A 72,089-nucleotide genomic window follows, 5' to 3' on the forward strand; every position below is an offset into this window, starting at 1 on the left:
TGTGAATGGACATTGAATTTGATTTAAAAAGAACGGAAATCATAACAAACAGTCTCTCAGACCACAGTGTAATCAAATTAGAACTCAGGATTAAGAAACTCACTCAAAACCGCACAACTACATGGAAACTGAACAATGTGCTCCTGAATGACTGCTGGGTAAATAATGAAATTAAGGCAGAAATAAATAACTTCTTTGAAACCAATGAGAACAAAGACACAATGTACCAGAATCTCTGGGCTACAGCTAAAGCAGTGTTTAGAGGAAAATTATTAGCACTAAATGCCCACAGAAGAAAGTGGGAAAGATCTAAAATCAACACCCTAACATCACAATTATAAGAACTAGAGAAGCAAGAGCAAACAAATTCAAAAGCTAGCAGAAGACAAGAAATAACTAAAATCAGAGCAGAACTGAAGGAGATAGAGACACGAAAAACCCTTCAAAAAATCAATGAATCCAGGAGGTAGTTTTTTGAAAAGATGAATAAAATAGATAGCATGCTAGCCAGACTGATAAAGAAGAAAAGAGAGAAGAATCAAATAGACACAATAAAAAATGATAAAGGGGATATCACCACTGATCCCACAGAAATACAAACCACCACCAGAGAATGTTATAAACATCTCTACACAAAAAAACTAGAAAGTCTAGAAGAAATGGATAAATTCCTGGACACAAACACCCTCCCAAGATTAAACCAGGAACAAGTTGAATCCCTGAACAGACCAATAACAAGTTCTGAAATTGAGGCAGTAATTAATAGCCTACTAATGAAAAAGAAGCCCAGAACCAGATGGATTAACAGCTGAATTCTGCCAGAGGTACAAAGAGGACCTGGTACCATTCCTCCTAAAATTAATCCAAACTATAGAAAAAGAGGGACTCCTCCCTAACTCATTTATGAGAGCAGCATCATCCTGATACCAAAACCTGGCAGAGATACAACAAAAAAAGAAAACTTCAGGCCAATATCCCTCATGAAGATTGATGCGAAAATCCTCAATAAAATACTGGCAAACCAAATCCAGCAACACGTCAAAAAGCTTATCTTCCACGATCAAGTCGGCTTCATCCCTCAGATGCAAGGCTGGTTCAACATACGCAAATCAATAAACGTAATCCTTCACATAAACAGAACCAATGACAAAAACAACATGATTATCTCAATAGGTACAGAAAAGGCCTTGGATAAAATTCAACACACTTCATGCTAAAAATACTCAATAAACTAGGTATTGATGGAATGCATCTCAAAATAATGAGAGCTCATTATGACAAACCAGCACCCAATATCATACTGAATGGGCAAAAGCTGGAAGCATTCCCTTTGAAAACTGGCAAAAGACAAGGATGCCCTCTCTCACCACTCCTATTCAACATAGTGTCGGAAGTTCTGCCCACAGCAATCAGGCAAGAGAAAAAAATAAAAAGTATTCAAATAGGAAGAGAAGTCAAATTGTGTCTGTCTGAAGATGACATGATTGTACATTTGGAAAACTCCATCGTCTCGGCCCAAAAACTCTTTTAGCTGATAAGGAACTTCAGCAAATTCTCAGGATACAAAAATCAATGTGCAAAAATCAAAAACATTTCTATATGCCAATAATAGACAAACAGAGAGCCAAATCATAGTAAACTCCCATTCACAATTGCTACAAAGAAAATAAAATACCTAGGAATACAACTTAAAAGGAATGTGAAGGACCTTTTCAAAGAGAACAACAAACCACTGCTCAAGGAAATCAGAGAGGACACAAACAAATGGAAAAACATTCCAAGCTCACGGATAGGAAGAATCAATATCGTGAAAATGGCCATACTGCCCAAAGTAATTTATGGCTCCAATGATACCCCCATCAAGCTACCATTGACTTTCTTCTCAGAATTAGAAAAAACTACTTTAAATTTCATATGGAACCAAAAAAGAGCCTGTATAGCCAGGACAATCCTCAGCAAAAAGAACAAAGCTGGAGGCATAACACTACCTGACTTCAAACTACACCACAAGGCTACAGTAAACAACACAGCATGGTACTGGTACCAAAACAGATATATAGACCAATGGAACAGAACAGAGGCCTCAGAAATGATGCCACATGTTTACAACCATCTGATCTTTGACAAACCTGACAAAAACAAGCAACGGGGAAAGGATTCCCTGTTTAATGAATGGTGTTAGGAAAACAGGCTAGCCATATGCAGAAAAGTGAAACTGGACCCCTTCCTTACACCTTACACAAAAATTAACTCAAGATGGATTAAAGACTTAAACATCAGACCTAAAACCATAAAAACCCTAGAAAAAAACCTAGGCAATACCATTCAGGACCTAGGCATGGGCAAAGACTTCATGACTAAAATATCAAAAGCAATGGCAACAAAAGCCAAAATTGACAAATGGGATCTAATTAAAATAAAGAGCTTCTGCATAGCAAAAGAAACTGTCATCAGAGTTAACAGGCATCCTACAGAATGGGAGAAAGTTTTTTCAATCTATCCATCTGACAAAAAGCTAATATCCAAAATATACAAGGAGCTTAAACAAATTTACAAGAAAAAAATCAAAAAGTGGGTGCAGGATATAAAAAGACACTTTTCAAAAGAAGACATTTGTGCTGCCAACAAACATGAAAAATAGCTCATCATCACTGGTCATTAGAGAAATGCAAATCAAAACCAAAGTGAGATACCACCTCATGCCAGTTAGAACGGCGATCATTAAAAAATCAGGAAACAACAGATGCTGGAGAGAATGTGGGGAAATAGGAACGCTTTTACACTGTTGGTGGGGGTGTAAATTAGTTCAACCATTGTGGAAGATAGTGTGGCAATTCCTCAAGGATCTAGAGCTAGAAATACCATTTGATCCAGCAATCCCATTACTGGGTATATACCCAAAGGATTATAAATCATACTGCTATAAAGACACATGCGCAAGTATGTGTATTGCAGCACTATTCACAATAGCAAAGACTTGAAACCAACCCAAATGCCCATCAATGATAGACTGGATAAAGAAAATGTGCCACATATACACCATGGAATATTATGCAGCCATAAAAAAGAATGAGTTCATGTCCTTTGCAGGAACATGGATGAAGCTGGAAACCATCATTCTCAGCAAACAAACACACCGCATGTTCTGACTCATAAGTGGGAGCTGAACAATGAGAACACATGGACACAGGGAGAGGAACGTCACACACCAGGGCCTGTCGGGGCTTGGGGGCTTGGGGGCTAGGGGAGGGATAGCACTAGGAGAAATACCTATTGTACATGATGGGTTGATGGGTGCAGCTAACAACCATGGCACATGTATACCTATGCAACAAACATTCACGTTCTGCACATGTATCCCAGAAATTAAAGTATTAAAAAAAATTAGTTTTAACTAACATCCAAAATGGATTAAAAGTTTATCATTTAAAAAAGTCTTTGCAACATGAATGAATAATTTTCATTTCCTTTAAACTAATCATGTGAATTCACAATATGCACTCTCCCAGCAGTTTTAGAATGAGCACTACTTAGTGAAGGGACTTTTGAAATATAATTGTAACTATATGTAAAATACAACTGTTTTCTATAATAATTTACATTTTTGCCTATATAATCAAAGTGAAAGTATTATTTTTGTGCTTAGTTTCACAAGTTTGGAAGCTTTCCTACCTTTTCCTGTGATCTATAGATTACTCAAACTCTTCAGAATTGTCTCTTCCTTGAAGTCTTTGAAGCTATCTGGACAGCTTTTAGGGGTAGGTGTTGAATAATTTCCTCAAGAATTTCATAGATACTAAACTACATATATGTCCTATCTATTTTAGCAACATTCAGCAATTTAGGTCTTCCTGGAGAAAATACATTTTTCTAGATTTTAACATTTTTAACATAAATCAATAGAAAGTATTACCCAATAGCTTTGACTTCTCTGTCAGCTGGCTTTGTCTTCTTATTTATCCCTAGTTTGTGTGCTTGCCTTTTTTTTTCCTTCTTTGAAAAACCACTTAGATATTTATCACCAAGGTACAAAAAGCTTTTGGATTTATTATACTTTATACTGCTTCTCAGTTTTCTATTCATTAATTTTAGCTCAAATTATTATTTTCTCCTGCTTTTTTTGTCTATTTTTTCTTTATATAAATTTTCAAATTCAATAGCTTTTTGTTCCATTTTCACACTTATATAATAAGAATGTAATAAAGGTGCTTAATTCTATAACTTTCCTGTAAATACAGCTTTGGCAATATACCAGAGGTTTTTATATGCAGTCTCCTTGCTTATTAAATTTTAATTTATTTTCTTCTTTGACTACAAAATTGTTTATTCTCACATTTTTTAACATTATTTTTCTTCTGTTATTTATTTCTAGCTTTCTAATATTGTTCCCAGCGTCCGTAACCTACACTAATTCTGTCTTTTGGAATATATTGATGTTCAATTAAAAAAAAAAAACCTTACAAGTGCTTAAAAGAAGGTGAGTTTCTGTAGTGCATAGAGTTTATTACATAGTCTTGAAAACTTTTTAATTTCCCATTCATTTATCTGTGTTCAATGCAATCTTTTAAGGACTAAAGGAGGCAATTAGTTTCACACTAGTACTGGTTTTCTGCCAATATCTCTAGATACAACATTTACTTTGGTTTTGACTTTATAGGTTTCAATACTATGTCACTTGTTGAGTTACATTTCAGTAAAATATAAGCCTCCTTTGTAATTGTTTAAACGTTACATCTATTTAAAGTTTCATATTAAAATTGCAAGTATTTTTATATTTGTTCCATTTGATGACTAATCTTCACATTTAATTTTTAACTTCTGATTTATTTTTACATGTGTGTCTCATAGAAATTATGTAATAGTATTTGTAGTTTGCTTTTGTATTTACTCAATTTATGTATTTACTTGAAGAGCTAAATTTGTCATGTATATTTGTATCTTACTTCTGTCTCTTAATATAACATTTTGTTTTACATCCTTCTTTTTTGTGTCCTTTATTTTCTCTATTTTGTTTTATAGTCTGGGTTTCTTCTATTTCCGACATTCCCAAATTACCTTTATTTTTATTGTTATATTCACTGAACATTTTCCTAGTTTTCTAATTATTTTTACTCTTAGCACTTAATTTATTTCTTTAGGTTTTAGACATATGTTAATTATCTATACTAAACTGTATGTTTAAATGGTTTTAATACTCAACATTACCCCTTGGAACCAAAACTCTCCTATTTATCAACTATTTGTTCTTATTCAACCTTCAGTTGAATAGCATCTAACTTCAAGTAGTTTTGGGTTTTTTTTTTTTTTACTTGTTTTACCTTGCTTTGTTTTTCCATTTTCCAAGTTACATTAGTAATCGTTCCTGGAGGTTTGCATATTTGAAAATAATTTAATGTTATCTCAATCTATGAACAATATTGGGGTAAGGTTAAAATTCTTGATGTAGCAACTCTTTTCCTCAAGATATTGTAGTTGATATTCTATTTCCTTCTGATTTCCTAGCTATGGAAGAAAAGGACAGAATTGTTACTGTTCTCTTTAGGTGGCTCTTCCTAGTCCCATGTAGGTTTCAGTTTATTCATGAAGTTCAATAATCCTGTTAAATTATGCTTTGTGGTTTCTGCTTTTCATTTATCTTGATGAACATTGACAACTCTTGATATCAATAGATTTAACTTTTTCAACTTAATAAAATTTTCATATACTGTACCATTGAATGTTTTTCTTTCTTTTTTTTCAACTGTTTTCATTGAAAATACCAGTTATGCTTATTTCGGAGTGCCATCATCTTCTGGACAACATCTAATTGGATGCTACCATCTTCTGGTCACTTTGTTCACCATGACTATTTATTGGATTCAATATTATATTTTTCATGTCTATCCTCTATCACTGATACATTTTTATTCATATTATTTTCTTTCTTTCTTCACTTTAAAATCTTTACTGATATTATTTCTTCACTCACTTTATTTTCTAATTCTACCAATACCTTTTCTTATCTCAATATAGTGACTTATTTAATTTGGTATTGAGTTGATCTTCTTAATTTTTTTTGGTATTAAGCAGTACATTCTAAATTTTTCTTCTGGTTCCTAGTGTAAATCATTTTCAGAAATATTGTTCCGTGTATGTTTTTAGTAATATATTAATCTTCTTTGTTGTTGCAAAACATTTACAACAGTCCCATGCTATGGTGTGTTTTTTATTCTTTTTGGGAAAGTTCATTCAAGGTTACTATCTTTCATCAAGTCTTTTTTGTCAATCTGGGAAATACCCAAATCTATTCCATCTTCATATCTGGATTAAAACCTGCAATTTCACCACCATCTTATTCTTAATTTTTTCCTTTTCCTTTCCTTTAGTGCTTTGAAATAGCTCCAACTATCCCAAATATATTTTAAAAATAAATGACTTACTTAGCAAAAATACAGATATCTATGTATTTGTGGAAAAGGCTGATTGGCTTATGTAAAATTGTTACTAATTATGCAATTTGTACTAGGTAGAATTTAAAAATCAATGCTAAAACCCAGGAAGCTTGTAAAAGACCTTAGATTTAGAAATATTTGCTTAAGGCAATTTGCTAGGCTTCTGAGGGCAAATATTTCAAATCATGTTATTGCTACTGCAGTCTCTCTTCATCACCGTACTAAAGGTGTCTATGAGCCATTATTTCTTAACACAAAAGCTGCCAACATAAAAACCAAAGCACAACAAATAGCAAAACACACTGTGCCTCCTGCTGTAAAACCTGCTGTGAGTGCAGATGAGTGTCCACTTTTAAGTGTCAAGAACTAAGCAGAAATTTTGAAATGTTTGTGAATAGATGCTTAATTTTACCTAAAACCAAATAAGCAATACTGTAGTTGATTATCTTATAAAAGGTAACCTATTATTGGCTTACAACCAACAAATGATTATGTTATAGAAGGTAATCATTCATTGGATTACAACCAATAATGTTCTAAGGTATACAAAAAGCGGACTTCCTATCACAAAGGAAACTTTATTAGAAATCTCATTCTGAGCTCCTATTCTTAGAATATTATCATGATCACAACAATGCAGAATCAACAAATACAAGTGTTTTTTTTTCTGAATGTCTGAGTTTTTATGTCTTCCAAAAATAAAGTATAAATTCTAAAAACTGAAATCTTTTCATTGATATACTAGTACTTAACAATAAAATGTTTGAAAGTGACTCTCAAACTTGTATGGAGAGGAAGAGTATTTACATACAAGGACAAAGAAGGAAACTATATATAAGAAGATGAAGTCATATATACAGAATGTGTTGGAATTCACAATCTGGGATAAAAATAAATGGCACCTTAGGTCACTAGATAGTCCGTAGCCAGAGCAACTAGAATGGATGGCAAAAGAAGACTCCTACCCCACAGACTCAACAGGAGCCAGAGGCATCACTTTGACCAGCACTGCACAAGCATGCTGGTTGGTTTCCACACCTCCCTGCCAGCAACAACTGTAAAAACTGTTACCTGTCTGATGATAAATACAATTAAAATAGTATGGATTTTTTCATTTTGAATTTTCCTAACCATGAGTGGATCTGAATATCTTAATATGTTTGGACTATTGTACTTCTCTTACATAGAATGTCTACTTATAATCATCTGCCTATTTTTCTATTGAGTTATATAATTTTCTATATATTAAGACATTAATATTCCTGTGTTATCCCCATTCATCTCTGGGTTTCTGTTCATGATAGAGGTCTCCACTGTGTGTGTGTGTATATGGACGTGTGTGTGTATAATGTGTGTGCGTTTGTGTCTGTGTGTGTTGTGTGTGGATGTGTATGTGTACTCCCTTGGTTTTTCTTTTTTGCAGAGGGCTTTTTCATTTTGCTTTGTTTATTTTTTCACTTCACTTTTTATATTTAGACTGTTAATATTTCTGCAATATTTTTTACAGATAGTTTAACTGAAGATCCACTTTTATTGTTTTCTAGATGGACGGTCAGTTGTATTGGCACTATTTCTCAAATAATTATTTTTCACCATGTTGTACTATGAAGTTTACCTTATATTATATTCTCAAAAGTACTCAGATGTATTTCTAAATTCTTGTTTATATTCCTTTTTACTTTTTTATTCTTAAACCAAAACAATATTCTCATTTCTCATGAAATTCCCTTGAGTCCTGATAATATATTTTATGCACATTTCGAATAATTTTATTGAATAAAGAATCCAGTAGATGTCTTAATTTACATATCAATTTAGAAGATTTAAATTTTATGATAGATCTTTCCGGTCAAGATGAAATCTGCATTTCCATTTCTTCAGCTCTTTTTATTTTCTTTCATAAGATATTCTATTATAGCATTGTGCAAATTGAATAAGTCTTTGAAACTTTCTTTTTAGCTTTTCCGGAGCATTGTATAGTTATAGCACATTATCAAAATCATCTCCATTTCTAAATGTAGGTAAGCAGAAAATCTTTTTAAACCTATTTTTCTGGTGTTCATACATCTTACAAATTTTCTGATTAATTTTGCTACTTTTGTTTTACTTTAGTAGCTCGAGTTTTCTTTGCACACAAAGATATAATCATCAAAAAGATTATTTCTTTTTTCCAGTGTTTTTGCCTGTTATTTTATTTTCTTCTCTCTTTGCACTTGATAATGATGTTGGCCGCTGCTAACCCTGTCTGCTTCTTAATAATAACTAAAATTCTTTATTATTTGGCAGAAGTAGATAAAAACATGCTGCTTTTGCTGTTTGGTTAAAATCCTTTATTATATTTAAACAGTTTTCTTCTATTGTATTTTATTTCAAATATTTCAAGGTAAGAATTATTTAACTCTATCAAAGACTTTTTCTCACCTAAATACGCAATCTGAGCCAATATTTGAAGCTTACATGTCACTTAATATCTTCAGAATTTTGAAAAAGTATGGCACATATCAATTTTCAGAAAACAGCTATTGCTCTTATGAAGATTTTCACTCTAATCAAGGATGTCTGAGTTTTGTTTGCCACATAATATTAATCTTAGAAAAATGTGTGCATTTCTGCAGTAGAAATCTACTCATCTCAAAACGTGTCCTCAATAACAAATTTTCATGATAAATTTGTCATAGTGTTTCAATGTCTAATTACATCAATTTACATCCCAGTCGCATTTTGTATCTCTTGATCTTATAGTAAATTTAACGTTCTGATTACTGGTACTGATTCTCCTGTCTTCAGAATATCCCAAGTAGTAATTTTCAGACTTATTTTCAAATCCTTGCTTGTCAGCATTTGCCACAATTAGAATATTGCAAATATTTAAGGAATACTGTTTTGTTTTGTTTTGTTTTCTATTTTGGAGCCCTTCTTTCATTTTAGTGACAATTATTTCCCAATGAAAATTCATTTCCCTTGCCTCATGCCAAGATTGCAAAAATTAGTTTTCCTAAATTGGTTGTTCTACTTTCAGGATTTAATGTCTTTCTAGAAAATTTAAATTCAAAACTAAACTTAAATATGTTATGATTTTTCATAGCATTTTTCATTACTATAAAAATTTTTAGGTTCTTTTTAGTCCCAATAAGTATGGTTACGTTACTTCCCCTATGAAATATAGTGACTGAAGTGCTATCCCAGCTTCTCACTATGGATCCCAGGCAACTTTCTATAGCTTGTCTGTAATCAAGTTTCTGATAGCCACTAGGCTTTGCATCTTTAAAAACTACATTACATTTCTCACTCTCAGACTAATTTACAATTTTTTTTGGCGGGGGTAGGAATGGAGTTTCTCTTTTGTTGCCCAGGCTGGAGTGCAATGGCGCCATCTCGGCTCACTGCAATCTCCACCTCCCAGGTTCAAGCAATCTTCCACCTCAGCCTCCCAAGCAGCTGGAATTACAGGCACCCGCCACCATGCCTGGCTAATTTTTGTATTTTCAGTAGAGACAGGGTTTCACCATGTTGATCAGGCTGGTCTCAAACTCCTGATGTCAGGTGATCCACCCGCCTTTGCCTCCCAAAGTGTTGGGATAACAGGCGTGAGCCACCACTCCCAGCCTGCAAATGTTTATAAAGTGGAAAATCTTTTGAAATTAGAGAGACCTGTGTCAGAATCCTGGCTCCACCATTTATAAACTGAACAAACATAAGAAATGTTCTTCAACTAATTGAGCATCACCTAAAAATGTGTGTGATAACATGTACCCCAATCATTTGTTCAATTCCTATTAATTGAACATTAATGAAGAAAACAAATACAAATCCTGAGAAAATTGTCTTAACGTTAAACTAACTGCAATGTGATGAAAGCATTTTATACAATAAATTATTGCTGAGACCACTGCATCAATTCACTGGACTTGTAATCATAGCATATATTCAATTCCACAATTATGGAAAGTGTATATCTGCTACTTGAAAACATTTGGTTGGAAAACATTCTATGATTTTAAATGGAAAACAATTGAGATCCTTATTTCAAATTTTTTTTTATTATACTTTAAGTTTTAGGGTACATGTGCACAATGTGCAGGTTAGTTACATATGTATACATGTGCCATGCTGGTGTGCTGCACCCATTAACTCACCATTTAGCATTAGGTATCTCTCCTAATGCTATCCCTCCTCCCTCCCCCCACCCCACAACAGTCCCCAGAGTGTGATGTTCCCCTTACTGTGTCCATGTGTTCTCATTGTTCAATTCCCATCTATGTGTGAGAACATGCGGTGTTTGGTTTTTTGTCCTTGCGAGAGTTTACTGAGAATGATGATTTCCAATTTCATCCATGTCCCTACAAAGGACATGAACTCATCATTTTTTATGGCTGCATAGTATTCCATGGTGTATATGTGCCACATTTTCTTAATCCAGTCTATCATTGTTGGACATTTGGGTTGGTTCCAAGTCTTTGCTATTGTGAATAGTGCCACAATAAACATATGTGTGCATGTGTCTTTATAGCAGCATGATTTATAGTCCTTTGGGTATCTACCCAGTAATGGGAGGGCTGGGTCAAATGGTATTTCTAGTTCTAGATCCCTGAGGAATCGCCACACTGACTTCCACAAGGGTTGAACTAGTTTACAGTCCCACCAACAGTGTAAAAGTGTTCCTATTTCTCCACATCCTCTCCAGCACCTGTTGTTTTCTGACTTTTTAATGATTGCCATTCTAACTGGTGTGAGATGGTATCTCATTGTGGTTTTGATTTGCATTTCTCTGATGGCCAGTGATGATGAGCATTTTTTCATGTGTCTTTTGGCTGCATAAATGTCTCCTTTTGAGAAGTGTCTGTTCATATCCTTCGCCCACTTTTTGATGGGGTTGTTTGTTTTTTTCTTGTAAATTTTGATATCACTGAAAAGATTAGTATCATAGCAAAAGAGATCATGTTGGAGAGTATGACTATTTTGCTTATATTCAGAATTTTAGATGTTACATCTGGAGATTTAAGAAAATATAAATGTTAATTATAGAACATCTATCACTAATTACAGGGACTATGTCTTAGAGAGCCCTGTGCATAAGTGTATTAATTAGTCTCTTAAAACTCTGATTACTGCTTTCCCTTTGCAGCCTCCCATAGAGCAAAGAAATTCATTATAATGAAGAGTTCTTACAAAAATTCACATTATGCAAATTGCCTTTGGAAATATTATGAAATGTGAACCTCCCAAAAACTTTGAGAAGATATTTTATCCCATGTTATATGTAAGAAAACTGAGTTTTGGGGAGCAATTGTGTTACTAACCAAAGTAACAAAAGGAATAAGTAGCAAAGAAATATGCCATTGAGGACATAATAATCCTGGCAAATGATCATCACCTCAACTGTCCTTGAAGAGTTACCAGAATGAGATGACTGTTTCCCAGGGCAACTGAACTACTACCATATTATATCTCATAATCTCTCTGCATCCCACTGTGAGTAGGTTGCTATATCCCTTCAAGAACTGAAACAGACCATATTCATTATAGCATTAATCCCTGAACACATTTATGAGTTCCGCTGCAATGGCTTTACTAATCTTGTTCCTCTTTTCCCTGCTTTGAGTCGCATCTTCTATACAGATCCCAGAAATCCAGAAATACTGACTCTAACAGTAGGTAGATGCTTCAAAGCTCACTTTGAACGTGATACACTCCTTCCTAACTCTACAATAGAATCAAGCATAATTTTTTCTGACTCTCTGTGTCACATTATTCTTATTCATGTTGCCCTGACCCAACCTTCAATTATTTTTATTACAGAATCACTAAATTACAAAGTAGAAATGAATGGTGTGAATGAATTAATTAAGCCCAAGTTTTGAATGCACATATTTACTCAGACTTTTCTAGTAACTGAAGATGTAAATTCTACAACAACTTCAGGATAGAAATGTTTACAAGACTGCCTATTCCAATTTCACACTATTCTAGCCTTTAAAAAAAGTTTCTTTGTTTTTTTGCTTTCTTTTTTTTTTTTTTTTTTCTGAGACAGGATCTCACTCTGTCACCCAGGCTGGCATGCAGTGGTGCAATCATGGCTCACTGCAACCTCAACCTCCCAAGCTCAAGTGATCCACCCACCTCAGCCTCCTGAATAGCTGGGACTACAGGTGTGCACCACCATGCCTGGCTAATCCTTGCATTTTTTTTCCATAAACATGCAATTTTGCAGAAAAAAACAATTTATCTTGTAAAATTTATTTGTCTTTAAATTCTACCCATTGAATCTTCTGGTCTTCAGTGGAAACACAAAGCAGAATAAACCTAATTTTCTGTCTCACACACACAAGAAGTCTTCGAAAAATGCCAAACAACCTAAACGTAAAACAAGGAAGAAACAGAGTACAGAGATAAACTCATTTACATGCAATGACAGAGAATAAAGATGGCACCACCAACCAATGACAAAGGGTTTAGTAGGTGGCCTTAGAGAAGCTGGCTTAATTCAGTGAAAAGGGAAACTGGAGCACCGCATATAAAGGTAGGCTCCAGCTGGACTAATGATCTGAGTGTGAAGTGTAAAACTTTAAAAATAATAAAAGAAAATGTAGCATATCTTTGGCATAAAAATGAGGTAGATCTTCTCAAAAAATAACAAATCATAGATTTAAAATGTTCAATTATGCACGATATGAGCAAAAATAAATGACAGTTTTGGCGATATTTGCAGTGTCTAAAAATGACAAGGAAATTTATCAAGAATATACAATGAAGTCCTACAAATCAATAAGAAAAACACAGAAATCTCAATGGAAAAATGGGCACAGGATACGGAAAAGAAACCACAAAGGTTAACACATACGGGAAGAAATGAAAATGTTCAAACCCGTTAGTAATCAGAGATATGCAATTAAAACAGCAAGATAAATTTTTACTTCTCAAAAAAACATTAAAAGGTGATATGAAACAATATTGGCACATGTTTGAGGACATGTAAGCTGCAATTTGGCAGTTTGGACTGATGCAGACATCCTGGAGACTAACCTGATGATACTTACTAAAATAAAATATAAACACATCATTTGTCTCAGCAATTTACATTTTGGATTGATTCTCATAGAAGCTCATGGAGGACATGTTCCTTGCACCAATGCTGTCCTGAAGAGGCTGGGTGTGATTAAGTGTGCATCACTGAGATACTGAATGGACAAAATCTTGTGTATTAACCACATGGAGTACCAACCAACAATTAGAAATTATAGTTTAAATCTACACATAATAGCATAAATGGGACTTTCAACACAAATAGCACTGAGAGAGAAAAGGTCTTCAGAGGATATAAAATAACACCACTTACATAGATTTAAAATATTTAATAAAATGACTGACTTTCTTGGGACTTTGAAAACATGAATAAGGATGGTTGCATATGAGATAAGTTGCAATATGGCTATAAATGAGAGATGAAGGTGGAAACCAAAAAGAAATAGAAGAGAATAAATAAATTATTATGTTAGCAAAATATTAAAACACATAAAGATCCATGCATGGTCAAACAATGACATTATATGAATAGGGGAGTATATTAAATCTCTACGTTTCAAGAAAAAAATTAGTGAAGACATCAGTTGTGCACCTGCCCTAACTAAAGTTGATGTAAGGACATATATTAATTTACCTAAGATTTTGCTTGCTCAGCCTTTTGTCCTTTCCTCTTGATCCCCAAGACCTATAAAATTTGGGCACACATTCTTGGCTGACTAGCACAACCCCAGTCCACAACTCCTTTTTTTTTTTCATTACACCGATCTTCAGATAAGAGTGGCTGCAGAACACACGTGTCCAAACAAGGCAGTCAAAAGTCTTCCAGGAAGTGTTCACCTTCCCCCCAGCGAAGGAAAAATGTTTTAAAAGACCTGATGTTCATCATTTATCCTTAGTCGTGCAGGATATTGGTCATACACAGCAACCACTTTGAAACCATGAGTATGAAAGTCACACAGCAGGAGTGGGGAGTGGGAAGATAAAAGGGTCCTGATGTTTTCTGACTTCCTTGAGAATTTGTAGTAGTCTTATCTGCTTGGTGCAATATTTCTTGTTTTATGTATTTTGAAAGCTATTAACATTAAATTAATAATGTTGCCTCTTAATTCCCGTGACTTAAGCCCAGGACAGCCAGTCATTTCAGGACTAGTGCATTAACCTCATAAGTAGATTCCTTTTCTCACTAATCTCTTTATTTTAGTCCTTTGGTCATGCATATTATAATATTTTAGTGTGATGTTTGTGTTTGTGTTTAGATATGAATGTAAATAATTAACATACAAGGAATTTAGAAAATATGTAAAAGAGCCAGTATTTGGATTCAACCAATAAAATATTGTCTTATTTTAAGTTGCCATCATCCATCTTGTGAGGAAGCCACAAATCCTGAAATTAATGCTGATTCTGACATAGGAGACCAGTTTTCCTACTGAATAAGGCTTTTTATTAAGAAACTTCCATTTTTATTCCCTTGTAGTATGCACCAATTACGTAGCCCTCCTGTGCTTTTTCAGAAAGCCACAATACAAAGACAGAGAAGATGATGTAAAAATTTACAACGGAAAATTAATCAGAGTAAAATCTTCTGTCTTCAGTGATGTGATGGAACTACTCAGTCTCCATCCACTGCATGTTCATTCAGATAGTTAGTGGACCATAGTCAATCTTTACTTAGATGTGAAGATAATGGGTAGGGGAGATTTCAACTGGACTTGATCTTGGAGAGGTCATCATTAAGGCAAGGGTGATCTGTGGTGATGATTAGCAGCAAGAGGAATAGCATCTTCTGTAGCAAAATGGTTGGCAGCCACAGCAGCCAGAGCTGTATCTACAGCCATAGGGAGAGCCAAATCCATATCCAGAGCCATATCCACAGCCATAGCCAGAGGCAGAGCCACATCCACAGCCATAGCCATACCCAGTTCCATATCCAGAGTCGTATTGACAGCCAGAGCCATATCCACAGCCAGAGCCATAGCCACAATCATAGCCACAGCCAGAGCCATATCCACAGCCACATCCACAGCCAGAGCCATATCCATAACCATAGCCACAGCCAGAGCCATATCCACAGCCACAGCCACAGCCACAGCCATATCCACAACCATAGCCACAGCCAGAGCCATATCCACAGCCACAGCCACAGCCACAGCCATATCCACAACCATATCCACAGCCAGAGCCATATCCACAATTATAGCCACAGCCAGAGCCATATCCACAGCCACATCCACAGCCAGAGCCATATCCACAACCATAGCCACAGCCAGAGCCATATCCACAGCCACATCCACAGCCAGAGCCATATCCACAACCATAGCCACAGCCAGAGCCATATCCACAGCCAGAGCCAGAGCCAGAGCCATATCCACAACCATATCCAGAGCCACAATCATATCCACAGACGGAACCCCAGGCAGAGCCATATCCACAGCCCCCACAGGAGTTTCCATAGTAGTTGCAACACATGGTGTCAGGAGGTGAGACTTCAGTGGAGGTGTAGGAGGATATTACTGACGTGTGAGTATCCTCTACTCTTACAGGACCTTTATATACCTCCGGAGATGCATGGATCATCCTCACATGGGCTCTGTTCACTCATTTTACAGTCGTTTGCCTAAAACGAGCTCATTCTGTATACATCTGCTTTCTTAGAAATTCACAATTTACTTACAACATCCCTAGGAATTTTTTCAAGCCCGAAAAGAAAATAAAGATACAAGTTTTAAACACATAAGCTTATGCAACCATAATTTAATTTTCCATAATTCCGTTTCATGGCCATGACATAACACATGACTAAAATATGTTTCACCTACAAATGTATGTTTATCACTCTTGCTATTTAAGGTTTTGAGACTCATCTATTAAATAAGAAGTTCTATTTACTACTCTTAATATCATCATCATCAATTTTCATTGTATCTTGTCTTTTCCTAATACTTTGGGCTCTTTCATAATAATCACTTAAAATTATTTTTCATAGATTCTGAACAAGGAATGGGGTATTTCCACCTCCTACCTCCACTCCTTAAAACCCTTTTCTTCTCTCTGAAGAAAAGCTTGTTCTTCTCCCTCTTTTTTTAGACAAATTGTGAGCTTCTCTTCCTTCTTTGAGGGAAAAATATGTTAAACTTCTGACAGGTCAGTTATGTAAACAGAAGTATAATTTATTATTTAAAGAATAGACTTTTCCAAGAAATTTAATTTGGACTGGGGGTAATTTCTTGGTTCAAAACTGCTTGGTTGTTGCAGACCAATTGTTATGTCCAGTTCTTAAATATAGGTCATTTATGGATTTAATCAGATGACTCTCAGGTTTGTCTGTTACCAGTGCTTCCCACTAAAATGTAATCAATAATTCATACCTCTAGACAGTGGAATGGACTGAGGATGGAGAGATGTTGATCAAAGGGATAAAATTTCAGCTAGACAGGAGGAATCAGCTTTAGTGATAGACAATGATGCAGTGCATATTTCAAAAGTATGGAGAACAGATTTTATATATTATTTTTGTTCTCTTTTTCTTTTTTATTATACTTTAAGTTCTGGGATACATGTGCAGAACATGCAGGTTTGTTACATAGGTATACATGTGCCATGGTGGTTTGCTAGACCCATCAATGCATCATCTAGGTTTTAAGGCCCGCATGCATTAGGTATTTCTCCTAACGCTATCCCTCCCCTTGGCCCGACCCCCTGAAAGGCCCCAGTGTGTAATGTTCCCTTCCCTGTGTTCATGTGTTCTCATTGTTCAATTCCCACTTATGAGTGAGAACATGCGGTGTTTGGTTTTCTGTCCTGTGTTAGTTTGCTGGGAATGATGGTTTCCAGCTTCATCCATGTCCCTGCAAAGGACATGAACTCATTCTTTTTTATGGCTGCACGGTATTCCATGGTGTATATATATGTGCCACATTTTCTTTATCCAGTCTATCATTGATGGGCATTTGCGTTGGTTCCAAGTCTTCGCTATTGTAAATAGTGCTGCAATAAACATGTGTGTGCCTGTGTCTTTATAGTAGAATGATTTATAATCCTTTGGGTATACACCCCGTAATGGGATTGCTGGATCAAATAGTATTTCCAGTTCTAGATCCCTCAGGAATTGCCACACTCTCTTCCACAATGGTTGAACTAATTTACAGTCCCACCAACAGTGTAAAAGCTTTCCTATTTCTCCGCATCCTCTCCCGCATCTGTTGTTTCCTGAGTTTTTAACGATTGCCATTCTAACTGACATGAGATGGTAACTCACTGTGGTTTTGATTTGCGTTTCTCTAATGACCAGTGATGATGAGCTTTTTTTCATGTGTTTGTTGGCCACATAAATGTCTTCTTTTGAGAAGTGTCTGTTCATATCCTTTGCCCACTTTTTGATGGGTTTTTTTTTCTTGTAAATTTGTTTGAGCGCCTTGTAGATTCTGGATATCAGACCTTTGTCAGATGGACAAAATTTTCTCCCATTCTGTAGGTTGCCTGTTCACTCTGATGATAGTTTCTTTTGCTGTGCAAAAGCTCTTGAGTTCTCTTTTTCTAAAAAAGAAATGCTTAAAGAATCCCATCTACTAGCACAGAGCATATGTTGAAGGATGAATTTGATGCTGAGGGGCTATAAATTGATAGCTGGTACAATTTCACTTCCACGTTCCAGGGTCTCTGTAATAGAAACAGATTTCCCTGCAAACAGAATGATTAATTTATGGCTGAGCCATTTACTCATTATTTGCCCATGGAAAATGTCCTCAATCTGTATAAACCTCAGCTTCTGCAACTATCACACGGGAATAAAAATAATACATGTATTTAAAAAATTTATCAAGAGGACTACAGAAAATATACAAGAAGTATAAAGGTTATAGCACAGATTCTAATATATAGTGGAGACAATACGTTTTCTTCATTTTTCCCATTTCTTTGTCCAAATACAAGCATTCCCAAATACTAACAGATTTTCAAATTTTTATACGTACTTATGTTGATTATTTTTATAATAAAAATTTGAGATTTCTTTTCATGTTTCTATGGTTTATAAGTACATACGATATATATATATAGTATATAAATACATATATTTATTTGGCCATCTGTATCTGGGGATTCTGCAACCATGAATTCACTCAAGCACAGATAAAATTATTTGGGAAAAAAACAACAAAAATAAAAATCAACAATTAAAAATGATACAAATAAAAAACAATTCAAATATTCATATACCATTTACATTATATTCTGTATGATAAGTAAGCTAGAGATGATTAAAGTATATGGGAGGAAGTTCATAGTTTATATGAAAATACTATGCCATATTATATAAGAAATTTGAGCATTTGTACATTTAGGTATCTAGAGGGCTTCTGGAACCAATGCTTCATAAATACCAAGTGATGACAGTATGACTCTGTGTGTGTGTGTAAATTAATGTTTCCATGATAAAATTTTAATAGTGATCAAATGCCCTCAGAAAATTATCATGTAATTGACCTCAGTCCACCTTGCCCGAAGCATTTCATGCAATAATGTTTTTGTACAAATAGAGAATGAAGCAGTATATCACAGAGCTTGGCTTCATAGAATATTTTGCAGCTCAGCAACCATGAAAATTCATTAACTTGACCAATACCTACCTCAGGAATATGCCTATGTATTAAATAGGAAGAAAGTAAGTTTCTGCATTCCCAGATAGTCATAGGATTGCCACAAAAAAGAAAAGTCAGTCTCTGTTTGGAAGTATGACTATGTTACAGTTGCAGATTTCAGTAGAGATGAGTCGTTATGAAAGAGCCCCTCATGAATCATGAGGTCATGTTCTAAAAATTATATGAGAATCACACTGACAGCCAATAGATATTGCCTCTTTTTGCCCTCTTTCCATTTTTAAACTTACACTTTAATTGACAAAAAATTATATGTGGTGTACAACATGAGGTTCTGATGTATGTATACATCATGGGATGACTAAATCAAGCTGTATAACATATGCATTACCTCACATATTTATCAGCTTTTTGTGGTGAGAACACTTAAAATCTGTTATTTTAGCAAATTTTAATTATACAATACTTGTTAACTACAGTCAACGTGCTCTATGTTATGTCTCCAGAACTTATTTATCTTACAATTGAAGGTTCATACCATTTGACCAACATCTCACCATTTTCCCCACTCCCTACCCTGTGGCAAACACCATTGTACCTTCCGTTTCTATGAGTTTGATTTTCTTAGATTCCACATAGAAGTGAGATCTTGTGATAATTGTATCTTTTTACCTGGCTTATTTCACTTAACGTAGTGTCTTTCAAGTTCATCCATGTTGTTGCAGATGATGGTGCTCTATTTTTAGGCTAAAGAATATTCCATTGTGCATAAATTTCATATTTTCTTTACCCATTCATCCACTGATGGACACTCAGGTTGATAGTTGGTTCAGTATCTTGCACATTGTGAATAATGCTGCAAGGAACATGAGGTGCTGATATGTCTTCAACAAACTGATTTTTCTATTCTTTTTGATAGAAACTCAGCAGTGTGATTACTACATTCTAAGGATGTTTTATATTTAATCTTCTATAGAACCATACTGTTTTCGATTATGGTTGTACTAGTTTACATTCCCACCAATGGTGGAAGGGTGGACTTTTCTTAGAATCCTAGCCAACACTTAATTCATGTTTTCAATAATAGCCATTCTAAAAGGTATGAGGCGATAGCTCACTGTGGTTGTAATGTACATTTCCCTGATTATTAGTGATGTTAGGCATTTTTTTCCATATACTTTGTTCATTTGTGTGAGTTCAATTGAGAGATGTCTATTCTGCTCCATCAGATTATGATTCTCATTCCCTTTTATCTTCCGTTTTGCTTCCCATTATTTCAGGTACCCGCAGTCAACAGTGGTCTGAAAATATGAGATAAATTCCTGAAACAAAAACTTCGTAGGTTTCAAGTGCTGTCTCATTCTGTCCCACTCAAAACATTCATCATCCCTTTATCCAGAATGTCCATGCTGTAGATGCTACCCACCCATCAGTCACTCAGTAGCTATGTCAGTTACCAGATGGACTGTAGTGATAATGCAGTGCTTGTGTTCAAGTAACCTTTATTTACTTAATAGCAGCCTCCAAGTATATAATAATCCTGTCATATTGTTATTATTATTCCATTTAGTTATTAGTTATTGATGTTTATCTCTTTCAGTACATAAAAAAATATAAATTAAACCTTATTATAGGTATGTATGTATGTATGTATAGGGAAAAAAAATTGTTGTATATAGAGCTTAGGACTAACCAGAGTTTCAGGCATCCACTCGAAGTCTGGAACATATCTCTCAATTATAAAGGGGTACTACTGAATTGAGTTATTTGAATTTCTTATATATTTTCAGTTATAAAGAGGTATTACCGAATGGAGTTATTTGAATTTCTTATATATTTTCAGTTATAAAGGGGTATTACTGAATTGAGTTATTTGAATTTCTTATATATTTGGGGTATTAAACCCTTATCAGATATATGGGTTACAAAAATATTCTTCCATTTGAAAGGCGTATTTTCATTCTGTTGCTTATTTTGCCTGCTGTACAAAAGCTTTGCAGTTTGTCGTGATTTTCATTGTGTGATTTCACTTTTCTTGCTTGTACTTCTGGGGTCATATTCTAAAAATTATTGCATAGACTCTATCACAGAGCTTCTCCCCTGTTTTCTTCTAGTAGATTTATAACTTCAGATCTTACTTTTAAGTCACAATAGCAAAGACTTGGAACCAACTTAAATGTCCAACAACGATAGACTGGATTAAGAAAATGTGGCACATAGGGAGGAGCCAAGATGGCCGAATAGGAACAGCTCCGGTCTACAGCTCCCAGCGCGAGCGACGCAGAAGACGGGTGATTTCTGCATTTCCATCTGAGGTACCGTGTTCATCTCACTAGGGAGTGCCAGACAGTGGGCGCAGGTCAGTGGGTGAGTGCACCCTGCGCCAGCCGAAGCAGGGGCGAGGCATTGCCTCACTCGGGAAGCGCAAGGGGTCAGGGAGTTCCCTTTCCAGGGGTGACAAACGGCACCTGGAAAATCGGGCCACTCCCACCCGAATACTGTGCTTTTCCGACGGGCTTAGGAAACGGTGCCCCAGGAGAATATAGCCCACACCTGGCTCAGAGGGTCCTACGCCCACGGAGTCTCGCTGATTGCTAGCACAGCAGTCTGAGATCAAACAGCAAGTCGGCAGCGAGGCTGGGGGAGGGGCGCCCGCCATTGCCCAGGCTCGCTTAGGTAAACAAAGCAGCCTGGAAGCTTGAACTGGGTGGAGCCCACCACAGCTCAAGGAGGCCTGCCTGCTTCTGTAGGCTCCACCTCTGGGGGCAGGGCACAGACAAACAAAAAGACAGCAGTAACCTCTGCAGACTTAAATGGCCCTGTCTGACAGCTTTGAGGAGAGCAGTGGTTCTCCCAGCACGCAGCTGGAGATCTGAGAACGGGCTGACTGCCTCCTCAAGTGGGTCCCTGACCCCTGACCCCCGAGCAGCCTAACTGGGAGGCACCCCCCCGCAGGGGCAGACTGACACCTCACATGGCCGGCCAGGTACTCCAACAGACCTGCAGCTGAGGGTCCTGTCTGTTAGAAGGAAAACTAACAGAAAGGACACACACAACCAAAAACCCATCTGTACATCACCATCATCAAAGACCAAAAGTAGATAAAACCACAAAGATGGGGAAAAAACAGAGCAGAAAAACTGGAAACTATAAAAAGCAGAGTACCTCTCCTCCTCCAAAGGAACGCAGTTCCTCACCAGCAATGGAACAAAGCTGGACGGAGAATGACTTCGACGAGCTGAGAGAAGAAGGCTTCAGACAATCAAATTACTCCGAGCTATGGGAGGATATTCAAACCAAAGGCAAAGAAGTTGAAAACTTTGAAAAAAATTTAGAAGAATGTATAACTAGAATAACCAATACAGAGAAGTGCTTAAAGGAGCTGATGGAGCTGAAAACCAAGGCTCGAGAACTACGTGAAGAATGCAGAAGCCTCAGGAGCCGATGCGATCAAATGGAAGAAAGGGTATCAGCCCTGGAAGATGAAATGAATGAAATGAAGCGAGAAGGGAAGTTTAGAGAAAAAAGAATAAAAAGAAACGAGCAAAGCCTCCAAGAAATGTGGGACTATGTGAAAAGACCAAATCTACGTCTGATTGGTGTACCTGAAAGTGACGGGGAGAATGGAACCAAGTTGGAAAACACTCTGCAGGATATTATGCAGGAGAACTTCCCCAATCTAGCAAGGCAGGCCAACATTCAGATTCAGGAAATACAGAGAACGCCACAAAGATACTACTCGAGAAGAGCAACTCCAAGACACATAATTGTCAGATTCACCAAAGTTGAAATGAAGGAAAAAATGTTAAGGGCAGCCAGAGAGAAAGGTTGGGTTACCATCAAAGGGAAGCCCATCAGACTAACAGCGGACCTCTCGGCAGAAACCCTACAAGCCAGAAGAGAGTGGGGGCCAATATTCAACATTCTTAAAGAAAAGAATTTTCAACCCAGAATTTCATATCCTGCCAAACTAAGCTTCATAAGTGAAGGAGAAATAAAATACTTTACAGACAAGCAAATGCTGAGAGATTTTGTCACCACCAGGCCTGCCCTAAAAGAGCTCCTGAAGGAAGCGCTAAACATGGAAAGGCACAACCGGTACCAGCCACTGCAAAATCATACCGAAATGTAAAGACCATCGAGACTAGGAAGAGACTGCATCAACTAACGAGCAAAATAACCAGCTAACATCATAATGACAGGATCAAATTCACACATAACAATATTAACTTTAAATGTAAATGGACTAAATGCTCCAATTAAAAGACACAGACTGGCAAATTGGATAAAGACTCAAGACCCATCAGTGTGCTGTATTCAGGAAACCCATCTCATGTGCAGAGACACACATAGGCTCAAAATAAAAGGATGGAGGAAGATCTACCAAGCAAATGGAAAACAAAAAAAGGCAGGGGTTGCAATCCTAGTCTCTGATAAAACAGACTTTAAACCAACAAAGATCAAAAGAGACAAAGAAGGCCATTACATAATGGTAAAGGGATTAATTCAACAAGAAGAGCTAACTATCCTAAATATATATGCACCCAATACAGGAGCACCCAGATTCATAAAGCAAGTCCTGAGTGACCTACAAAGAGACTTAGACTCCCACACAGTAATAATGGGAGACTTTAACACCCCACTGTCAACATTAGACAGATCAACGAGACAGAAAGTCAACAAGGATACCCAGGAATTGAACTCAGCTCTGCACCAAGCGGACCTAATAGACATCTACAGAACTCTCCACCCCAAATCAACAGAATATACATTTTTTTCAGCACCACACCACACCTATTCCAAAATTGACCATATACTTGGAAGTAAAGCTCTCCTCAATAAATGTAAAAGAACAGAAATTATAACAAACTATCTCTCAGATCACAGTGCAATCAAGCTAGAACTCAGGATTAAGAATCTCACTCAAAACCGCTCATCTACATGGAAACTGAACAACCTGCTCCTGAATGACTACTGGGTACATAACGAAATGAAGGCAGAAATAAAGATGTTCTTTGAAACCAATGAGAACCAAGACACAACATACCAGAATCTCTGGGATGCATTCAAAGCAGTGTGTAGAGGGAAATTTATAGCACTAAATGCCCACAAGAGAAAGCAGGAAAGATCCAAAATTGACACCCTAACATCACAATTGAAAGAACTAGAAAAGCAAGAGCAAACACATTCAAAAGCTAGCAGAAGGCAAGAAATAACTAAAATCAGAGCAGAACTGAAGGAAATAGAGACACAAAAAACCCTTCAAAAAATCAATGAATCCAGGAGCTGGTTTTTTGAAAGGATCAACAAAATTGATAGACCGCTAGCAAGATTAATAAAGAAAAAAAGAGAGAAGAATCAAATAGATGCAATAAAAAATGATAAAGGGGATATCACCACCGATCCCACAGAAATGCAAACTACAATCAGAGAATACTACAAACACCTCTACGCAAATAAACTAGAAAATCTAGAAGAAATGGATAAATTCCTCAACACATACACCCTCCCAAGACTAAACCAGGAAGAAGTTGAATCTCTGAATAGGCCAATAACAGGAGCTGAAATTGTGGCAATAATCAATAGCTTACTAACCAAAAAAAGTCCAGGACCAGATGGGTTCACAGCCGAATTCTACCAGAGGTACAAGGAGGAGCTGGTACCATTCCTTCTGAAAATATTCCAATCAATAGAAAAAGAGGGAATCCTCCCTAACTCATTTTATGAGGCCAGCATCATCCTGATACCAAAGCCTGGCAGAGACACAACAAAAAAAGAGAATTTTAGACCAATATCCTTGATGAACATTGATGCAAAAATCCTCAATAAAATACTGGCAAACCGAATCCAGCAGCACATCAAAAAGCTTATCCACCACGATCAAGTGGGCTTCATCCCTGGGATGCAAGGCTGGTTCAATATACGCAAATCAATAAATGTAATCCAGCATATAAACAGAACCAAAGACAAAAACCACATGATTATCTCAATAGATGCAGAAAAGGCCTTTGACAAAATTCAACAACCCTTCATGCTAAAAACTCTCAATAAATTAGGTATTGATGGGACGTATCTCAAAATAATAAGAGCTATTTATGACAAACCCACAGCCAATATCATACTGAATGGGCAAAAACTGGAAGCATTCCCTTTGAAAACTGGCACAAGACAGGGATGCCCTCTGTCACCACTTCTATTCAACATAGTGTTGGAAGTTCTGGCCAGGGCAATTAGGCAGGAGAAGGAAATCAAGGGTATTCAAGTAGGAAAAGAGGAAGTCAAATTGTCCCTGTTTGCAGATGACGTGATAGTATATCTAGAAAATCCCATTGTCTCAGCCCAAAATCTCCTTGAGCTGATAAGCAACTTCAGCAAAGTCTCAGGATAAAAAATCAATGTACAAAAATCACAAGCATTCTTATACATCAATAACAGACAAACAGAGAGCCAAATCATGAGTGAACTCCCATTCACAATTGCTTCAAAGAGAATCAAATACCTAGGAATCCAACTTACAAGGGATGTGAAGGACCTCTTCAAGGAGAACTACAAACCACTGCTCAAGGAAATAAAAGAGGATACAAACAAATGGAAGAACATTCCATGCTCATGGGTAGGAAGAATCAATATCATGAAAATGGCCATCCTTCCCAAGGTAATTTACAGATTCAATGCCATCCCCATCAAGTTACCAATGACCTTCTTCACAGAATTGGAAAAAACTACTTTAAAGTTCATATGGAACCAAAAAAGAGCCCGCATCGCCAAGTCAATCCTAAGCCAAAAGAACAAAGCTGGAGGCATCACACTACCTGACTTCAAACTATACTACAAGGCTACAGTAACCAAAACAGCATGGTACTGGTACCAAAACAGAGATATAGATCAATGGAACAGAACAGAGCCGTCAGAAATAATGCCACATATCTACAAGTATCTGATCTTTGACAAACCTGACAAAAACAAGAAATGGGGAAAGGATTCCCTATTTAATAAATGGTGCTGCGAAAACTGGCTAGCCATATGTAGAAAGCTGAAACTGGATCCCTTCCTTACACCTTATACAAAAATCAATTCAAGATGGATTAAAGACTTAAATGTTAGACCTAAAACCATAAAAACCCTAGAAGAAAACCTAGGCATTACCATTCAGGACATAGGCATGGGCAAGGACTTCATGTCTAAAACACCAAAAGCAATGGCAACAAAAGCCAAAATTGACAAATGGGATCTAATTAAACTAAAGAGCTTCTGCACAGCAAAGGAAACTACCATCAGAGTGAACAGGCAACCTACAAAATGGGAGAAAATTTTTGCAACCTACTCATCTGACAAAGGGCTAATATCCAGAATCTACAATGAACTCAAACAAATTTACAAGAAAAAAACAAACAATCCCATCAAAAAGTGGGCGAAGGACATGAACAGACACTTCTCAAAAGAAGACATTTATGCAGCCAAAAAACACATGAAAAAATGCTCACCATCACTGGCCATCAGAGAAATGCAAATCAAAACCACAATGAGATACCATCTCACACCAGTTAGAATGGCAATCATTAAAAAGTCAGGAAACAACAGGTGCTGGAGAGGATGTGGAGAAATAGGAACACTTTTCCACTGTTGGTGGGACTGTAAACTAGTTCAACCCTTGTGGAAGTCAGTGTGGCAATTCCTCAGGGATCTAGAACTAGAAATTCCATTTGACCCAGCCATCCCATTACTGGGTATATACCCAAAGGACTATAAATCATGCTGCTATAAAGACACATGCACACGTATGTTTATTGCAGCATTATTCACAATAGCAAAGACTTGGAACCAACCCAAATGTCCAACAATGATAGACTGGATTAAGAAAATGTGGCACATATACACCATGGAATACTATGCAGCCATAAAAAATGATGAGTTCACGTCCTTTGTAGGGACATGGATGAAATTGGAAATCATCATTCTCAGTAAACTATCACAAGAACAAAAAACCAAACACCGCATATTCTCACTCATAGGTGGGAATTGAACAATGAGAACACATGGACACAGGAAGGGGAACATCACACTTCGGGGACTGTTGTGGGGTGGGGGGAGGGGGGAGGGATAGCATTAGGAGATATACCTAATGCTAGATGACGAGTTGGTGGGTGCAGCGCACCAGCATGGCACATGTATACATATGTAACTTACCTGCACGTTGTGCACATGTACCATAGAGCCTAAAGTATAATAATAAGAAGAAGAAGAAGAAGAAGAAGAAAAAAAGAAAATGTGGCACATATACACCATGGAATACTATGCAGCCATAAAAAATGATGCGTTCATGTCCTTTGTAGGGACATGGATGAAACTGGAAACCATCATTTTCAGCAAACTATCACAAGGACAGAAAAACAAACACCGCATGTTCTCACTCATAGGTGGGAATTGAACAATGAGAACACATGGACACAGGAAGGGAAACATCACACACAGGGGACTGTTGTGGGGTGGGGGGAGGGGGGAGGGATAGCATTAGGAGATATACCTAATGCTAAATAATGAGTTAATGGGTGCAGCACACCAACATGGCACATGTATACATATGTAACAAACCTGCACGTTGTGCACATGTACCCTAAAACTTAAAGTATAATAATAATAAAATAAAATAGTTTCTTTTTGTGTATGGTGTAAGATAAGGGTGTAATTTTTTTCTTCTGCATGTAGATTTTGTGTTTTCTCAGCACCATTTTTTGAAGAACTGTCCTTTTTTCCATTGGGGATTCTTGGCATCTTTATCAAAAATCAATTGGCCATGAATGTGCTTAATTTGATTTTGGGCTGTCTGTTCCATTCCAGTGGTCTATATGTCTGTTTTAATGTGAATACTATGCAGTTATTATTACCACAGGTTAGTAGTAGATTTTGAAATCTGGTACTGTGTTGCCTCTGAATTTATTCTTTCTGCTCAAGATTGTGTGGACTATTTGGAGTCTTTTGTGGCTTCATGAATTTTAGGATCGTTTTCTCTATTTCTGTGAAAACTGTCATCAGAATTTTGATAGGGATAGCATTAAACCTGTAAATTGCTTTGGGTGGTATGGATATTTTAACAATACTATTTCTTCCAACCCGTGACCATGGAATATCATTCTGTTTATTTGTGTCTTCTACAGCTATTTATACCAATATTTTACAGTTTTCAGTGTAAAGATATTTTGCTTAAGTTGTTTAAATTAATTTTAATTGTTTTTGATTGTTTAAATTGATTCCTAAGTATTTTATTTTATTTTTGTAGCCATTATGATTGGGATTATTTTCTTGATTTGTTTTTCAGTAGTTGATTGTTAGCATATGGAAATGATACTGATTTTTGTATGTTCATTTTGTATCCTGCAAGTTTACTTAATTCATTTATTAGCCTAAAGAGATTTCTGGTGGAGTCTTTATGGTTTTCTACGTATAAGATTGTGTGATCTACAGAAACTATTTAGATTCTTCCTTTCATATTTGGTTATCTTTTATTGATTTCTTTTCCCTAATTATTCTGGCTAGGACTTACAGTACTATGTTGAAGAGAACCAGTGAGTATCTTTGTCCTGTTCCTGATATTACAGGAAAAGCGTTCAACTTTTCACTGTGGAGTATTATGTTAACTATGGCTTACCATGTGTGGCCTTTATTGTGTTGAAGTAATTCCCTTCTCTATGTAATTTGTTGAGGGTTTTTATTAAGAATGGATGTTGACTTTGGAGAGTGCCTTTTCTACATCCATTTAGATGACCATATGATTTTTGTCCTTGACTCTGTTAATGTGGTATATCACATTTATTGATTTGAGTATGTTAAGCCATCCTTGCAATGCAACAATAAATTACACTGATTATATGGTGAATGATTCTTTTAATACGCTGTTGATTTCAGTTTTCTAACATCTTGTTGAGGATTGCAGAACCTATGTTCATCAGGAATACTGTCCTGTAATTCCCTTTTATTACAGTGTTCTCCTCTAGATTTGGTACCAGGTTAGTGCTGGTCTTGTGGAATAATTTGAATGTATTCTCTTTTCTTTAATTTTTTTTGGAAGAGTTTGAGAAGGATTAGCATTAATTCTTCTTAAAAATGTTTGGCAGGATTCACTAGTGAAGTCATCAGTTTCTGTGCTTTCCTTTGACAGCAGACATTTTATTACCCATTCAATGTCCTTACTTATAATTGATGTGTTCCTACTTTCTATGCCTTTGTAATTTACTTTTGAATGGTGTGTATATCTAAGAATTTATCCTTTTATTCTAGGTTATCCAATTTGCTGACATATGATTGTCAGCATAATAGTTGTCTATTATGATCTTGTATACTTCTGTGGAATCAGTTGTAATTTTTTCTCTTTCATTTCTGATTTTATTTACTTGAATCTTCTCCCTCTTTTCTTAGTTAATCCACTTAAAGATTGGTTAATTTTGTAATCTTCTCAAAAAACCTACTCAGTTTTATCGATTTTTTTTCTATTGATTCCTAGTCTCTTTTTCATTGACTTCTGCTCTAATTCTTATGCATCCTTACTTCTTTTCTTTCTATTAACATTGGGCTTACTTTATTCCTTTTTTTCCCCTCAAGGCGTAAAGTTAGTTTGTTTATTTAAGATTTGTCTTCTTTGTTACTGTGAGCATTTATTGCTATAAAGTCTCCTCTTAGATCTGCTTTGCTGCATCCCAACGTTTTGGTATGTTGTGCTTTTATTTTCGTTTGTTTCAAGAAATCTTTAGTTTTCCTTTCTTTTTATTCTTGACTCATTTGTTGTTTATGATGATGTTGTTTAGTTTTCATATATTTGCACATTTTCCAAAATTCCTTCCATTATTGACTTGTCGATTCAAACCATTGTGGTTGGAAAAGATACTTAATATAATAATAATCTTCCTAAATATATTAAGACCTGTTTTGAAACACATTTCAAAACAACAAAAGAAAACTTACATATGCTAAGACTTCTTTTGAAGCATGTTTTCTGTGTTTTGAGCAGAACTGTATTCTGCTGCTGTTGGATGAAATGTCCTATATATGCCTATTAGGTCCATTTGCTCTAAAGTATAGTTCAGATCTAATGGTTACTTACCCATTTTCTATCTGAATAATCTGTTCATTGATGAAAGAATAATATAATAATGATAGTATAATAAAATACAATAATAAAATAATAGTAATATTACATTGTAAATCTCTCTTCAAGTATATTAATATTTGCTTTACATTTTTAGGTGTTTGACATTGGGTACATATGTGTTTATAATTGTTATGTCTTCTTGATGAGTTAATCCATTTACCATTATATACTGACTTTCTTTTCCTTGTTTTGCGGTTTTTTTTAATTCAAAGTCTAATTTATTTGATATATGTATATGGTCTTTTTTTGTTTCAATTTGCATGGAATACCTTTTTCCATCCTTGTTCTTTCAATCTATATGTGTCCTTAAAAGCAACATGAGTTTCTTATAGGCAACATTTAGTTGGGTCTTTGTTTATATATATATGGATACATATATATATATATGGATACATATATATATATGAATACATATATATGTGAATACTATATATATGAATACATATATATGTGAATACTATATATATGAATACATATATATGTGAATACTATATATATGAATACATATATATTTGAATACTATATATATGAATACATATATATGAATACATATATATGAATACATATATATATGAATACATATATATGAATACATATATATGAATACATATATATGAATACATATATATATGAATACATATATATGAATACATATATATATGAATACATATATATGAATACATATATATATGAATACATATATATGAATACATATATATATGAATACATATATATGAATACATATATATATGAATACATATATATGAATACATATATGAGCATTTTCTTGTTTTGTGGTTGTTTTGTAGATCTTTTCTTTTCTTTCCTCCTCTCTGCTGTCTTCCATTGTAATTAGATAATGTTTTTCTACTGATATATGCATTCCACAGTGAGTACTTCCTGGGATCCCTTCAATAACTGAAATAGATCCCACACATTATTGCAGTAATATCTTAGCACTCTAATGAGCTCTTCTGCAAAGGTATTACTAATCTGTTGTCTTTCTTTCTCCTGCTTTGGAAACCGTTTTCTGCATGGACTCCCAGAAATCGTTTAAAACTTGGTCTAGTAGGTTAGCCTCAAAACTCATGTGAAACCTTACATTCTTCTTCCTAACTCTATAATAAAATTGAGTATTATTTCTTGGCGTTATAGGCCATATCATTCTTATCCAGCTTGCCTACAACTAACATTCGATGATCCTTTACATGTACAGTCACAGAATTTCAAAGTAGAAGTGAGTGATGTGGATAATTTAATTAGGTCCATGTTCAGAGTGCAGAATTACTCAGAATTTTCTAGGGGGTGGAGATACAAATTATTCAATAACTTCAGGATAGGGATGCTAACAAGGCAACTTATTCCATCTTCATACTGTGTTAGCCATTTGAAAAGTGTCCTTTTTTTTTAAGTCTTCCTGTCTTTAAATTCTACCCACTGGACCTAGTTGTCTTCAGTGAAAAAACAAAGCAGAATAAACCTAATTCTGTATCACACATATACCTTCCATGCAAAACCTTTAAAAAATGCTAAGAAACATAAATATAAATCAAGCATAGTACAAAGTCCAGAGACCAACTGTTGTATATGTGATAAAATCATAGACTAACAATGGTCACCACCAATCAATTACAAATGGTGAGCTGTTTAGTAGGTGGTGCTGGAGAATCTAGCTCAATATAATGAAAAATGAAACTGGACCACCATATATAGAGGTGGACTCCAAGTGGATTAATGATCAAAGAGTGAAATGTAAAAATTTTAAATTGACAGATGTAGAAAATCAATGAAATAAAGATAATATATATCATCTTTTAAATAACTAAAAAGTCAGAAATTACAGTTTGCAATGTGGTGCAATTATGCACACTATTAACAAAAATAAATGACAGTTTGTGAGATTTTTCCAGTGTCAAAAATAACAAGTGAATTTTATTAGGAATATACAATAAATGTCTACAAATCAATAAGAAAGAGACAGACACCTCTGCTTAGAAAATGAGCAAAGGATGTGGAAGAGAAAACATTAAGGGTAACACATATGGAAAGAAATAAAATTGTTCACACCCATTAATAATCAGAGATACATAAATTAAAACAGCAAGATGATATGATTGTCACTGTGCAAACAAGCAACATTAGCATGTTAAAGTAAACAAATATTGTTATATATGTGAGGATTGACTCACAGATTTTGGGATTGACTTTCACAGAAGCCCATAAGGGTCACGTGTTCATTGCAGCAATGTTGTGCTGAAGAAGAGCTGGGTGTGATTATGTGTGCATCACCGAGATAGCAAAAGGCAAAATCTTGTGTATTAGCCACGTGAAGTACCATATGGCAATGAGAAATAATAGTCTAAATGTACACATAGTAGCATAAATGAATCATTCACTGCAATTGCGCTGAAAGAAAAGGGGTTTTAAAATATATATATAATAATACAATTTAAATAGGTTTAAAATATATAGTAGAATGGCCAACTTTTGGGGGATACTGACAAGATGAAAAGGGGTATTGCATATAAAATAATAAATTACAAGGTGTTTATGAATGAGAGATGGGTGTGAGAATGGAAATAAAAGATAAATGTAAGAGAATAAATAAATTACTCTGTTAGACAAAAAAATATAGAAAAAGGGAAAAGAGCTATGTGTGGACGAACAGTAATATGATATAAATAAGAGCATATATTAAGCTCAAACCTCTACAAAATGAGTGAAGTCATAAATTGTACCCCTTCCCAAACCTAAATTGCTGTAGGAACATACGGCCATTTACCTGAGGTTTTGCTTCCTCAGTCTTTTGTCCTTTCCCCTTGATCCCCAAGACCTACAAACTTTGGGCACACATGGTTGACTGACTAGCAGAACCCCTGACCACCTTTTTGTTCTTTACGCACCTTTAGCTAAGAGTGGTCACAGTACACATGTGTACAAACAAGGGCAGTCAAAATTCTTCCAGGAAGAGTGTCCCTTCCCAAATAAGAGGACAAAGTTTTAAAAGACCTGATGCTCTTCATCATTTGTCCTTACTTATGCAGAATGTTGGTCATACACAGCAACCACTTTAAAACCATGAGTATGAAAGTCACACAGAAAGGGTGGGGAGTGGGAACATAAAAGAGCCCTGATCCTTTCTCACCATCTTGAGCACTTGTAGGAGACTTATCTGCTTAGTCTAAGATTTCTTGTTTTACATATTTCAAAAGCTATTAACATTAAATTAATATTATTGCCTCTTAATTACCTTGACTTCAGCTCAACCAGGATAGTCATTGCTGAACTAGTGCATTAACCTCGTGAGTAGATTCCCTGTCTCATTCTTGGTTCTATTCTAATTCTTTTTTCATGCATGTTTTAAAATTTTAAGCTTAATATTTGTGTTCATGTTTAAATAAAAATGTAAAGAGTTAATATAAAAGGAATTAAGAAATATGTAAAACACAAGTATTTGGATTCAACCAATAAAATAACATTGTCTTATTTAAAGTTGTGGTCACACAGCTTTTGAGGAAGCCACAAATCCTCAAATTAAGGAGACGTTAAGGAGACCAGACTTCTTAGTGAGTAAGGCCTTTTATTAAGAAAGTTCTATTTTTTTTTCCATTTTAGTATGCTCCAGTTATATAGTCCTCTTGTGTTTCAGCAAATAGTCATGGCACAAAGACTCAGAAAAAGATATAAGAGTTTACATTAGAAAATTACACTAGAAAATTGATCAGAATAAAATCTCCTCTCTTCAGCGATGTGATAAAACTACTCAGTCTCCATCCACTGCCAACAACTTCTCTTATATGCATTCAGATAGTCGGGTGACCATAGTCAATCTTTACTTAGATGTGAAGATAATGGGTAGGGGAGATTTCAATTGAACTTGATCTTGGAGAGGTCATTGCAAAGCCAAGGATGATCTGTAGTGATGATTAGTAGCAAGAGGAATAGCATCTTCTGTAGCAAAGTGGTCGGTAGCCACAGCAGCTAGAGCTGTATCCGCAGCCATAGTGAGAGCCAAATCCATATCCAGAGCCATATCCACAGCCATATCCACAGCCAGAGCCGTATCCACAGCCATAGCCACAGCCAGTTCCATAGCCAGAGCCATATCTACAGCCAGAGCCATATCCACAGCCATAGCCACAACCATATCCACAGCCGGAACTCCAGCCAGAGCCATATCCACAGCCTCCACAGGAGTTTCTGTAGTAGTTGCAACACATGATTTCAGGAGGTTAGATTTCAGTTGAGGTGTAGGAGGCTCTTTCTGAAGTGTGAATGTCCTCTACTCTTCTAAGACCTTTATATACTTCCAGGGGTGCATGGGTCATCCTCACATGGGCTCTATTTACTCATTTTATAATCATTTGCCTAAAATGAGCTCATTCTGTGTACATCTACTTTCTTTGGAATTCATAATTTGCTTATGACTTCCCTAGGAATATTTTTATGCCTGAAAAGAAAACAAATATACAAGTTCTAAACACACAAGCTTATACAACCATAATTTTGTTTGCCATAGTTTCATTTCATAGCCATGACATAACACATCACCAAAATATGTTTGGCCTATAAATGTATGTTTATCATTCTGTTCTTGTAAGGTCTTGGGAATTATCTAATTAATAAGGAGTTCTACTCACTGTTCTTAATACCATCATCATCATCATCATTTCTTCTTATTCTTTCCTAATATCTTGGTGTTCTTTTCTTATCATAGTCACTAAAAATTACTAATCATGGTTTTTGGACAAAGAATTGGGTATTTCCACGTGCTACCTCCACTTCTTGAAACCCTCTCCTCTCTGATGAAAAGTTTGACCATTCCCCCCTTTTCTAGGCAGTCTATGACCTTCTCTTGCTTGAAAAAAAAATTTTTGTTAAACTTCTGACAGGTCAGTTATGTAATATGTGTCATTTAAAATTTATAGAAAAAAACTTTTGATTTTTCCATTTAAAGTGAGGGGAATTCCTTGGTTCACAACTTTGTTGTTGACGTCCAGTTGTTAAATTCTGTTCTTAAACACAGGTTTGTTTGTGTTTAAGAACCTAATTAACAATTGGATATCCATAACAATTGGACCACTCTGATGTTTATGCTGTACATCAGTGCTTTCTACTGAATAACAATTTCCAGCATATTCTGGACCCAAAACTGAGGTGGAGCTTCATTAGATATCCTCAACCCACACTGCTGATACCTTCTACTCTCCTTCTGTGCCACACCCAAAAATGCAGGAGCTCTGCTTCCTCCTGCAATGTCCCTGCTGCATCCTCTCCCGAGAAAGCTTGAAGCCATGCTCACAGTGAAGGAGAAATACTTAAAGGAATCCCATCTATCAGCACAGAGAATATACTGAAGGATGAATTAGATGCTGAGGGGCCATAAATTGATAATCAGTACAGTGTCCTCCATGTTCCAGAGGCTCTGTAGTAGAAATAGCTTTCCCTGGAAAACAGATTGGTTAATTTCCTGACTGAGTCTTTTCCTAATTATATGACCATGGAAAATGTCCTCAACTTAGATGAACCTCAGTTTCTGCAACTGCCAAATGGGAATAAAAATAATCACATTTATTTAAAATTTTATTAAGAGGCCTACAGAAAATACACAGGAAATATAAGTAGTGTAGCAATGACCCTGATACATGGTGGAGACAATACTTTTTCTTTCCTTTCCCCTTTTCTTTTACCCAAATATAAGCATTCCTAAACAGTAACAGCTTTTCAAATTTCTGTATATACTTGTATTGATCTATTTGTTGTACTAAAATTTTGAGATTTGAATTTTAATTTTGCTATTTTTAAAGTATGTGATATATATGTGTAAATATACATATGTCAAGTAATGTTTTCATAATAAATTTTCAAAAGTGACCAAATGTTCTCAGAAAATGAACTTCAATGTAATTGACCTCAGTTTACCTTGCCTGAAGCATTTTATACAACAATGTTTTGTAAAAATACAGAATCAAGGAACACATCACAGGGCTACCAAAACAGTGTGGTAGTGGTATAAATATAGATACATAGATCACTGAAAAAGAAGAGAGAACCTGGAAATAAAGCCATATTATTTATAGCCAGCTGTTCTTTGACTAGGTCAACAAGAACATACATTGGGGAAAGGACATCCTCTTCAATAAATGATGCTGGGAAAATTGGATTGCTATATGCAGACGAATGAAACTGGACCCCATCTCTCACCATATACAAAAATCAACTCGAGATGTATTAAAGACTGCAATGTAAGACCTGAAACAATAAAAATACTGGAAGAAACTCTAGGGAAAACTCTTCTGAACATTGGTCAAGGCAAAGAATTCATGACGAATACTTAAAAGTATGCAACGAAAACAAAAATAGATGAATGGGACTTAATTAAACTAAAAAGCTTCTTCACAGCAAAAGAAATAATTAACAGAGTGAACAGACAACCTGAAGAATGGGAGAAAATATTTGCAAACTATGCATCTGACGGGGGACTAATATTCAGAATGTACAAGAAACTCAAACACTTAAACAACAAAAAAACCACAAATAATTTCACCAAAAAAAGTGAACAAAGAACATGAATAGACATTTTCCAAAGCAGACATCCCCTTTTAATTTTTGAGTCACACTTACATTTATTACTTCATTGATTCTTATAAAAACAATGTAAAGTAAGTTGTGTTTTTTATTACTTTCCAGCTTTATTGCGGTATCAGGGTCAAAGACAATCATATGAGCTTAAGTTATACAATATGATGATTTGATATACATATTTACTGAGAAATGATTGACACAATCAAGTAAGTTAACACAATAATCACATAATTAGCATTTTGGTTTTGTTTTATGGTGAGAACAATTAAGATCTACCCTTAGCAAATTTCAAGTATACAATACAGTATCGTTAACTATAGTTAGTTACCATGTGGTAAATTGTATCTCCAGAACTTATTCTTCTTGTAACTGAAGATTTGTACCCTTAAACTAACATCTTCCCATTTCTTCCACCTCCCCAACCCCTTGGCAACCACCATTCCACACTCTGTTTTTTGAGTTCTACATTTTAGATTCCACATATAAGTAAGATTACTCAGCATTTGTCTTTCTCTGGCTGACTTGTCACTTAGCATAATGCCTTCCATGTTTATCCATGCTGTTGTCAATGGCAGGATTTCTTTCCTTTTTATAATATTTCATTACAAATATACACCACAATTTATTTTTTCATTCACTCATTAGTGAACAGTTAGGTTGTTTCCATGTTTTGGCTATTGTAAATAGTGCTGCAACAAACATGGGAATGCATATATCTCTTTGAGCTACTGATTTTGCATCTTTCACATATAAACCCAGAAGTAGGGCTAGATCGTGTGGTAGTTCTAATTTTCATTTTTTAAGGAGCCTCCATATTGTTATCCATAATGGCTGTACGAATTTATATTCCCATTAAAAACAGTGCACAAATGTTTCTTTTATTGCACTTCCTCGCCAACACTTGTTATCTCTTATCTTTTTTATAATACCCATCACACCAGGTATGAGGTGATAGCTCATTGTGATTTTGATTTGCATTTCTCTGATGATTATTGATGTAAAGCAACTTTCATGTACCTAATGGTTTTTGTTTTTACACACGTCACAGATGTGAAAACAGAAGCCACAGGTAGTTGTGACTTGCCCAAGGACTCTCAGCTGTTTAGTGGTAGAATCAAATCGATTTAACTCCTGCAAGAATATTAAAGCTCAGGAAGGACCCATAAATTATTTTTTCCTTTAGTCTTTCAAATGGAAAATATGCACTTCATTTGACTAAAATTGCCAATATTTTGCAACTTTTGTCTTCACCTTTGTCATCTGGATTTTCTTTCTTTGTGATCTTTACAATCCTAGCCAAAATTCCTAAAACTCTATACCGTCTTCTAGTACTTTCATAATTTAACCTTCATGTGCAGAACTTTAATCAATGTGGAATTTCTTATGCGTATAGTGTGAGGTAGGTATTTACATCTTTGTATCTAAACAGATGGAACATTGATCAATCCCATTGCTGTGATTTAACTGTTTGCCCCCTTCAAAACTCATGTTGCAACTTAATTGCCATTGTGAAGGTATTCGGAGGTAGGACCATTATGAGGTGTTTAGGTCTTGAAGGCTCCACCCTCATAAATGGACTAACACCATTATCACAGGAGCAAGTCTGTTATTGTGGGAATGGGTTCACCCCGTCTTGCTCTCTCTCTTGCCCTCTCCTGGTCTTTCACCATGTGATGCCTTCTGCCATGTTTTGATGCAGCAGGAAGACTCTCACCACTTTGATACTGGATTTTCCAGCCACCAGAACTATGAGCTAATAAATTTCTGTTTATTATAAATTATCCAGTCTGGGGTATTCTGTTGTAGCAGCACAAAACAAACTAAGGCACACATTTACTGAATAAACTATCCCAGATGGAAAACTTGTCTACACAGGGACTTTGCTCCTCCCCTGAAGTCTGCAGCACTGGCAAATGTGGTCCTATTGCCTCAGGCTGATCTACTCCTTATACCTAGATAACATGCTTAGACTTCCTGATCTTTGCTAGTGGCCTAACATGACTTCTCTTTCTAGCCAGTGTCCTTACCTGGCCAGTTTGTTATTATTGGCCTTCTAGGACAACACTCTACAATAGAAATATACCATGAAACACATTGAGAAATTTAAATTTTCCAATGTCCACATTTTAAAAAGAGAAAAAGAAACAGGTGAATTAATTTTATATCATATCGTATTCACCCTAATGTCTCAAAATATTATCATTTAATATATAACGAATAATTTAAATGTATTTGATATTTTCATTCTTTTTTTCTATTAAGGCTTTGATATTTACTCTGTATTTTACACTTACAGTGCATTTCATTTTGAACTATCCCCATTTTGAGCACTCAACAGCTGGCTAGTAGCACCATATCAGACAGTGCAGCTTACTCAAGAGACCTGATAATTCTTTTATGGAAGTGGACACTGATTAAAATTTCCCAATGGAGCCTCCTACTCTTTCAATAAACTGACAGCTTATTTTCTTCTTTCCTTGAATTTCTTGGCCTTGAATTCCATTTTCTGTCTCTTGTAACTGACCAAATCTACCTCATCCTTTATGGCTCTGTTCCTATCATTCTTTGGAAGCAATTTCTGACCCTTGTCGAGCCTTCTCTTTCCACATTCTGATTTAAGTTTCCCCCTTGAGATCTTCTTGGTAATGCCATCATACCTACAAGCATACCTGGTATGTATGATATGGTATTTTGTGTCCAGCTGAAGATTTTGAATTCTTAGACGGGACTATGTGTTTTAGCTCTCTGTCTCCACACCAATCACAGCACATAGCTGAAACATTAATCTTAATGTTTATTAAAGAACAAATTTTACAATTTAGATTTTACAACTTAGAGCCTCTACAATATGTAATAATGTGTCCCAAAAAAAGACTTTTGTGCTTCTTTTTAAAGGAGCTTTGAAACTTAAATCATTGTCCGACCACAGAAAGTATTGTGAAATATAAATAGTTTTTCCTTTCCTCCATACTGTGATTACATACGTGAATTCAAATATTTGTTTTTCCCAACCTCCACCAAACAGGCCACATCTACATGAGCATGTACACACACACACACACACACACACCCCTTATCTAATTTTATCATCTCTGTCTCTGTTAACATTATCACCATTTTCTCATTTCACACAAGTTGAATGTCTCAAAATTTTCTTAAACTGAGATAATCACAATGTTTCAGGTTTTGAAGATATGTTAAGTGGTATCCACTGCTTGCAATACTATAATAACTTCAGAGTTCCAGAGAGCAGAGTTAGTCCTCAGATCTGACTCACAAATACTCCAGATGGGAAAGCTATCCTGCTCTTAGAAGAAACCCCGATTGTCCATCAGTCAGACAGGTTCTATCCTGGACATAGCCTTCCTCCTCGGCTGATATTGATTGTAGGGCTATCTTTCTTAGAGCCAGGCATTTTGTGGGGTCACCCAGCTCCAGGGACCTCAGAGAGCCAGACTTGGTGTAATGGTCCCTGTTGTGTGGATGAAACAGGGACACATTTATTACTGCTGATTATAACAAGTTTCTACTGAATCCAGAAGACTTTCTCTGTTGTAAGATTTCAGTGATAGAGTTTGGATGGTCTAGAACTGGAGGAAAGGACACTAAAATCAGAATCCAAGAAGCAGTAAACACTCCACATCAGAAAGTCAGCCAGGAAACTAGAACAAACCCTTTAATCTCATTTTTATGACCACCCCAATCTAAAAAGAACTCCATTAAGATACTAGACCTTGCTCTTTTCTAACTGAAAAATGTGTCATCACCTTCATCATACCCAAAACTTAATGAACTGCTCTCCCCCTTGGCACTTGCTACTGTCCTTTTTAGTCTTTCTTTGCTGCTGGAAATGTTGTATTATTAGCTCAAATGTCATAACCTCAAGATACTTCCCTGAGCTGTCTCTCCAGTACTTCAAACCTTAATCTCTTCCCCATTAAGCTGTTTTATTCCCTCTATAGCAATTATCTGTCTGAATTTGTTATAATTAGTTTTTGCTTTACTATTATTATTATTATTATTATTATTATTATTATTTTAGACAGAGTTTTGCTCTTGTTGCCCAGGCTGGAGTGCAATGACGCAATCTTGGCTCACTGCAACCTCCGTCTCCCAGGTTCAAGCGATTCTCATGCCTCAGCCTCCCAAGTAGCTGGGATTACAGGCGCCCATCACCATGCCTGGCTAATTTTTGTATTCTTAGTAGAGACGGGGTTTCGCCATGTTGGCCAGGCTGGTCTCGAGCTCCTGACCTCAAGTGATCCACCTGCCTCAGCCTCCCAAAGTGCAGGGATTAACAGGCATGAGCCACCGCATCTAGCCTATTTTTGCTTTTTTATATCTTCATCTGTTAGACTATAAACATTCTGAGAGCAGAACATTTGCTTATAATTTTTCTTCTGTGTCTTCAGGATGGTGTCTATTCAAAAATATTTAAGTGAATTAAATAACATTTCTCAACCTCCATGTAAGCAAACATATATATTTGTACTTTTGTCAGATGTAGATAAATTTGATAGTATATTTTTTCTTCTAACTTACCCTTTTTTAGGTTTTTATTTCCTCATGCCTAACACTTGACCCCGACTCAAAATTTTCAACAATCCTGGAAGTGATCTCTCCTATTGCATTGCTTTGTGTGTGTGTGTGTGTGTGTGTGATGGAGTCTCAGTGTGTCACCCAAGCTGGAGTGCAGTGGCGCAATCTCGGCTCACTGCAACCTCCACCTTCTGAGGGTTCAAGCAATTCTTCTGTCTCCACCTCCTGAGTAGATGGAATTACAGGCACACGCCACCAAGCCCAGCTAATTTTTGTATTTTTAGTAGAGACAGAGTTTCACAATGTTGGCCAGGCTGGTCTCGAACTCCTGACCTCAGGCAATCCACCCACCTCAGCCTCCCAAAGTGCTGGGATTATATTACTTCTTTAAGCACTCAGGCTATATCTCCTCCCTGAGACTTTTGTCATAACATCCTGAATAGGTGTCACTTCTCCTCCCTTTCCCCCTCCCGCTCCATTCTAGACACTCAGTGCCATTTCCAAAGCACAGTTCTGAAATACTCTGTGATTTGTGTTTGGGTATGTGAGAGCCTGAACATGTGGGATATGAGAAGCAGGTAGAGAAGACATTATTTATGATGCAAGCATAAGAGGAAATAATTGCGTTATATCAAGGAAGTACCTAAGGTTCAGCCAAAATACTGTTAGCCCAATTTTCAAGAGATTCCAAAACACCCCAAGAAAGAGTAACTCACAAGCAAGTACACAGAGATTTTTAGGAATAAAGAACCATTTTTATTACAAATGATTGACTTCCCCAACTGTAGATGTTATGATCATTAACACAGTCATAACAGAGAACCAGAGATTAAAGGAGCAAAAGATAACATTTGGAAAACAGTCAGATGACACCATGGATCCTATGGCCATGATTTCATTCAAAGAAATGTGAGGCTAGAGGTCCAAGACTGTCAAGCATGTAATTCTTGGATACAGAAATCTTGGAGTATGAATCCTTGAATCAGCATTATCTTCAGACGTGTCATTTTAGAAGTAAATCGTCCTCTGACAGTGATGTTTTAGCAGGAAGAATAGCATCTTCTAAAGCAAAATGGTGGGTAGCCACAGTAGCCAGAGCCAGAGCCGTATCCACAGCCATAGCCAGTTCCATAACCACAGCCACAGCGAGAGCCAAACCCACAGCCATAGCCAGTTCCATAGCCACAGACACAGCCAGAGCCAGAGCCGTAGCCAGTTCCATAGCCACAGCCATAGCCGGAGCCATAGCCACAGCCATAACCAGAGCCACAGCCACAGCCACAGCCGGAGCCATAGCCACAGGGGTTGCTGTAGTAGTTGCAACACATGTTGTGAAGAGGAGAGAATTGAGATGGGTTTCAAGAAGATGCTTCTGAGATGTGGATGTCTTCTACTTCCCTGAGACCTTTATATACTGTCAGTAATTGCCAAAGCATATCACTTATTCCCTGACTTAGCCAACAAATATTTAAACAATTACTGTGTGCCAGTCACTGTTGACCATCAATAATATTTTGCTTAAAATGAGCCAATTATTTTGGAGACTCTAGTTTCATTTCAGGAGCATCATTTTTATCTGCTCTGCCAGAGAACTGTCTCAATGAAATCATGTGCCCAAATATAAAGCTGATACTAATTTTCAAAATCTCCTATCAGTAAATATATATCTTACATAACAAGTTTTGGGAGGATCATAACAAAATTTTATCCTCTTTTTCCTCTCTCTCTTTTTTCCTAAAATGTCTACCTCTACCCATAGGGAAGGAGTCACTCCTATCTCCTTTCCTGAGTCATTACAACTTCTTGCCAGACTTCTTTCTCCAACTCATTCTGCACTTCCACACCTACCCCTTGTCCAACTTCCCTCAAATCCCAAGAAACATATTCACATCTGATCATTCAAAACCAGACTGTATGCTATCTGCAAGTGCTTCTTACATTTTCCTTCCATCCACCAGGCAAACTAAGAACCTGGGGAGGCAGAGAAGCCCTCCTTTTGTCTCCCATTTCTTCAGCCATATAAGTAATTGTCACTGAGGAGCCTTTTAAAACCTAAACAGCTTCATTTGGATAAGGAAGCAAAAAAATTCATTTGACCAGAAACTCAGTTCTTTCCTCCAATACAGATTTCATCAAAGTTTTGCATGATGAAATATGGATACATTCCTAGAATTTAATAAACCATTTTTCTTCTCCTTTCACTACTATTCCTTGGACATTTACTTCAGAAGCTAAAGGATAGTGGACAATTTAAGGTTACTGACAGCAAAAGCCCACCATTAACAACTAACCCTTCTATGATATAAAGTAGCACAAAAATAAATTTTGTCCCCTTTCCATACACACATTTCACACTACTCATTCAAAATTCTCAATTACTCACTTATTACAAGTTCTCAGTCTTCTACAAGAATGTTCATTGTGATTTTGAAATCCAAGGTGCCCTCTTCCTTCTCAATAATCCTCTCTATCACACTTACCTTTTCAAGATACGAAAGAGGAAAATGAGTATCATTTTTTCCGCCATTAGTATTTTTCTCATCACCCTCAATTATCAACCAAAAAAACTTTCTGTTTATACATCAAAACTCAGATCTGGAATCACTTTCTTCAGGATGCCTTTCCTTATTGCTACTGTGGACTACATTTTCCCCTCAGTTGGAAATCTTTCCCTTTTTTTCTGCTATCTGTCACTCATCTCATCTGATCTCTCCGCTATGTTTCGTCCCTTAAAAAAGCATAAAGAAAATAGATCTCTGTCTCAATTTTTTCTTTTCTTTCAGTTTCTTTCTGTTTTTTCATCCTTGAAATTCAAAACTTCAAATAGATGCAATAAAAAATGATAAAGGGGATATCACCACCGATCCCACAGAAATACAAACTACCATCAGAGAATATTACAAACACCTCTATGCAAATAAACTAGAAAATCTAGAAGAAATGGATAAATTCCTCAACACATACACCCTCCCAAGACTAAACCAGGAAGAAGTTGAATCTCTGAATAGACCAATAACAGGAGCTGAAATTGTGGCAATAATCAATAGCTTACCAACCAAAAAAAGTCCAGGTCCAGATGGATTCACAGCCGAATTCTACCAGAGGTACAAGGAGGAGCTGGTACCATTCCTTCTGAAAATATTCCAATCAATAGAAAAAGAGGGAATCCTCCCTAACTCATTTTATGAGGCCAGCATCATCCTGATACCAAAGCCTGGCAGAGACACAACAAAAAAAGAGAATTTTAGACCAATATCCTTGATGAACATTGATGCAAAAATCCTCAATAAAATACTGGCAAACAGAATCCAGCAGCACATCAAAAAGCTTATCCACCATGATCAAGTGGGCTTCATCCCTGGGATGCAAGGCTGGTTCAATATACGCAAATCAATAAATGTAATCCAGCATATAAACAGAACGAAAGACAAAAACCACATGATTATCTCAATAGATGCAGAAAAGGCCTTTGACAAAATTCAACAACCCTTCATGCTAAAAACTCTCAATAAATTAGGAATTGATGGGACGTATCTCAAAATAATAAGAGCTATTTATGACAAACCCACAGCCAATATCATACTGAATGGGCAAAAACTGGAAGCATTCCCTTTGAAAACTGGCACAAGACAGGGATGCCCTCTCTCACCACTTCTATTCAACATAGTGTTGGAAGTTCTGGCCAGGGCAATTAGGCAGGAGAAGGAAATCAAGGGTATTCAATTAGGAAAAGAGGAAGTCAAATTGTCCCTGTTTGCAGATGACATGATAGTATATCTAGAAAACCCCATTGTCTCAGCCCAAAATCTCCTTAAGCTGATAAGCAACTTCAGCAAAGTCTCAGGATACAAAATCAATGTGCAAAAATCACAAGCATTCTTATACATCAATAACAGACAAACAGAGAGCCAAATCATGAGTGAACTCCCATTCACAATTGCTTCAAAGAGAATAAAATACCTAGGAATCCAACTTACAAGGGATGTGAAAGTCCTCTTCAAGGAGAACTACAAACCACTGCTCAAGGAAATAAAAGAGGATACAAACAAATGGAAGAACATTCCATGCTCATGGGTAGGAAGAATCAATATCGTGAAAATGGCCATCCTTCCCAAGGTAATTTACAGATTCAATGCCATCCCCATCAAGCTGCCAATGACTTTCTTCACAGAATTGGAAAAAACTACTTTAAAGTTCATATGGAACCAAAAAAAAGCCCGCATCGCCAAGTCAATCCTAAGCCAAAAGAACAAAGCTGGAGGCATCACACTACCTGACTTCAAACTATACTACAAGGCTACAGTAACCAAAACAGCATGGTACTGGTACCAAAACAGAGATATAGATCAATGGAACAGAACAGAGCCGTCAGAAATAATGCCACATATCTACAACTATCTGATCTTTGACAAACCTGACAAAAACAAGAAATGGGGAAAGGATTCCCTATTTAGTAAATGGTGCTGGGAAAACTGGCTAGCCATATGTAGAAAGCTGAAACTGGATCCCTTCCTTACACCTTATACAAAAATCAATTCAAGATGGATTAAAGACTTAAATGTTAAACCTAAAACCATAAAAACCCTAGAAGAAAACCTAGGCATTACCATTCAGGACATAGGCATGGGCAAGGACTTCATGTCTAAAACACCAAAAGCAATGGCAACAAAAGCCAAAATTGACAAATGGGATCTAATTAAACTCAAGAGCTTCTGCACAGCAAAAGAAACTACCATCAGAGTGAACAGGCAACCTACAAAATGGGAGAAAATTTTCGCAACCTACTCATCTGACAAAGGGCTAATATCCAGAATCTACAATGAACTCCAACAAATTTACAAGAAAAAAACAAACAACCCCATCAAAAAGTGGGCGAAGGACATGAACAGACACTTCTCAAAAGAAGACATTTATGCAGCCAAAAAACACATGAAAAAATGCTCACCATCACTGGCCATCAGAGAAATGCAAATCAAAACCACAATGAGATACCATCTCACACCAGTTAGAATGGCAATCATTAAAAAGTCAGGAAACAACAGGTGCTGGAGAGGATGTGGAGAAACAGGAACACTTTTACACTGTTGGTGGGACTGTAAACTAGTTCAGCCCTTGTGGAAGTCAGTGTGGCGATTCCTCAGGGATCTAGAACTAGAAATTCCATTCGACCCAGCCATCCCATTACTGGGTATATACCCAAAGGACTATAAATCATGCTGCTATAAAGACACATGCACACGTATGTTTATTGCGGCATTATTCACAATAGCAAAGACTTGGAACCAACCCAAATGTCCAACAATGATAGACTGGATTAAGAAAATGTGGCACATATACACCATGGAATACTATGCAGCCATAAAAAATGATGAGTTCACGTCCTTTGTAGGGACATGGATGAAATTGGAAATCATCATTCTCAGTAAACTATCGCAAGAACAAAAAACCAAACACCGCATATTCTCACTCATAGGTGGGAATTGAACAATGAGAACACATGGACACAGGAAGGGGAACATCACACTCTGGGGACTGTTGTGGGGTGGGGGGAGGGGGGAGGGATAGCATTGGAAGATATACCTAATGCTAGATGACGAGTTGGTGGGTGCAGCGCACCAGCATGGCACATGTATACATATGTAACTTACCTGCACATTGCGCACATGTACCATAAAACCTAAAGTATAATAATAATAATAATAAAAAAAAAAAAAAAGAAATTCAAAACTATACATTCTACTTCACAAGTAGATCGTCTTGTTTGCTCCTGTATGCAGACAAATATAACAGACTTGTCATGCTTTGTTGAAACTTTATCTTGTTAACTAATAAAAGCATGATATTCTTGAGGAAAGAGACTATACCTTTCACAGTAGAAATTCCAGGTAAACCTGAAACCCAATCCACATTTTACATAAGGGGAACTTAAAAGTCAATAGGAGTCAAAGACTAGACCCAAATTGAAGCTACAGTGGCTAACTTCTAGTCTAGGTATGACTGTAGCTTCAACTTGGGTCTAGTCCAGGTATGACTGTAGCAAATGATATTGATGCCAGAAAGAAAATTTTTTCTACTGAGGCTGAAAACATGGTCAGAATTCAGGAACTGGTGTTCAGCCATAAAATTTATATGACATTCCAAAATTATCAAATGTGTACAGCATCTTTATTTTCTCTAATATTTTAAAAAATTTTATCTTTATAGCCCTAGCAGGACCATGGTGATTCTGCAAGAGGATACCTGTAATTAGTGCTTAGACCTGTTACTTATGTATCTGTTATATATGCATATATGTGTGTATTCATGTATAAAACTATATATATGTTACCATCCATTACCTCAACTGCAAATTTACATGAGCAAGCAACTTATCTCTCCACTTGCAGGATACATAATATCCATCTGGTATACTGAAAGTACTTAGATAAGCAAAGGATTCATGGGAAAAAAATATTTTTCAATAAACTTCAACTTTGCATTCCTATCACTAAAGGATTGAAACATTTATCCATCCATAATACAGATTAAGAGTAGAATTCCATGTCATTTATCAGGGTTCTTTAGACATTTATAATGACTGATGGTCCTTGTAATAATCCAGGTGAGTTAGATTAGTGGGAAGTGATCACACAGACACCTGCTCCTAGTTATTGGTATTATAGGAAAGATACAGAACTTAGCAGAAATGAGATGCTATGCAAAACTGAGAAGCTTGCCTTTACCTGAGATTTCTCTCTCTCCTTGGTTCTTCCATGGGGCAAACAGCTGCAAATAACATTCTATGTGCAGTATGGTCCTGTTGGAATTAAGTAAATATGCAAGCTCCTGCTCTTCACTTCCTTTTGCACTCCCGTTCACATGACCATACTGGAAGAACTTACACTGAGACACTATGAACTTCATTTAAGAGAATATTTACAAACTCTGAAGCTGACTAGTTCTCAAGCAAACCTAGATGTGGAGAGAGATGAAAACAATGTCGGGGCTCCCAGTGCCTTGGTATCTTAATCAACAGTGCTTCCCAGCTTTCCTGTATCCTTGTATTCCTAAAGTCTACTTCTGAAGTTCTAACACCAGGTTTAATCCAAAGAAGAAGACCACAAATCCATTTACCTGCTTCCTCTCTTCTAACTAAAATGCATTCAGTTTTCACTGAATTCACAAAGATTCACAAAGATTTCACTGATTCACAAAGAATCTATGCTTTTTGTACATTGGGTTTCCTCATCTCCAGTTTTAGTTTTTAAATTATAATACGTACTTAAACATTTTTATTGGTTGCTTGCTTTCTAGGCATCCATTGAACAACTCAGCCGAATTCCACAAACACTAACTGGACTCATGCCATAGGAAAGATGTTGTCTTGGGAACTGAAAGTTTTCAAAGATAGATCACACGTGGTTTTTGTCTCAGGGTCAAGCATCTGCACGAATAAAGTGGCTCCCCCACAAAATGATCTCTGTTCCTCTTAGGAGCAACTTACCTTTTTACTGCCCCTTCTTTAGGGCTCATTTCTTTCCACACTACAAGTAAAACAGACACAATGGAGCTAGTGCACATCCATATCAGTTGTTCTCAGTGATGGGTGTTTTTGCCCTCTCAGGGACACTTAATAATGTCTGGAGACATTTCAATTGTCACGACTTGGGAGAGCGGGAGAAGTTACTGGCATTACTGGCATCTAGTAGTAGAAACCAGGGAAGTAGCTAATCCGACAAGGCGTAGAGTACTCCCCAACAGCAAAGAGTACTGAGGTCTAGAAACCCTGATTTATAGCTATACATCTATAAGTAGGCCTCTAAAACTACAGGTGTCTAATTGAAACTAACCCTTTCTTCTCACTTCACGCCCAGCATCTGACCCTTTGATCACCAAACATACAGTCCAAAAAAGTGGGTTTTTTCTTGTTTCTTGTTTGTTTGTTTGTTTTTAGCTTATCTTACTTGTCTAGGTTTCATTTAAATCACGATTTTCAGAATCAAGTTGACTCTACACTTTTAAGTTATTTTTACTATAACAGCCACAAAATCCAAGTTGGAATAGAATATATACTCAGGAAGATCAATTCTTCTCCTGGGTACTCGAATTTGACAACAAAGGAATGAGTGGTGATACAGTACTTTATTAAATGCCTTCCATGGGGATTTTCACAAAGCTGCCAATTTCATTTTCTGATAATCTTTATTATGAGACATTTTTCCTTCAGTCAAGAAATCTTCCTGTTTTTTCTGCTATCGGTCACTGGCCTTATCTGATCACTCTCCTATGTTTCATCCCTAAAAATAAGCATAAAGAAAATAAATCTCTGTTCCAATTGTTTTCTTTTCCCTTGGTTTCTTTCTTTTTCTATCATCCCTCAAATTCAAAACTATCAATTCTACTTCACATCATTCCCTGGAATAGACACTTTTCTTTTCAACACCACTGCCAATACTCACTTCCAGGACACAATACCCCTGAGTTATTGAAAAGGTCTTCTATCAAGATGGCATTACTTCTAATCCTTTCCACTCAGATCTCTGGACACTCTTTCATAAGGGCAGAAGCTATCTATATTCCCTGAAAATCCAGCTCTGAATACATGTTTGGCACATAATTTGCACTCAATATTTCTCTACCATAAAAAAGATGATTAAGTCAAACATATGTTTCATTGTTTGTGTGGCATTTATAAGCCATAAGATATTTGGATACATGTTTAAGTTCTCTGAACATCAGTTTCTTCTTTCTAAAATAGAATCTAAGCATTCTCACATCCTTTTTTATAGGTTACATGCCTATGCAGTGCTTTAGGCCAGAAACTGTATTCTATAAATGTTATTCCTTTGATTGCATTTTTCTCATACCATAGTTTTGAATTTTCATCTAATAATAGGTTTTCGAATATCCATACTTATTTTTACTGAAATGCTGATTTTATCAGAATTTAATGTGATAACTTTGTAATTTAAAGGAGGTTGTTCTACGGTATATACATACATGCTCTAATTTAAAATTTTTCTATGATGAAGAAAGAAAACCCCACAGAAAATAAATTACCCTCCCAGTAGCTTTTATACACCCTGACTGAGCCATTCTGTATAGTAATTTATTACTAAACGTACAGTGTCATCTGTATGTCATTAGGAATAGCGTCATGTGTATTTTCAAGCTCAGCAATTACCAGATGATTTTATGTTGCATTTATAAAGCATATCACTTGAAAACATGTTTAGCTACCAATCATGTGTTACATAAAGGAAGCTCATGTGATTCATTGTTGTTGTTGTTGTTGTTTGTTTTTGTTTTTGGAATACCACTAGAGTCAAAAGATCAGCCTATAATACAAAAATATTTTATTTTTAGGCCTATGGCTGTTTTGATAGCTTCATTAAGTGTCATCTTACAGTAAGAATTTTGGTGAAGATCAAGGATGTATCATACAGTAAAAGGTAAATATTAATAGGAAATATGTTTTAGAGATTTCCATAATTTGGGATGTACATAAATTTCCCCACTTATTGTATAGTATGTTTTCTTCTAGCTTTCAATTCCAAGAGTTTTCGTGTCTAAACTTTGATTAAACAATGAAGAAATTCCCTCTAACCTTCCATCTATATTGTAGTTTGTAAAGTGTCTTTATACACATTACTTCAATTCATTCTCACAATCTGGTGAAATAAATAGGGCAGATACTACTCGAACTAGTGTTTAAGGAAAGAAGCTGAAGTTCAAGGTGATTAAGTCACTAGCCCAAAGTCACACAGCTGATGAGTGTCATCCATCAAGTACCCCTCCTGACCAGGCCCTCCAAATCATCGATGAGGTCTGTGCTGCTCTCTGGGTACCCTTCTTAGACTAGAGAAAGGCTAGGAATTTCCTCTATAAATCTGCTTGGTTATTACAGTTCTGCCAGTAGTGTCATAAATGCATAAGAAGATGGCTTTTTATTCTGCTGCGCTATTTCACTGGCCATTGCTGTTCATGCCTCAGGCCTCAATTCAAATGCACCTCTTCTTGGAAATCTTTCCTATCTTCCCACAAATAATCCCTCTGTATTTTAAAACTTTTATACTTATCACTATAAAAACAATAACTTCTTTATATTTGTAATATTATCATATAACTTAAATAAGGTTACTGATTCACTGAGGACTGACCCCATTTGGATAGATAGTTGATGGGTAATCAAGTAGGTAGATGGAAGGAAGGAAGGAAGGAAGGAAGGAAGGAAGGAAGGAAGGAAGGAAGGAAGGAAGGAAGGAAGGAAGGAAGGAAGGAAGGGAGGGATGAAGGAAATTCTCCAAAACATCTACCATAACATGAGCTATTTCTCTCTTGTCTTAGCCTCTAGGTTGAATAACAACTCCTTTCGACAGTGCTGAGTACTGACTACACAGAAGACCTAATTTTATTTGAAGAAATAATTATTGAGATTTCACACCAGCCATGATAGTCTTTCAATTTATGTAAGATACTTTGCATTGTGGAAAACTGACTCTCCTCTCTCCTTTACTTTCTTGTCTCTGTTAGTACCGGCATCATTTTCTCTGCTCATCAGGCTCAACAGTTCTGGGTCATTCTTGATGTGAGGTTCACAGAATTTCAGGACCAGAATGAACACTAGGTCACCACCTATCCTGGAGTTCTCACTCTGGTGATCTTGTCTGTCTTACCCATGATTGGGAAGCTTCTATCATCTATATTCCCATGGAATAGCCAATTTAGCTCTCAGGGATATACTTGTAAAAAAAAATTAGAGGCTATTGCCCATTAGTCCCAATTCTGATCTCTGGAGACAAGAAGCAAATCCAATCCTCTTTCCACATTATAAACCTTTAATGTGTTTTGATAACCCATGTCACTTCTTCCTGACAAGTCTAATATCTTTCCTCACAAAATATCACAAGGGTGAATTTCCACTAAGTTTCTCTTCCTTGGACATCTCATCTACCTTCCTCTTTCATCATGTCCAAGGCTGAAATACTTGACCTTCAGCATGTTTCATGAGTCCATCACTTTCTTCCCCTTATTGGTGACAAAACTCAATTCAGGCCCACATCACGTTGTTCCCGAATTCTCCTAGGCTCATGTCTCTTCCTCTCCAATCCATCCTACAAGATATTACAGGTTTGCATAAATACAATTCTGAATCCTGTGCAATTGCATATATAAGCATGTGTTTCTGTTATTTCAGATGTGAGTAATCACCAAATAGTAAATTACTGAAGAAAAATACTTGGATAAATGTCTGAAAAAATGGCAAAGTCACAGGTAACCACACACATAAAATAATAATAAAACAGGAAGATCACAAAATCTGTAGTAATGGATGATTTAAAATAAGATGGATGACACAGATTTGATAGATTCAAAAATGTATTTTATTGGGAAACTGATTTGCCATGTAGAGCACAAATGCTCACGGCCATAGTCACACCATTGGAAGAAACCATGAAACTTAAGGGTTAAATTTCAGGAAACAGTTGGCATATAATCTTTCTTCCATTAACATCAAACCCTATCTATGGCAAAAATATTTCAAAGGGATTTAAATAGAGTCACAGCTGTCATCCTATTGTTACTTCAGCAGCAAATAATGCTCTGATAGTGATTTTCTAACAGAAAGAGATCTAGCATGCTCTGTAGCAAAATAGATAATTAGCCATTGCAAACACAGCCAGAATGAGAGCCATTGACACAGCCGTAGCTTGACCCATCACCACAGCCAGAGCCAGGGCTGTATCCACAGCCTCCACAGGGATCTCCATAGTAGTAGCAATTCACGGTGTTAGGAGGTGAATGTCAATGAATTGTAAGGCGGTAATTCTGCATGTCCGAATGGTCCCCACAATCGCAGACCTTGACATGCAATCAGGGATGGGTGGGACACACTGAGTCCGCCTGGTCAGTCTCATAGCAATTTGCTTCAAAGTAGCTCATTTTAACTAGGCACTCCAGTTTTGTTGGGAAGTCATTCCAGTTTTGTTAGAAAGGCTCTTTCTAATGTACTTTTACCTGGGGTTTGTCTCTAGTTGATAATGAGCCTGGAGCAATACTGGCTTCTTTTTCATCAACGCTATTCTATTAAAAACATCTCACATGTGACTCATGATGCTACATAGGCCAAAATATGTGGTTTGTCCTCTAACTAAATGAAGTGGCCATGAAATTTTGTCTGGGTCCATGTGTGTGTACATGTGTATATGTAAATATATAGAATAATATTAATCCTACTTAACAGGAATTTTAATTCCTGTTAAGAGGGTTTTTTTTTGTCTAGAGTTTTTTTTCTAAAAAAATCAAGTGACTTGGTTAGAACCACACAGCTGTATAATGACAGAAGTATAACTTAGTCATCAGACTCCAAATTCCATACTCTTTGAGTCTGACTTAAAAAGAGAGCAGAGTCCAAAAAATCAGCTTTCATAAAAACATTCAAATGCCAATATTACCATCCCATAAATTGTGAACATCTATGACTGGTTTTTTGATACTAACAGATCCTTGCTTACATTTCATTTTGACCTTCATAGGTTTGTATAAACCAAATGCAAATTGACCATTTTTACCTCTGCCTTCTATGAGTTCCAAGTCTCCCTTAATGAAAAAGGCATCGTTATCACTTGCCCGTCTAGTCATTCTGCTCAGGACCAGAATTGTCTACGATTCTTCTTCCTGAAAGAAGAGTTAGGTAAAGATAGGGCTAAGGGAGAATTCATATAGTTTTTTTTTGTTTTTCAAATTATGGGTCTAAGCCTGTGTAAAAGTATATCATCTTTAACCATGATCATGTATAATTAAGCCATGCAGTAAAAGCCATCTTGAGATTTGGACTTCCATCATTATTGTCTGTGCCTTTCTTTCTGCACTAAAAAAAAAAAAAAATCCGATACATATGCAGCTCTTTAAAATTCCATGAATCCTTCCACATAGCAAACTCTTCCCTCCCTTCTCCCTAGACAAGTATACAATGGTGATATTTACTTGCACAAATTTAATTGGATATTTCATTACATAGTCACTAAACCAATCAATTCAATTTATCCATCATGGATTGAGAGCACACCATATGTAAGGAACAATCAGAGCCAATCATACTGGTTTGCAATCCATGCAGTTTATAAGACCCAGTGCTCAGAAAATGTTCCTGTGCTTGGAGTTTAATGCTCTACAGCCCCCAGCTCTAAGTTCTTAATACTTTTATCTTTGAATTTGTGGTTCATTGATGAAGTCTGTAGCCAATGGAACTTGTGCTGGGGTGGGGTGTCAACTCACACGCAGTCCCACCTCTCATCTCCAGCCCACCTCCTCAGAACAGGTCTTTGGTTTTCAGCTCCCTCACTCAGTGACTGCTGCCACCTTCTTTCCCTGGCAGGAGTCTGAACACAGGCGTGGGAAAGGTCAAGATGGAACATCTATGAGGATCTAGACTCACCCAACAGGTATTCCCATGCCCAAGAGCACATGACATTAATAGCAAACAAAAAGCATCTTGACATATCAAGAGAGCATGTTTTCCATTTGCACTGGACTCTGCAAATTATGTAGCTGGCCCTAGATAAAGCCCAACATGTACCATTGCCCTACAGACTTCGTTGAGAGGATGTAAGTGGCGAAAAACACACATTCTTAGACCTTCAAGTTTCCATTAATATTTCAGGAGTTGGTCCTTAACCCCACACACCCATCCACCACTCACTCCACCTTGTTGCTTCCCTTCACCACCAAGTTTCTTCAACAAGTAGGCTGTGCCCAGAATTTTGCCATCCTTTTACTCATTAATTTCTCAATTAATTGCAATTTCTGTTCTATCCCCATCATATAACTAAGGCTGCTCTCAATAAGTCACCAAGGATGTCCTTCCTGCCTGGTTACTAAATAGACCATAGCATTATTTAACCCCTTTGAAGCATTTCACAACACAAACCCCCATCTCCTTATTGAATTTTAACTCCTAACCTCATCATTTTTCCTTGAAAATACATAATTTCTTACAAAATTACAACTAATCAAAAGTCTATATTTTCCAGTTACCACTCAACTGGTCTTGCTGCAAAATATTCTCAAATATATTCCCAAACATATCATTAAATTGGTCTCTATTAAATTTTGGTTATTTTATTATAAATATGTCTTAATTAATATTTTGATAACAAATAAAACAAAATGACCAAACACTCAGATAACAAACAAATCCTTGTTAAGTGTTATGCCACATTGCCTGGAGCATTTTGTACAATAATTTATTACCAAACATAAATGCTCAATAGTATGTCACTAGGTTTGACATCATGGCATAGTTTAAAGTTTATTAACTGTGGTGGAAACAGATGTTACCTGTTGAATACTTCTGACCTAGAAACATTATTATGCATAGTATATAGAAAGGGAAGTATGACATGATACTAAGTACATTTTTTTCTTTATGGCTACTCACCAATGAATGCCAGCAATGTTAAGAATCTAAGTCAATAACCAATTGAGTCATTCACTCATACCAGGAAAAATACCCTCCAACAGAAAAATCTATGTATGCTTAACTAATTAAGCAAGTCTTCAAAACTATTATATATATATATCTCTCAATCACATGGTTACATACAACGCATGGTCTCAGTCACCAATTCATGGACACTATGTGAATGCAGTGAATATATATATATATATCTCAAATATATATATTCTATATATTATATATAGAATAGTAATATATATTCTATATTATATATAGAATAGTAATATATATTCTATATTATATATAGAATAGTAATATATATTCTATATTATATATAGAATAGTAATATATATTCTATATTATATATAGAATAGTAATATATATTCTATATTATATATAGAATAGTAATATATATTCTATATTATATATAGAATAGTAATATATATTCTATATTATATATAGAATAGTAATATATATTCTATATTATATATAGAATAGTAATATATATTCTATATTATATATAGAATAGTAATATATATTCTATATTATATATATTCTATATTATATATAGAATAATATATTCTATATTATATATAGAATAATATATTCTATATTATATATAGAATAATATATTCTGTATTATATATATTCCATATTATATATAGAATAATATATTCTATATTATATATATTCTATATTATATATAGAATAATATATTCTATATTATATATATTCTATATTATATATAGAATAATATATTCCATATTATATATATTCTATATTATATATAGAATTATATATTCTATATTATATATATTCTGTATTATATATAGAATAATATATTCTACATTATGTATATATTCTATATTGTATATATTCTATATTATATATGGAATAATATATTCTATATTGTATATATTCTATATTATATATAGAATAATATATTCTATATTATATATAGAATAATATATTCTATATTATATATATTCTATATTATATATAGAATAATATATTCTATATTATATATATTCTATATTATATATAGAATAATATATTCTATATTATATATATTCTATATTATATATAGAATAATATATTCTATATTATATATATTCTATATTATATATAGAATAATATATTCTATATTATATATAGAATAATATATTCTATATTATATATAGAATAATATATTCTATATTATATATAGAATAATATATTCTATATTATATATATTCTATATTATATATAGAATAATATATTCTATATTATATATATTCTATATTATATATAGAATAATATATTCTATATTATATATATTCTATATTATATATTCTATATTATATATAGAATAATATATTCTATATTATATATATTCTATATTATATATAGAATAATATATTCTATATTATATATATTCTATATTATATATAGAATAATATATTCTATATTATATATATTCTATATTATATATAGAATAATATATTCTATATTATATATAGAATAATATATTCTATATTATATATAGAATAATATATTCTATATTATATATATTCTATATTATATATAGGATAATATATTCTATATTATATATATTCTATATTATATATAGGATAATATATTCTATATTATATATATTCTATATTATATATAGGATAATATATTCTATATTATATATATTCTATATTATATATAGGATAATATATTCTATATTATATATATTCTATATTATATATAGAATAATATATTCTATATTATATATATTCTATATTATATATAGAATAATATATTCTATATTATATATATTCTATATTATATATAGAATAATATATTCTATATTATATATATTCCATATTATATTCTATATTATATATAGAATAATATATTCTATATTATATATATTCTATATTATATATTCTATATTATATATAGAATAGTGATATATAATATATATTATATATAGAATAGCAATATATATAATATATAGAGAATAGTAATATATATATCAAATATATATATTTGATCCTTGTAAAAGTATTGTAAAAGGCAGCACAGTTATTTTAATCCCAGTTTTACAGAAAGGATGAAAATAAGACTGAATAAGAATGAGTTTTTCCTAAGGTCTCCCAGCTCCGAAGTCGCTCCATAACAGCTTTCAGATCCAGAGCTCACTCTTCTCTGGACCCATGTCTTGCAAGATGGTTTCCCAGCCTCTTACTGAAGACTTGTCATAAGAAAAAGATAACTAGTTCCCCCTAAAACATCATTCCATTAAAAAAAAATTCCAGCTATCAGAGAAATACCTGCATGCTTCAGAGTCTCTCAACATTCAACAATGAATAGTTCCCAAAGCACTTAGCATCTCTGTGGAACTATTGCCTGCATTGGGTGCCTCTTAAAGTAATTTTCATGAATCTTGATGTACCATCCTTTCCTAATGGTCTCCCCTGTTCCCAGTTTCCAGCTGGTATGGCACATTGATTGATGGCTGCAGATGAGCTGATGTGACGTCTTCTAACCAAGCCTTTCAAGTTACCCAAATTCTGTGACTATTTGCAAGGGAAGCCTCAGACTGTCTCTGCTAATCTGACTCTTCCAGTAAAGACCAGACCTCTGTCAATAACATGGCATGTTATTGATGCCTCCTCCTTTTTCTTGGTCCCTCTGGTCATTTCTGCAATCATTCAACAGACTACCTCCCATTCATCCTTCGAGGACGATCTTTTTGTCTCCTAGAACTTTCCACTCCCCATCATCTCTGATCTTGATGTCTCTTTTTTAATTTTTTTCCAAAGCATCCTCTGCATAACTATTAGAAATATTATCACATCTGTATCATAACCTGCCAATAAGGTGCTGGTAAATGCACTTACTGGGAAAAAGTAAATAAATAAATACTTCCATCTTAGCCAGTTTCAAACCACCAACAAGATGTCGCTGATTGTGGAGCTGAGACGAGATATACACAATTAGCCTTCACCAGCCAACACAGCTAGCTCTAGCATGCTGCTGCAAGAGAGGCATCTCAGTGTGGCACTTAAGAACATGAATTCTGGCTTCAACTCTGCCTCTGCCACTAATTAGCCCTAAAATCTTGGACAATTCATTTCATTTGTCTGTGCCTCAGTTTTCTCATCTTAAAACGAATATAATGATAGTACCTACATCTTAGGGTTGTGAAGATAAATTGAGCCAATATCCGTAAATCACTTAGAATAGCACCTAGCCAATAGTAAGTGCTATTTAAGAGGTTTTATTTTTAATATAAATTAGAATGTGTGATCTTGTTATCTCTCCCATACTTCAGAGGTGCAAACTTCTTGGCATCTAGAACTTTATCTTGTGCCATTAAATCTACAGCATCTAATAAAGTCATCATATAAAATTTTATAAATGTTTGATAAATGACTATTGATAGTTCAGAATCTAGAATAGAGGTTGGTCCATAAAAGGTGAAGTTTTGTCTTTCCTCATAGCATCAATACACACACACACACACACACACACACACACACACACACAATCTTATCTGCTCCCTACTTTGAAATTCTAATTTATTCTATGCTGGAAGATACCTCTCTACAATGTGGTCAGGTTTCTAAAACTAACTGATAATATTTGATCTCTCTCTCCATTACAGAATTCTATGGCAAATCGTGTAATTTTTTCTGTTCTATATTCAGCATCATCATTCTTCTCAAGCCTCTGTATTTGAAAGCCACTTTTTGTTCACAGAATCCCAGAGGTTACAGTAAAAAGAAACTTCAGAGGGCAGTTAGTTCTGCCTAGCTCCCGGATGCCAGGAATGCATTCACAAAGTATCCATGAATTGGTGACTGAGACCATGAGTTAGTATCTTTAGAGACAGGGTAGGCCATAAAATTATCAATCCACTTTTCAGACGCAACTAATTATTAAAGGAATTACTTTTTATTTATTTTATTTTATTGTATTTTATTTATTTTGAGATGGAGTCTTGCTCTGTCACCCAGGCTGGAGTGCAGTGGCACAATCTCAGCTCACTGCACCTCCGCCTCCCAGGTTCAAGTGATTCTCCTGCCTCAGCCTCCTGAGTAGCTGGGACTACAGGCGCCTGCCACCATGCCTGGCCAATTTTTTGTATTTTTAGTAGAAACATGGTTTTTCACCATGTTAGCCAGGATGGTCTCGATCTTCTGACCTCGTAATCCGCCCACCTCGGCCTCCCAAAGTGCTGGGAATACAGGCCTGAGCCATTGTAACCGGCTACACGAATTTCTTATGTCAAGAAGTCTGACCCATTGAATCTTCTATTCATGAATTCTGATTATGGTCTCTTGAATTGTACAAAGCAAATAGAAAACAGTTACCTTATAATCTTCAAATATACACCACCACAGGCAATGTTTCCTGCTCCAACTTTTAAAATCATAAACACTATAAAACAGAGTTTTTTTTCCTAGTAAGGGAAAGTATCCATGCTTTTATTTTCAAATGCTAATGTTCAGCATATCTGATAATTTAATGCTGACTTCTTTCCTTGTATTTCCTATATCTTGCCTTTCTATTATTTTTATCTTTATGGACCTAATTACAGTTTGTCTTCTAAGCAGATCACTGTGACTAGCTCACAAAATTGTTGTATATCTTCTCCGAGGTACAGAATATCATTATCACTGCTGTTCCCTTATGACAGTTAAATCACAGTTGAATATATACAGAAAAAGAGGGATCATTCCAAGAGTTTGTTTTTCTTACAGTAAAGGGAATACCAAAGCTCAACGATATCGATACTCAATACAAAGCCTTAAGTTCTCATTCATTTGTATAAATGTCTTATTAGTAAATCATGACTGGTAAACTTTGATAATTTGTATCCTCAAAAAAAGCCATCCTCCCAGCATTCTGCCAGAAGCCAATAATTTTTCTGCATTTGTTTATCACATTTCTTCTCTTTCAAGTAGTTATATAATGTTGCGTTTTTTGTTGTTGTTGTTGTTGTTGTTTTTGAAACAGAGTTTTGCTCTTGTTGCCCAGGCTGCAGTGCAATGGCACGATCTCTGCTCACTGAAACTTCCACCCCACCAGGTTCAAGCAATTCTCCTGCCTCAGCCTCCCGAGTGGCTGAGATTACAGCCACGTACCACCACGCCTGGCTAATTTTGTATTTTTAGTAGAGACAGGGTTTCTCCATGTTGGTCAGGCTGGTCTCAAACTCCTGACCTCAGGTGATCCGCCCGCCTTGGCCTCCCAAAGTGCTGGGATTACAGGCATGAGCCACCACACCCAGCCCAATGTTGCTATTTTTAATTAACTTTGTTGGTTGTTTTAACAAAAAACCAATCTTATTAAATACATACAATATACAAAATCGCACACCATAGTCAACAGAGTTCTAAGATGGCCCTCATGATTCCTACCTACTGGTGTCCATGCTTTCGTGTAATTCCCTCACCTTGGGCATAATAGGCAGGACGTGTAACAGCCTTCTAACCAAGCAAATGTAGTAGAAAAGATGGCACAGCACCCCCATGATAATGTGACTTCACAGGGCAACAGTGAAGAAATTTTCAGTTAATGGTTTTACAGGTGAGTAAAGTAAACACATGACTTAAGAAAAGAAGTTGCTTTTATCTGTTGTTTTATTGTTCATTTAGAATCTTGTATATAAAGCAAAGATTCATAGACAAGCCTTAATTTAAAACAAATAAATAGTATCCTGGGTATAACTGTTATAATCTTCATCTTGTAGCTTTTTGTTTGTTTTCTTATAAAGTCTATGTATTCCTCGAGTATAATTTCTTTTCTTGTTCATCTTATGCTCCTATTGCCTATTCATAGGCACCAACTGTACTTATAGGCTGTCATTAATTATTTGCTTAATTAAATTGAATTGAATTGAATCAGGTTGGATAAAAGAAATTAATTCTTGCAGTAATGTCTATGATACATCAAACAAAAGAAAGACTGAACTCATACAGAATCTTTATTAAGCTATTTTACAACATAAAAGGTCAGGAATTTCTGACCTAGAGCAATTGAAATGGCACTGAAAAGAAGGAGAAGTTAGTTATAAGGAACACAAACAGAATTTGGCAAGACAATGTGTCTGGTAGTGAAGGAAAAGGAGGAGCAGATGATGTTATATTTTCAGACCTTGGCAATTTGGCAATGATGACACCATTTTAATACTTACTATCCCTACTTTTCTTTATAGTTAAGATGACTTCTGCTCTCTACATGTAAGTTCTTTGGGATCAAGCAAAGATTCCCACAAAGTATTGTGAGAAAATGACCCAGTTTACATTACTTGGCAATAACAGTGATTAAAATGAGTAATGAGAACTCTGATATTCATCTCCGCTAGGTATTACTCATTCAAGAGAAGCCCATAAAAGCAATGATCTAGTTAACAACTTTACACCTAAGGCTAATGTTGCAACCACCACAATCCCTTATTATAAACACAGTTTATAGTCACTACATAATTTATTTTCTCATCTTAGTATAACAGCAAGTGAGGTAATCATGACAACGTATAAATGTGGGCCTGCCTGGCTAAGCATTCCTATTAGGAGTGACTCTACTAGTTTCATATCAGACAGTTTCTCTCTCAGAAGCTTTAAATTACCAACAAAGTGTAATTGGTTAAATGTCTGGGAGGATGTAAATGTCAACAATAACTGGTCATTACTTTTTCTGAATTTTAGGAGAATTCCAAGGAAGCTGGTATGGGGGTGTGATCCCAATTTGTGCAGAGCGGAAGCCCAAGGCAGGCCATGCCTCTTGGCCTGAGTCGTGCTGCTGCTGATTTTAGAAAAGCAAGCAATGCTTCATGAGTACTGAGACTGTGTTTGGAACCACCAACTTTCCAAAATTAGGATGTAATGACAAACCATGTGTGATGTTTTGCTAGTCGGGATATATTTTGTGCCAATTACACAATTTAGCTGGCCTTTTTTTTTTTTTTTTTGAGACAGAGTCTTGCTCTGTCGCCCAGGCTGGAGTGCAGTGGTGCGATCTCGGCTCACTGCAAGCTCCGCCTCCCGGGTTCACGCCATTCTCCTGCCTCAGCCTCCCGAGTAGCTGGGACTATAGGTGCCCGCCATCACGCCCGGCTAATTTTTTGTATTTTTAGTAGAGACGGGGTTTCACCGTGTTAGCCAGGATGGTCTCGATCTGCTGACCTCGTGATCTGCCCGCGTGATCTGCCCGCCTCGGCCTCCCAAAGTGCTGGGATTACAGGCGCCTGCCACCACGCCCGGCTAATTTTTTTTTTTTTTTTTTTTTTTTTAGTAGAGATGGGGTTTCACCGTGTTAGCCAGGATGGTCTCGATCTGCTGACCTCGTGATCCGCCCGTCTTGGCCTCCCAAAGTGCTGGGATTACAGGCGTGAGCCACCACGCCCGGCCTTTTCAAGAGAAGAGAACTACAGCCACATACTGCATTTGATTTAGAAAGAAAAAGAAAACCATCTCAACGAAGACACAACTATGCCCCTACAGGTCATAGAAAGCATTGTATGTGCACCTGAGAATTAAAATCCATAATAAGACCTATAATAAACAGATTTTAAAACAGGTAGCAAGAAGATTCATGACAATGCTATGTAAACTATTCATTATACGAGTTTGAATAATTCATTCAAACCCAACTTTTCATTTTGTAAGACCCGAAATTCAGGAAATACACAAATAAATTGCAAAGCTACAATTTCATACATTTTGTCAGATATAATTTGATTCTGCCCAGATTTCATCTTCAAGAGAAACAAGTTAATTGCCTTTTTACCTAAAATTATATGCAGAAAGCAGAACAAATTAATTTGTAAGATGCCCTTGGTTTATATTAGTGAGTAAATATCTACCCACCAGAAGTAGTTTTAGAAATAAATTTAAAAGTTAAAAAATAGAATGTCTGAGTAGGAGAAACTAGGAGGAGATAGAGATCGATTTAGATTATTGCTTAATTTTTTTAAATTTATCTTGTAAATAAACTAGTATAAACATTGTCAAAAATGTAAACAAAATCATTTTGAGATAGCCAGATCTCCTTAACAATGAATAAAAAGAATAACTAAACAGCAGACTCAAATTGTTCAAGACTTTATGAAAATATTTAGGAAGCCAATTAAATGATTCGCCATGTCACAGAAAATGTAATAAATAATTGCATTAGGAAATCCTCTAGAAATATAATAAATAATGCAATCTTTTTCACTCCTGTTGAATTTTGTGCTAGTATAATCAGTCATCGAGAACTCAGCAGGTAACAATACTTTTGATTCCTTCTTATTAGCTTATTATAAGAATTGAATAGAATGTTGTTTACCAAAAGTGTTTTATGTTAAAAATCAAAGGCAACACAACTTGCATCATTACAATCAAAATTATCCATACATAAACTTATTTCACAAAAATGCATTGAGTCCATATATCTATGCTGGACAGTGTCCTGGGCTGGAAATACAGTGGCGAAGAATAAATGAGGTGCAGTCTCTGACCTCAAAGAGTTTCCAATTGAAAGAAGTGTTTCCAGATCTCTCATCTCTTAAGATCTCTTCTTGGCATCTCTCTCTGTCTTAAATGTCTCTACTATAAATAAATTGATAAGTTTGGCAGATACATTCTTTTTAAAAGCAGGAAATATTTTTATTTTCTTCCCTATGACACTAACAAGATTTCATCTCTCTGCCTAGGTTTTTAAAGTTTTGACTATTCCTTCAGGTAATAAATATCATAATATAGGTTCTTAGATATGAAATAAATTGAAATAAGTACAAAACTATACCCCTCTTTGGCACCTAATATAACCCAATTCATAGAAACGTCTGGGTTTTTCATCAAGTTAAGCAGAAAAATACTCAGACTACGTCTTCCCATGATTATACATCATACCTGAAACCTGAAAAAAATATTAGACAGTAATCCAGCTATTTCAAAGACTTGAATGTTTAGTTCCTACATACAAGTTTCTACATGTTCTAACATTTTTAATTTTCAAATATTTATCATGGTCCAAAAAAAGAAAAAACCATCAATCAGACCATGTGATGTGATGGAGTAGCCACAGCACTCCCCTTTCCTGATTAACCCTTCAGGCCATTGATTAATGCAATCAATCGAGTACCAGACCATTACATCTGATTAAGCACTCCCTGATTTTACTGGCAATTTAAGAACTCCAGCTTAATGCTTAGGAGGGAATCTAACGCATTAAATCTCATATATCTTTTTTTTTTCCAGGAGGAAAACTTCATTTGGTATTCAGTCCACACTAGATAAATGGTAATCTATGGAGACTGAACTACTAAAACAAATAGGCATGCAGACGATGAATAAACAGAAGAGAAATGTCTTACAAACACATAGGGTTTTAACCAGCGACTTTAATGTTGGGTCAAGTGTCCTTTGCATGAGCTCCTTTGGAACACAAATGATAACAAAGTCAATAATAACTATTTGTAAAAAAGTCTCCACTCCTTGCAATCTTGGGAAAGAAGTATTAACTTGAAAGAAGTAATAACTTTTGCACCAACATAATACATCTTTCCCAGGATTACAAGGAGTGGAGACTTTGTTACAGTAGTTATTATTGACTGTATTATTTAGTCTTTGTTTCTGATTTCTGCTTATCTCCTATGAATGTATCCCAGGAGCAGCATGAGGAACATGGGATTCTGAAGGAAACTGCCAGAAACCAAGGAAACATGTGAACACAGGCGAAAGGAAAGACAGGTGTGCCAAGGACTGAGGAAGAAGCAAAGAATCCTAACCCTGGATGTAGGAAACATCAACTCCTGGATGTCAGAGATGGTCATACTCACAGAGAGCCTGTAATAACCTATGGTACATGAAAAAAAAGAAAAATGAGCCAGTTCACCAGCTATCAAAGACACTGCAGAGAATCATCATATACTAAGTGAAATAAGTTTATGTATGGATAATTTTTATTGTAATGATGCAAAGTCTGTTGCCTTTGATTTTTAACATAAAAAACTTTTGCTAATAAACATTCTATTCAATTCTTATAATAAGCTAAGGAAATGGGCAAGGTTGACCTTATCCCATCTTACAAATGGGGAAACTGCATCTCAGTGAGTCTATATCATATAAAAGATGGCTGGAGTTCAACACAGCTTTCTAACTTCCAATTCCATGGCTATTTCACTATACAATTAAGTACTATGGAATTTTAGGTTCTTATTTTAATGCATTTTTAAAATATTAAAATAACAAATAATTCTTTGGGCTGCTTCTCCCAGATTTTAATTTTAAGGAATTGTGTATTTTATTTTTAGTCTACTGTATAAAACCTAATATTCATTAAGTGAATATAAGAGAGAGAATAATTGAATGAATTAAAATTGTAAAATATAAGACATATTACAGAATTATTTTAAACATATTTACATATGTATAAGCTGAACACTTTGTGAATCCCAATGCTAATATATCCTTTCCATAGTTATAAAAGAACATCCAATTTAAGAAGTGGGGCTAGGAAAATTGGTTATTCACATGCAAAAGAATGAAGTTGGATCCCTTCTCACTATATACAAATATTAACTATAAATAGATCATCTTAAATATAAGAGCTAACACTATAAAACTCTTAGAAGAAAATATAGCAGTAATTTTTCACTTAGGCAAAGACTTCTTAGTTGTAATAATTAAAGGACAAGTGACAAAAGCAAAATAGATAAATTGGACATTATCAAATTAAAAACCTGTAGTTTTCAATGGACATGATCAAGACAACCCATGGAATAGAAAAAACTGTTTGCAAATTCTACATCTTATGGAGGAGTTTATCTAGCATATATAAAGGACTCTTGCAATTCAATGATAAAAGACTCTTGCAATTCAATGATAAAAGACAAATAACCCAATTCAAATATAAGCACAGGATCTGAATGAACATTCCCTCAGAAAGGATGTACAAACAGCCAATAAACACAAGAAAATATGCTCAACATCATTAGCCATTAGAGAGATGTAAATTAAAATCCTAGTATCACTTCACACCCATTAGAATGACTACAATCATAAAGTCAGATAATAACTAGTGTTAATAATAATAAAGTGTTGGTGGAGAAATTGAGCCCTCATACACTGCTGGTTGGAATGTAAAATGGTGCAGGTGTTTTGAAAAACAGCCTGACAATTTTTCGAAATGTTAAACATAAAGTTACCATTCAGCTCATAGGTATATAACCAAGAGAATGAAAACATACGTTCACTCAATAAGTTGTATATGAATGTAAGTAGTAGCATTATTATACTAGTCAGAAAAAATGGAAACAAACCAAATGTCTGTCAGCTGGTGAATGGGTATAAATGCGGTATATCCATACAATGGAATATTATGTAGCAATAAAAAGAAAGAACGTACTGATACAAGAAAATACAATTTTACTCCTACACAACTTCTGGTTACCAGGTAAACTGCTGTGAAATTCATTGCCTATCGACATTTGATGCTTTTGAGAGCCTTAAGAAAACCACTTCTTACATTTTAATTTTAATGAGTAATTTTTCTTCTTTCACATGCAAAATCTCCCATTTTAGTTTTTACTGTTTTCCAGTATTTGGGCTTATGTGCCCAAAGTGTTTTTTTATCTAAACTCATAGAAATATAAGCTGTATTTCAAGAATGATCATTGCCCATGAGCCACAACAGAGGTAAAAATATACTTTCCAAATTATCAGGAAGACTCCTACAGCTGATTTTATAAGGAACTCCCTAAAATACATACCCACAGCTTAAGAGATTTGTCAGTAAACAGCAATGTCATGTGATAGCAATTAATAAATACAATAGTGACGCCTTGTTTGTTCCTGTGTTCAACTGTCAAAGTAGGCCATTTCGTCTGGACTATTAAAACTCCTAAATGTGGCCTGGTTTATCAATGGTAAAGTGAATCAGGGAGTTTTTAATGAACACAAATAGAAAAAAATCCTGTAATGTGAATTTAAGTGCATGTATTTAGGAGCTGTAATATATAAACTACAGCATACAGATAGAGGTTGGAAAGCCATAGTTTGATGATACAAGAGCAAATGCTTAAATGATGACTACATAAAAATGCTGGAAACTCCCCCAGAGGCAAAGAGTAAACCGGATGTCATATTGCCTGCCACTGTCCACAAGAGATGAAGGGACAGGAAAATCAACAGAGGCTTCTTGAAATTCATCACAGGATATATCAGTAAAGGCATAAAAACTGGAAGTCGAAAGTCAGCAGCAAGATGATAAGCATTTTGGAAATAGGGTGTTCAGTAGAGAGGGTAACCATAGCCAGAGTTGTATCACAGCCATAGCTTGAGCTATAGTCACCACCACTTATGGAGCCTTAATTACAGCCCAGTCCTGGGTAGCTTTTGCTACCCACATCATAGCCATAGCCAAGACCACATCCACAGTTCCCATAGGAGTTTGTGTCATAATTGGAATACATGGTGTCAGCATGTAAGTTTTCAGTTGCATTTAAAGGTAGACTGATGGTCTATTCAGAGCACCATGCCAAGACCTGCACTTCACCTGCCAGGAACAGGCAGGCCATATGTCATACAGACTCTGCCTCCTCCATGCCTCCATCGGTTTGTGGAGCAGCCTTTCATTATTTTGTGGTGTCGTCTTAGAAAATATTTGGTCAAAGCAGTTAAGAAAGTGTTTAAGTGATCTGCTAACTTGGCTTTCCCCAAATAAATTCTCAGTCTAATATAAGTCATGTTTGATGAACATACTCGTCAGATTTTATTATCCATAACTAGCAGCATGACACCTACTGTGAAGATGAAGGTCTCAGGTCAGCACCTGTCCACATGAGAGCTGCTATAACGAACGCTTTTGCCTCTCTTATTATCCTGTTATTTTACCTAAGACCATAACCTCAACTTCTTCCTCACTGCAATTTAACGCATCACATCGGCCAGGAAGCTATATTCCCATTAACACCCAAAGCCACAGAGGCAGAACTATGTCTGTGTCTACCCGCATTCCAAACAAGATATAGCTGGTAACTAGGCCACCTCTGCTACCAAATTCATAGAGTTAATTGATGAGAAAAGTTAACCCGTGTATTAAAAGCTATGTTCTACACTAGGTGTGGTGGCTCACACATGTAATCTCAGCACTCTGGGAGGCCAAGGAAGGGATTGCTTCAGCCCCAGAGTTCAAGACCAGCATGGGCAACATAGGGAGACACTATCTCTACAAAAAATTTGAAACTTAAACAGACGCAGTTGAGATGAAAGGATTGCCTGAGCCTAGGAGTGTGAGGTTACAGTAAGCTATGATCATGCCACTGGACATTAATTAGCCTGGGTAACAAAGCAAGAATCTGTCTCTTAAAAAAAATTTTTTTAATTAAAAAGAAAACTAAAGCAAATTATTTTTACCTTTGTGGTATCTTGCCTGCCTAACTTGTTGGCTGTTAATAATATTTTGATAATTTATCCATCCTTCATGTGATTTTTAGTATATTTCTATTATTCAAAATTCACAATCTAGTAAAATATGTTTCATACTTTTCAATGTATTCTCCAAATCCCTTCCCTTCATTCCATTTCTCCTTTTCCACGGCCAAGCATCAACCATCTTTTGGCAACTGACCCAAATACAGCCATACCCAAATGAAGAAATAACATAAATCATAAATATACTACATTTTAAAAGTGTGGTTTTACTGAGAGGGAGTGTAATCACAGTGCAGTCCCAGGTAAAACATACTGCCACCCCTTACTACCAACTGTATTCCAATTTGGATAATAAATTGTATCAGTGACCTATAATCAATGACTCAAGGGCCAGCCTGCCTTACCAGGTTCAAATACTAGCTTTCTCATTTACCATTTGTGGAATCTGGACAAGTTTTACCTCTCTGACCCTCAGTTGCCTCATTTGCTATTAGGGATACTAAGTTAAGTACTAAGGATTAAATTAGTATATGAAAAGCATTGAGAACAGTGTCTGAAAATGACAATTATTATTACATTATTAAATGTAAGCTGTGCTTATTATTGTGTATATTAAAACCAATTACATTCAGAGAGGGAGAGAAGAACAACATGCCCTATGGCCTATGGCACTTCAGAATTAAAACAAATATGACACAGAAAACCAACTAACACAGTATTATTTGATTATATATAGCGTTAAGGATGGAAAATGTTAATAGGGACCTTTGGGATTGTGAAACTTTTAGGAGGAAATAGTTATTAGCTTTGCTATATATTACCTGAGGCAAAATGTATGCTAATAGCCCATTGAAATGTTAATATTTAGATGTGAATATTAGTTTTAGTTTAACAATCATAGAATACAAATAGAATGCATTTAGAAAATTCTGGAGATGAGATAGATATAAACAAGTTACTATTAATATGAATAAGGTAATTTTCACTAAGTATTTTATATATTATTTTATTTTTGAAAAGAAAAAGTAGAATACTAAAAAATACTTTTCCCCAGGTTTATGAAAGCATTGTGGAAAGTGAAAAACAAAATTAATTCACTTTCCAGGATCTTTCTTTACGGAATGGCTTGATAGGCTGCCTACTAATGTTTCTAGAATCTTAAATATGGGAAGTAAAATGATTTTTTAGTAAATCATGTATTATATTTTAGATAGGTTTACCTAGTTCTATTAGCATTCACATAATTTTTCCTTTTCATAACAGAAATAAGTCATCAGTAGAATCTGTATTTAAGTAATTAATTATAAAAGCAATGGTGGATTTGAAATGATTAATCTTTATTTTTCCCCCTTAGAAATGGCAACATGTAGATTAAAGGTGGTTAACCTGGATTAGAAGACAAGTCATGGTCACAGAAGACATTACACCCAAGTCCCCCAAATCATGGGGCACACGCTCACAACCTCAGCATTATTGAGAGAACCACAGACAAGCATCACTAATTGGACCAGATGCTTTTTACATCCCATACTGCTCCAAAATTCTGAGTTCTCTCCAGCAGATAATTCAATTAGGCCAAAAAAAAATACAGCAAAGTAAAAATAGTCACAATCATTTTATCAGAAAGTTCAGAAAATTCCAAAAAACTCCTAAGTTGATTTGCAGGTACCAAGTGAAAAAAGAAGAGACTTTCTACTTCCAGGTAGTATACAGATGATTAAGAAAGATCTTCCCTCCCATAACAACCACAAAATCTTGGACAAAAAAAAAATCACACTTCTCCATGGGCCTAATGAGGAACAGTAGATGATGTAAAGAATCCTAGTTGAACCGAATTTGAGAAAGAAATAAACTTTAAAAGAGGAAGCCATGGGAGCTTTTATTGCTAAAGGCAGATGTCCACTTTGGATACAGGCAGATCAAATATAAAGAGAGAATTTAAGAATAATTATTACATATTTTGAATATGAAAAAGAAGCCAGTCTCTTTCACTAGTTTCGCTCTTTTGAGAGTCTGATTTCACCTCAACTCCTCAACATCCTTGTGTTCTGATTTCCATGGCTAAAGCCAGCTTAACACCTCCGAATGTGTACTGTTAAGCTACAAGGGAAGAAAACACATTCCAATTCAAGCATCCCACTCATGAACATCACAATCTCTTTTATTCAGAGCCAGTACTACCTTCTTTTAATCTACAGCTGACATCACTATGATACTTTGCTCTGGAGGCTGTGACTGACAACATATAAAATGTAATAGCAGCCAGGTAGAGCATTACAGTTCTTGAAATGAAAGGAGATTTGCCATAATAGAAACTCAACTGCCATATGCTGCATCAGCTATAAGTAGCATGTTGGAACACAGCGTGCTGTGTTTCAAAACACACCTTAACACTCAACACCTGAGGCAAAGGCGCATTCAAAATGTATGTCTCTGCAGAGAGACAAATAATAAAACAGCGTCTTACATTTTATAGTGTTTTACAGTTTGCAAAGTGTTTCATGTATATAATCTAGTATGGCAATAAAAAATTATGAATTCTATCTTACAGAAAAGAAAACCAAGGTTTAGAGACACTAAATTACTTGCAGATGGTTAATGAAATTGTAAATAGAGGGACAAATTGCGCTAAAGTTTCCTTGTTCTAAATATAGGGCTCTTTCTACAGTCACACAAGACCACATTCTTTCAAATAGTTAATATCATAGAAAAGACATGTTGAATTATATAATCAAAACTTCCGGTTTTTCATTAAGGCTGTATAGTAAGCAAATGCATCAATGAACTCATGTATACAGTCACCCGTGCAATAAATATTAATTGAATATCTTTCATGGGTTAAGTCCTGGGAATGTAAAATAGTCCCTGCCCTCAAGGATCATATATTTGACAATAAACATGTAAGTAATCAATTCCAAGATGCTATAACGAGGAGAA

General features: G+C 35.5%; 3 protein-coding genes across 3 annotated transcripts; all 3 read right to left on the minus strand.

Moving 5' to 3' along the window:
* Positions 1 to 15,215: 15,215 nt before the first annotated feature.
* LOC129022251 (keratin-associated protein 21-1-like) lies at positions 15,216 to 15,923 on the minus strand. The gene is made up of 2 exons (XM_063659671.1): positions 15,518 to 15,923; positions 15,216 to 15,277 (listed from the first exon to the last, which is right to left on the minus strand). Exons 1-2 carry the CDS (start codon positions 15,921 to 15,923, stop codon positions 15,216 to 15,218), a joined length of 468 nt encoding a protein of 155 aa, XP_063515741.1.
* Positions 15,924 to 33,827: 17,904 nt separating this feature from the next.
* LOC129022528 (keratin-associated protein 21-2) lies at positions 33,828 to 34,414 on the minus strand. Its single transcript, XM_054468752.1, has one exon. The coding sequence runs from the start codon at positions 34,412 to 34,414 to the stop codon at positions 34,121 to 34,123; it is 294 nt and encodes a 97-aa protein (XP_054324727.1). The 3' UTR covers positions 33,828 to 34,120.
* A 7,732-nt stretch (positions 34,415 to 42,146) lies between these two features.
* LOC129022529 (keratin-associated protein 21-1) lies at positions 42,147 to 42,646 on the minus strand. Its single transcript, XM_054468754.2, has one exon. It carries the CDS (start codon positions 42,644 to 42,646, stop codon positions 42,359 to 42,361), a length of 288 nt encoding a protein of 95 aa, XP_054324729.1. The 3' UTR covers positions 42,147 to 42,358.
* Positions 42,647 to 72,089: the final 29,443 nt, after the last annotated feature.

The sequence above is a fragment of the Pongo pygmaeus genome, chromosome 22 (assembly GCF_028885625.2).
Source record: "Pongo pygmaeus isolate AG05252 chromosome 22, NHGRI_mPonPyg2-v2.0_pri, whole genome shotgun sequence".
Lineage (NCBI taxonomy): Eukaryota > Metazoa > Chordata > Mammalia > Primates > Hominidae > Pongo > Pongo pygmaeus.

Bases quoted from the DNA above. Each gene is read 5' to 3' on its own strand.
- LOC129022251 (XM_063659671.1), bottom strand. From the start codon at position 15,923: ATGTGTTGCAACTACTATGGAAACTCCTGTGGGGGCTGTGGATATGGC. The intron at 15,278-15,517 runs GCTCTGGCTGTG...GCTGTAGATACA, and splicing joins TGGCTGTGGCTGTGGATATG to GCTCTGGCTGCTGTGGCTGC.
- LOC129022528 (XM_054468752.1), bottom strand. From the start codon at position 34,414: ATGTGTTGCAACTACTACAGAAACTCCTGTGGAGGCTGTGGATATGGC.
- LOC129022529 (XM_054468754.2), bottom strand. From the start codon at position 42,646: ATGTGTTGCAACTACTACAGCAACCCCTGTGGCTATGGCTCCGGCTGT.